Source organism: Parus major, chromosome 1A (genome assembly GCF_001522545.3).
Source record: "Parus major isolate Abel chromosome 1A, Parus_major1.1, whole genome shotgun sequence".
Taxonomy (NCBI): Eukaryota; Metazoa; Chordata; class Aves; order Passeriformes; family Paridae; genus Parus; species Parus major.
In genome coordinates, this window is record NC_031773.1 from 51,775,435 (window position 1) to 51,835,829 (window position 60,395).

General features: G+C 42.1%; 1 protein-coding gene across 1 annotated transcript; it reads left to right on the plus strand.

Moving 5' to 3' along the window:
• The first annotated feature begins 4,213 nt into the window (after positions 1-4,213).
• On the plus strand, positions 4,214-50,486 carry NUAK1 (NUAK family kinase 1). The gene is made up of 7 exons (XM_015628712.2): positions 4,214-4,507; positions 27,360-27,480; positions 37,697-37,848; positions 39,162-39,227; positions 45,037-45,156; positions 45,460-45,592; positions 46,678-50,486. The coding sequence occupies exons 1-7, from the start codon at positions 4,214-4,216 to the stop codon at positions 47,829-47,831; spliced, it is 2,040 nt and encodes a 679-aa protein (XP_015484198.1). The 3' UTR covers positions 47,832-50,486.
• The last annotated feature ends 9,909 nt before the right edge of the window (positions 50,487-60,395 follow it).

Below are 60,395 nucleotides of genomic sequence, written 5' to 3' on the forward strand. Positions count from 1 at the left end.
ATGTTCCACTGATTTCAAAATCATGTTGTCTTTAGATCTGCAGTCTGGACTGTGCTGAACACTAAAGCTTGGTCCAGCAAATGCTAACACCCACACTTAGCTTGATCATCAAGCATGAGCAGTCAAAGCAACTTGACTTAAATATGATTATGTTTTTCTCCATTAACAGATTATACAGCTCAGTAGAGAGGACTGAAACCTAAGGAAGCAGCATATTAGAATCCAAGAACACATGCCTACTGCATCCAGGAATCCCTTTAGTACTCATTTCTCCTCTTTCCTCTATCCTACACTGTAGGGAACAGTCAAGGAACATATTCTAGCTCTTCAATAGCCCCCTGGAGCTGATGTCTGTCAGGGTGGTAACAACGCTGTTAAACAACTCACAAGCATTGGAGAATTCTGAAGAGCAAAAGGTCTGAGTACAGATGATACCATCTCACCAAGTTGCCATATGCATAATCCTTGCACAGAGAGTACCTGGCCTCAGTTGGTAAATTAAATATTTTATCAAGTATCTTTGAAATCATGTTTTGTTTTTATTTAGTTCAATATATGTAATGAATTATCATCAGCTCTATGAAACTCATGTCTCATTGCAGAAGCTATCAATTTCTTGAGGAGCCCTAAATATTTGACTGAGTTCTATTAAGCCAATGGTCTTTTTTATCCTGAGTGTCTCTATGCCAGATAGAAAATAAGTTGTGCTGTTTTGAAAGTTCATAGCAAAATTAATCCTAAAGATGCACTGAAATTTATAATTTTTTACTGCTTGCATGTTGCAATCTTTTAAGATCGTTTTCCAATCCACACTGACTTCACAAAGGTAAGCCTACTGGAATCAATGGCTTTTTGTTATTATTGTGATAATCTGTATAGTTTAGATTTAGCACAACAGATCCTCCAAAACTGTTTTGAAAATTAGAGCCTAATCCTATTTCCTTTGAAGCTGGCTAGCAGAAGACTGATGGTTTCAATGGAAGGATAATTCCTTTTTGTGAATAAGAAAAAAGCAGTTATGTAAAATAATACTGCCAGAAATGAAGAATTCCGTAGTGGTATTTATAAACTCAAAGAACTGAAATACTCAACAAATGCTTATCTCAGAAACAATGAAACACTACATGTTTTGCACAGACTTGCTAAAAATTGAAAGGAAGCATCTCTGTATGCTGGTGATACATTCAAACATATGTATACTTCTGTATTTATCATTATTTTCAATTACCATTGCTATTACAAATGAGCACAGAGAGTTTCTTTTGTCCAGTTTCAATTTATATATCTGATTTGCTCCGTGCTCACTGGCTTCACTTTTAAGGGCATGGAAATTTAAAAGGAAAAGTGGTATTTCTAATGCTACATAGTAGCTGTGCTAATTCCATTACAAAATAAACAGTTTTAATTTTGGAGTTTCTGGTAATTTATTACGCTGTCTATCTCTCTAATCACAATCCAACATATAGCAGTGATTTATGACATATTTCCTTGAAACTGATGATTTCCATGAAAATGATGATGTATGTTTCCAAGCAGCTAGACGGGACCACTCTTGGGGATATTAACAATGCTCATGAGTACAACACAATGAAACCTATTTTCATCATGAGCATTCATGCTTTTCTGCTATTCAAGAGGTATAAAGGACCTGAATGCAGGCTATACTGAGCTTCAGCCTGAAGGGAGCTTCCAGACTGTCTGACAACCATAGCTGGACACTTCCCTGCTGCCTCTGGGGGGCTCCAGTCGGTCCTGAGCTGCTCCTGCAGCACGGTCAGCTGGCACAGGTCAGAGCAGGAGCCGGCTGCTCTTCTCTTTGGTAGGACTAGGGCTTGCACTGGACGTGCAAAACCACCAGGCCCTTGTCACTATTATCTTGACAGACTGCTGCACCCCTGGCACCCAGCAAGACTGGGACTCTGATTTAATCTACTTAAGTGAAGTTGCGCAGAGGTGAGCACATGCCAGGACAATTTTTCACTTCTCTTGGCAGTCCAAGGGCACCCTTCCTGTTCCCTGTGCTGCCAGCCCCTCTCCTAGGTCCCTCCTGAGTTCCCACCCCTGTGCCAGTCCTTGCTTGCAGAAGGTCTGTCCCGCATTTCTACACTCTCACATTTGAGGCACTCCCTCAAATGTGAGAAGAGCTATGTAAGTGGGTTTCAGACTGGGGGCATGGAAGTCAGCCAGGGCAGTAGCAGATGTCCCTCTGTGCCTCCCCTGCATGCTCAGGTAGCCCAGGCATTGCGTTATTCTGTGCCAGCTGTGGGGAATGCAACAGCACTTCAGAACATCAAAATAAAACAGTAACACCCAAGCTACAAATGACATTTTGCCCCTTAGAAAGAGAAGGCCACAGAATTTTTGTGCTTTCCACATTTAAAATAAAGGAAGGGGCAAATGTGGGGGGTTTTTTTTATTTGTTTGTTTGGGGTTTTTTTAATATGAACAGGATAAAGCTTCCCTTACCTTTCCTGCTTTGGAATAGCCACTTTCAGGTGCATTCTGTAAAACAGATATTAAATTTCATGCTCTCAGACACCAATATCAGGCTTCCTAATCTCAAGAAGCCAAACAGGAGATGTTTCTTCTGACTGCTGCAAAATCTTTTCTGTCTTCAACCCTTGTGGCACACTGCTGGCTCCTGCCAGAAACAGAGCACTTGCATTAGGCAGATTTGCCTTGAGCCAGCTGGACACTTTTGCTGGTCCTAAAATGAAGGTGTATTGATGTAATTACAGAGAAATTTCTGTTTTCAAGTTCAAGTCAGAGAAGCTAAGGCTGCAACCTCAGGGCAGACTGTTCACCATCTCAGGAAGAAACCCTGCAGAAGTCCAGCTTTACACACAGGCCTGGTGAGTTAGAGGAACCAAATGAGAATCTTCACCAAAGCTGGTGCCGGGGTATCACCCCATCACCTTGACATTCCAGAGGCAGTTACCTTTGACAAACCTAAGCCTTTGCAGGAGCCAGCCAGTAAAACTGTCTGAGCACAAGAATCAGCTTCTGTGCTAACACTGCCCCAGCAAACCAGAGGGATGGGGCTGTCGGCTCCTGAAGTTCTGTGCCTTGACAGTCCTGTGACCACAAAGTGCAACCCAAGATTTCAAAAGGTCTGTGTGTTATCTTTGCAGAGCAGACAATCCCAGCTGTAATCTGCACTTTAAGAACAGCCAGTGGGGAAGAGACACTGAACCAGGGCTCTCACTTACAAGCTTTTGTGTTGGTCCAGAACAGTGACCATAGTGGAGAACGCCAGAATGATTCCACCCCATGCAAATTTCCCACTTCTGCTACAAGTGACCATCTGCCTTCCCTAGCCATGCACTTAGGGACGGCTTTTTTTCTAAAGGGATCGTGTGATTCGTCTCAACCTTGGCAACAATTGGTATGTCAGTATTTAAGTTTTCAAGCTGTCTTCGTGAAAGAAATAACCCTTACTTTAACATGAAGAAAGCGCAAACCGACGCATTCTTTGTATTTCAAAGATCCCAAAAGCAGAGACGAGGTGTTCCTCAGCTCTTGGCGCAAATTTGCAGTCAACCACTGCAGACTGGGCCCAGGAAGGTTTCTCACCAGCAAAAACCTTGCGGAGCAGACAAATACTGCCTGCCCATGCCAAGGACAGGCGGCACCTGGGTGTGTCTGAGTTTTTCTGCCAGCTCCACCAACATGGAAACCCTACAGGAAGCCCTCGCCCGCTTGGTGAATGGGAAAAATTAGACGTTTTCTGGAAAAACTTTCCACACCTAAATTTGGTGCAGGCTCGGCTCGAGCCCGTGCCCGCCGTCCGTGCAGGTGCACACAACAGTCCCGCGGGGCCGGGGCCGCCGCTCCGCCTCGCCTCAGCCCGGCCCGGCGGGGCCCAGGGGCTCAGCCCGGGCCCGCGGCGGCGCGGGGCACGGCCCCGCTGAGGCGCCTTCCAGAGCCCCCCGTCTCCCCGGCGCACAAAGGAGCGTCCGCAGCACCGATCCCTGCGGCTGCCGCCCCCGCCCGCTCCGCGGCTCTCGGGGCGGGGCGGCCCGGGCGGAGGGGCCGTCCCTCGCCGGTGCCGCCGCCGGGGCGGGCGGCGGGGAAGGGGCGGAGAGCGGGGGCGCCGCCACCGCCCCCCGGCCCGCCCCGCCCGCCGCGCCCCGTGGTGCCGGCGCGGGCGCGGGGCCGAGGCAGAGGCGGCGAGGCCGGCGGGGCGCTCACACCGCGCCCGCCGCCGCCGGGCATGGAGGGTGCCGAGGCGGCCGCCCGCGGCAGCAGCAGCCCCAGCCCCGCGCAGCCCCGCTGCTCCTCCTGCGGGCCCGGCCCGCCCGGCGGCGAGGCGGCAGCGGCGGCGGCCATGGAGGAGCCGGTCGGGGCGGCTCCGTCCCCGGAGGTAACGGCGGCGAGGAAGCAGCAGGGGGTGAAACGGCATCACCACAAGCACAATCTGAAGCATCGCTACGAGCTGCAGGAGACCTTGGGCAAAGGCACCTATGGCAAAGTCAAGCGGGCCATCGAGAGGTTCTCTGGCAGAGTGGTAAGGCAGGCGGAGCAGCTTCTCTCTGCCCCTTTCTCTTATATATACAGGTATATGTAAGATCAGATTCCAGCGCCGGTTTGGGACCGGAGCCGGCTGGGTGCATCCCCTCCGGAGCCCTGTCCTGTGCGGGGCAGGCGGGTTGTGGCGAGGCGGGGACCCGCTCAGCATCCCAGCCGTGCTGGCGGTCCGGGGCTTTGTTCGGAGTGCAGCCCTGCAGAGAGACTTTCGTCTGGGAGGAGTGGTGGAGGTACTGTAGTACCGCATTTTGAAGGGATGTGTTATTATTGGAAAAATAGGGTGGCTTATTGTTTTTCTTCTGTGTTTTTTTACATGCGGGTCCACTGTGAATAGTTTTTTTCCCCCAGTGGAAATTCATGTTTTGGAGAAACCTGTCACATCCCCTGGCTAACCAACACTGCTCACAAAGTACTGTCAGAAGGTTTGCTTCTCTGGTTTAAGATGCCGTGATTCGGTCATACTTTTGTGACCTGAACTTTGCTGACACCTAAAAAAATTGCAGGGACTGCAACCCACCCCATTGGTTTTTACGATGCGTTTCACCGCTCAGCGGTGCCGGCTGGCTGGAGACTTCAAGCAGCCCGGGGGTTGTCCAGCAATAACTCAGCTTCAGCATTTCCTCACTGCTGCAGCGCTCCAGCCGGGCGCAGAAATGCAACTGAAGCAATGTACACATTAGTCAGAATTATTGTCATTTTTCCTTCCCAGAAATACGTAACTATCCACAGAGGGCAGGCGAATGAGAGGCAGGCGTTGTTGTGTTAAAGAAATAGGTGGTTTTCTGCAGAGGTCTTTGTCCTGAAGTACACTAATTGAGTTTTCACTAGATTTCATCTGAAAGCAAGGCATTTCCCTGGTGACGTTACATTTATCTTTCCCTTTCGGTTGCTGGGGAGCTCAACACGCACCCAGAGGCAGAAGGATCTGTAAAACAGAAAATGAAATTTCAGATGCTATGACTTTAATAAGGAACACTTTGCAACTGAATATCTTTGTGTCGACAGTGAAAATGAGAGTTCCAGCCAAGTTGTAGAGTCATATCATATATGCTTTCAGTTTATTAGCTCATTTGGAGGCTGGCTAAAGAGAAACCAGAGATGGACATCTCTGCACATGCTCACTCTAAGTCCATGATTTTTAAAGTTTGCTGTCTTGGCTGTTTTACAACTTCAGTCTAACAAAAGCTTCAGGGCTATATTATATGCTTACTCTTCTCTTAAAAGTAGATTAGTTTTATTAGTTGCATTATAAAATGTAGTGAATGAGCAAGTAAGTTGAAAACATCTATTTTGAAGGAGTTGAGAAATTAACAAAAAAAGGTGACAGTAATGTACCATGAGATTTGGCTTTGGAAAGAGGCCTCACAGAGAAAAGGATGTAGAGTAGATGTGTGTCTCATCTAACTCAACAACACACTAGGTCTTTCCATATTTTGCTAACTGTTAAGCTCTTCAGCTGCATAGCTAAAGGATACTTTGATGTTATAGTCTGAAATGAATTTATGTGGATAATGCCATCTTGAAATGGAGAGTGTGAAAATCAGATTACCTATGCAATCTTAAATGCAACAAAAATGTAACATTCGCTGTATCAGCTGGCATGTAGAAGCTGAACAAGTCCTTACCAGGGTGTGAGTTTTTTACTGGAGTAATGCAAGCCTTGGCGTGTGGCACTTTGTAATTATTAACTAGTCTGCAGGCGAGTTCTGGTGTAACATGTCTATTTGAACTGTAACATCTGTGAGTGTATGTAAAATATCCACACTTTGTCTGCTTGCAGAATAAAAGCTAGTTGTCAGGATTCCAGCCAGATCTCAGTGAATGGAAAACGCTTCTTGTTTTCTCACAGTTCCCTTGTCTGGCTGTTACAGTGAACAGAGATTCCTTTCCATGGGTGAGATAAAAGAACTGACGGGATGACTCATCAGACAGGGGCAGTTTTTCTTTGTTTTTACCACCTCTCTTTCTCTTCTCTTCCCTTTCTCAGCTCTTATTAGTGGCAATATTTGCATCATCCATGAGCAGGTTGGACCAGATGCTGCTGTGTCCAGCAGGGGATGCACAGAGCAGGGGATGTGGCCGGCACTGTCTGTTGTTGCACCACGTCCAATGCCAATCCTATTGCAGCTGGCAGTGAGAGTCCTAAGGGTGCTCTTGTCCAGGCTGTTTTCTTCCAGTTCTGTTATCAGTTTAGCTGATCATCTCTTTCTTTACTCAGTGGTAAGCAGGTATTTGAAGCTGTATGGTAACAGATTGCAAAGCTGGATCTTGTATTCCCATTTATCAGTCTTGTTCAAGCAATTCTCCTGTTTGGCCTTTCCACTTCTCTTGTCTGTCAAGAATTTATTTAGCTGTTTGGCATTTAATAAACAGGTTTGCCTGATTAGCCAGGCTTTTAATGTGAAGCACAAACTTTGGATTTGTCGTCATCTGTATAAACAGAGCTCAGAAATGAAATAAAATGGCAGGTTTTGGTAAATAAAGTAAAACCAAGGTGAGAAGACAGTTCAACGTGAAGTACGGATGTGCTTTAATCCTGTGCCATTGGAAATCAATAGCAGGATTTCTGTTGACTTGAATGAAAGTAGTATTTGGCATGTGTAAGCAGGTTACAGGTTTATTCAAATTGTTATTCCTCTTAACTTTATTGTCTTTCCTTATAACACAGTGGAACGTGATCATAAAGTTTCCTGCCATAAAGCTCCGGGGTAGATTGTATGATACATTTGGTTTGTTATTGGAAACACCTTAGGTGAATTTGTGCGTTAGTTACCACAGTGACTAGAGACAGTATTGCATTCTGCATGGAGCAGTTAAAATATTGCCCAGTATATGATGTATGAGGTGCCTAATTTTGCCAGCAAGGTTTCTTCATTAGTGCTGTCTCAGTATACACAGTTGTAACTTACGACATTTTAAATTAAGGCATCTGTTAGCAAGTGTAAGGATGAAGAGATGATATCTCAAGCCTGTGAAGTAACACTCATGTTGATGTTTCTGTGGGTGTTTTTTCCACTTGTCATCTTGCACATGTTAAACCAGAGAATGGAACTTTTGTTCATGTTATGTATTCAATGTTTGTTAGCCAAGAAATCCACAGTTACACTTATTTCAGCCTTACTTAAGGTGTGTATTGACCACCTCTGGCTGATTCTTTGCGTGGTGCATGAAGATGGCAAATGCTGCTGGAGTCTTTGAGTAAATTATTCCACTGGAGTAAATACTCATTAGAATGCAAATTTGGATTATTGATAGGCGTTTTCTGTTTGCAAAAGCCGGGAAGTTTGTCTCCCTTTTTCTCCCTAGGCTGCACTTGGGAGGCAAAGGGAATAAGCTGCAGGAGCCTGCCTCCCCTCCAACTTCATCTCCCTCTTTCTGCCTGAGCCATGAAGTCTTTTCTTCCTCCTCACCAGCAGGTGGAGGAAGCACTATTCTCCTCCACCCGTTCCTCCAGAAAGTTAATTATTTTGGGAATTGATGACAAGCAGCAGCCCAACATGAAGAACAGGCACGTGATGCATATTTGGACAGGCATGTTATGTGGGGTGGCTGCTGTGTGTTATTTATCTCTTTTGCATAATAAGTGCAGGTAGAAGGATGTTGCCAAATGAAATTGGTTTTTGAATCAAAATCTTGTAAAAAAACCTCAAACTTTAAAGCAACCAATAATTTTATTTCCTACTGCAGTGCAAATCTTTTCTTTGAAACAGGTCTGCTTCTTGATGAGTTTGAAGAGTTGCACAGGGTCTTTGAAACCTGGAACAGCAACGGATTACATGAAAGGAGGACCTTTGCGTTGCTGATTGTATCTCTCCATACCATGACAAAACCAAAACATGAACACCAACAATGACAGCTCTGTCATGTCACTAATTAAGGCCTTGCTGGCCACACAACCAGATGTTTATTGGCAGTGTGGTTTTTAAGGGTTCCTTATAACAGGGTAAAAGTGTGCTCGTGGGTCACTGAGGGCAGTGAAAACCAGGTGGAACATTTGTCCCAGTTCTCTCACCTGTGCTGCTGATATCACAGAAAATGTCAGTATCCCTCTGATGCATGTAAATTATTTTATGTTTAATGATATATTTCCATTTTTTCCCCCCCAGAACTTCTTCAGTTAGCACTTGGGTCACTGCTTCATACTGATTTTTATCTTGATTGCTCGTTGTGCATCTTCTGCAGGACAATGTCCAAATGTAACACAGAACTGTTTATTTCTTTTGACATTCTTTGTTGCTCTTACTAAGATGTCTTCCTTTGTGGCAGACACAGGTATATGTATCTATCTACACAGCACTGCTGTGATGTGAAGTGTCTGTACAGTACTTTGCTCAGCAGGTTCCTGATTTGTGAATGTGGTTTCCACAGCTCTGATAATACACTTCAATTATAGTAACAATACCTTGTATTGCTCCCCCATTTCATACATGAGAAAGGAAAACCTTGCCAGTTAAAGCCAAAATCGGCAGAAGTTTCAGCTAGTTTTGAGTGCTGAACACTTGATTCATCCAGACATACAGAGTATATAACATCAGGGTCCTGTGGATGACACCCGTCCTCCTGCAGAGCTCAGCCTGTTCTGCCTCTCTCTTTACCCAGGGCTTTTGTCCCTGTGTGACATCCAGCTTCGGTCTCCATTCCTGGCCCTTTTGTACTCCTCTGCCTCCCGCTTTGTTGCGCGTGCCAGCGCGGTGACCCGCACGGGCGTGCAGCTTTGCTCCCTGCTTCCAAGCTGGCAGCTGCCAGCAGGATCTGCACAGCCTGTGGTGGCTGCTGCAGCCACCTCTCCTGCCACGCTACACTCACATGGGACCAGAGGCTCCTCAGGGCAAAAGGGATTCTTGCAAAACATCACCTAAATCTTATGCTTGCATGTATGTGTGTATGTATTTATTTATTTATTTTAAATGTTCAAGCCGAGTTCCTTTAGGGACTCGTAATGTGACTAAATCTGGACAGTGTTTTCATGGTGCTGAAGGCATGTTAGTGAAACTCAGGTCATCCTCTGCACGCCTGGAAATTCTAGATCTGGAATGAAGAGAAGTTGGAAAGAGTATATGGGTTTGAAAATAGTTTTGCTGTTAATTTGTTATTCGTTCCACCTTTAACTATTAGATGTGTTCCGAGATTGTGGTTTAAAAATAGAGGAAAGAAAAGCAGCAAATGGGAAAAAAAAACCCCACTGGAATTATTCTAATGTAATTTACAGTGAATGTTGTGGGCTTATTACCATAGGAGTTACTGCCTGGTTGCATCAAATTGCTGCAGTCTTCATACAAACACTTGGATAATTGAAATGCCAAGGAAGACCTTAACATTAAAGGGTGCAGACAGAAATAACCAATTTCAGCATGAGGGTCCTCAGGAGAAAGGCACTAGGACAGAATACCAGTTTTCTGCACTGAGACTTTCTCTTGGAGAAGCAGATTCATTCCATGGAGTATGGGTCAGTGGTAAGGAAATCTGAATTAATGACTAGCCAGTAAGGGGTCATCTGAACATGTTAGTTTGTCTAATCTTTTACCAAATTAAAGAACAGCATGTTCTTTGAACTTTGAGTAAAAATCAAATTATATTCTTTCAATGATGTTGCACTTCCTTACAGCTGAAGAAATTGAAAGTTTCCAAGAGACTGTTGCCTTATTTTTTTTCTCCTGCATTGGATTAAACAATTTTGGGCAGATAATTAACTTCCCTGTGTCTCAGTGTGTTCCCTTCTGGAAAGGTTAATGTGGGAAAGTTAGACTAATGAACAGGACACATTTTGGCTTGATGCATACCTAGTAAGATTCCCTCTACATGTGAAATTTCACAACAGAATTTGAGCCAATGTTTTTAATGCAGCTTTCAGTTAAAAACTCCATAAAATGCCTAAGTGTTTTTACAAATGGTTTCACAGCACCATGTGCTAGAGAACACAAGAGAATGGAAATTGCTTGTACAAAGTCTTTCATTAGATATTGCTAAAATGTACTGCATTTTTTAGTGGCATGTGTTCTAAAAATTATTATTATTTTTTTAGGAACCACAATATGGATTTGCCATGTGGAGACAATTATTGTATATATTGTAGTTCGGGGTCATACATGTTGAATAAAACTGTGTGGAATGTGCAGTTCTTGTGAACAATTGTTTATTCTTTACAGAACTCTAATTGTAGTTAGTCTGTGTTTTGTCTGGTAAATAAGTAACTAGAGAGTCTCTGCTGGAGTGAAGAATTGGGAGGAGGCATGCGGTGGCCACAACAGTGCCAAGGAAGAATGACAAATGTGTGGGTTGAAAACCAGCTCTGGGTATATCAGCCTTGAACACCAGCAGGTGAACATGTGTATAGCCATGGTTATCCAAATGGAGAGCATATGGGACATGTTTCCAAAAGCTGCATACCAGGCATTCAGAAACTGGTTGATGACCTTTGGTTTAACATAGGCATCTGCCTGGTTCTAGTCTCTCTCTCCTGTACCATGCTAATATACTCTCTATCTGCATGAGCTGGGATGCTGATGTCAAAGCACCTCCTCTTGCTGTGCAGCTTTGCTCCTCTCAGCAAGACACTGTTCTCCTTATTGTTGTCTTCGATGTTTTCCTGTAAAAATGTGTGACCAAACAATGTTTTCTGCCAAGAAATCATCCAATGATTCTCTGAAGCCAGAGGTGCAGGTTTGCCTCCAGGCTTGGGGTGGGATGGGAGCTCACAGCTCCTGACCTGGATAAGGCTGGAGACTGCAGCCAGTGCCCAGCTCAGGTGTTCTGTGTTGATGGTTTGCACACCACCAGTGATGGGCTCGTTGGCGTGGGAATCTCTGACCTACAAAAGAATTTCCTTCTTTCCTCCTCCATAAGTCAGGATTTGTCCCTAAATTGCCCAGGTGTGCACCAGACATTTTATAGAAAAAACTCTTGTCATTAGCACTGATGGGTCGATGTACTTAGGATAGTTGATATGTCAGAGGAAATGTCTCAGATGAAAAGGTCTCCAACTAAATATGTAAATGATATTTGTCAGCATTTCCCTCAAATATCTTCCAGCAGATGTGAGTACCATGTGTGTCCATTTAATAAACTAAACTCAAAATAATTTCCACTTTGCTAGATATATGGGGAATAGCTGGGGAGGGCGGGGAGCAAACTACAAAGCAAGGTAAAAACTGCATATGTGTGTTGTTATATTTGATGACCAATTCATTAAAGCCATAAGTGTATCCAGGCTTTCAATAGTGTTCTCCTGCTGTTGCTTCCTGTACTCCCTGGCTACAGAATCAGTCTCTATGGCTCTCATTTGTCTTACCCACATGAAAGACTTTGAGCATCTGCAAGTTATGATTTGAGAAGTATCTGCTTTTGAACAGAATATATTTATCACCGTGTCTTCACAGGCAACATAGTACGTTGTATAAATTAGGGGATCCTAGACCTTTGAACACTCAGAGGCTGGGTGAGGTGCTCTGTGTGTGTACTGTGTCTGGCCATACCCATTAAACATCCTGGACCCACACCAAAAATGCCAGATGTTCAGTAGACGTGGAGGCCCTCCTGTAACCTTTGCTGTGTGCTGCAAAGCGTGGAGGGGGCAAGGTTGTAGATCCGTTGATCTTCCACGGTTCTTGCACTCTTATTTGAGCCCTGTAATTTCTATATTTTGATCTAGAGACCATGGGCCAATCCTCAATTCAGTCTGTTAAACTATTGCATGGTATAAGCTCATTGTGTCCCTCAACTGTCCAAAGATGGATGGGACTTGCTTAGCTCTCATGGTTTATGTGCCGTCAGTCGTTAAAGCTGCCTCTGGTCCATGATGTGATGGAAGTCCTGGGTCTTGCTCAAATATGGACTTTTCCAGGCTCTATCCTTACCATTGTAGGAGATAATAAAATACTTTAATGGGTCGTTCCTTTCACTTGAAAAAAAATCCATTCACAGAGCAGCTGTGGGAAAAGGGGTTGTGTGAAACCATCCCAGCCAGATGTAGGTGAATGTGAAAACCACAAAATAAATGCAGGTCTTGTTTTTTATAAATATTAAGAAGATAGCAGCTGAGATTGCTGAGCTTAACATGCTCCTAACGTAACTGTTAATTTCCAGATTCCTCCTCAGTCTTCCCTTCTCACTGTCAGCATTTCCCACTTCACCTCACCACACCTTCAGCATGGTGCCTGAGCGTCCTTGCTGCTGGGTCCCTGGGATGCCAGCCTGCTGAATGGGAGTGTCTGCTGCACCTTGCGTGGGGCTGGCTGCCTCTGATGAAGCTTTGGTGCTTGGCAGGCTGTGCTTCCCCTGTTGCCTTGCCTTTCAGAGGAACGTTGGCCTATGGTGATCCCAGAGCCCCTCAGCTACTCTGGTGCAGCAGCCACATGTGGGACGACTTAAGGCTGGAGCAGTGTCTTTGTTCAGAGGTCTGGTGGCTTGAGGGACTTGCAATTATCCTAATGTCTGGCTGGGCCGTGGAACTGAGTCAGCGTGCTTGGCCTCGAGCAGCACTGCCTCAGAATAAAGACACTAGTTAAAAGACATTAGGCTTAAAAAAAAATAAATTTATTGTTCCTGTGAAAAGATACTAAGTTCAGGGACTAAATTTAGCTATTCCTCAGTAGATCAGAAAAATTGGGGTCCTGCTGTTGATGGAGATCTGAAAGCCTTCATATCATGTTTCCTGTACACAACAAGGCATTTGATCTCTGCTGAGATTTCTAATCTCTATTAAATGCCTGATTGAGAAAGATACCTCCTTTATTTGAGGTACAAGTGTTATTTTAAATATTAGTGTGAATATTTTTTTTAATCACAAAAGATAGCAATGAGGGTTGGGTAGAAATACCTCTTTGATGCTGTGTGGTAACGAAAATGTTCCTTTTTGTTAAACGGTGCTTTGTTGTTGACACAAAAAGGTTAAGTCCTTTGCATACAAGTCTGACAGGGGAAGACAGCAAAGCATTTGTTGAAGAAACAGCTTCCAAGGCACTTGTTCAGAGCTGTCACTTACTTGCATATTTTTATGACTCTGCACAAGTCAAACATTATGGCTTCCCCAGCAGAGTGCAGCTCGGGAAGGAGGAGCGAAGGCGTCTGGAGATGCCTGGGGACACCTGGTGCAGCAGATTCAGCAAGGCAGAGCTGCAGGCTGTTGTTTTGGTGTAAGGAAATAAAATAGCCTTTGGCAGGAGAAGAGGGGAGAGTGCAACCTTTCCATCTGATCCATGTTCTAATGCCATGTGGCCTAGAACCTGGAAAATTCCAGTAAATACCTGCTGGAAGCAATGCAGGCTTAGCTGACTTGTATAGGGATGTAACTGAGAGACGCCCATTGCCCCCTTGGGAAGATAGCTTTTAAATCAGGACTATACATGAGGAAAGGCATCCTTCATGCTACTTTTTTGGTTTTATTCTCTTCAGGGTACCAAAATGAGCTAAAATAATTAAATGGTGATCTGTGGGTTTAAGCTTCAACTTCTGTAGCATCCAGTTGTTCCAGCCATGCTTTGGGCATCTAGGAGGGGAGTGGTTTCCATGAGGTTCATCTAGAAAGTCTGTGGTGGAGCCACGGGAAGAGCAGAGGTTGACCACAGCTCCAGCACTGTGCTGAGCCATTCTTTGCGTGGGTATAACCATCTCAGGAAAATTTCTCTTAAAATGAATGTCCTCTTCCATGGCTTTAGTCACACTTGGAAGGGATGGTGCCAATTTTTCAAAAGCTCACCATCTCTTGTGCCTCGGAGACAGCTCATCACTGTTGGGCACCACTTGATACAGCTCAGTTGCCGTTGTGTCAGCACAACCTGGCAGGAATGAGGGCCTTTAGCTGGACTGTGCAGTGCGTTTGCAGCCAGGCCAGAGACCAACCATCCTTTTCAACTTTTTTTGTGTGTAGAGATTGAGAGTTTTCTACCAGTGTTTCAGTAAAACTCCCATTCTGTCTGGAATTTTATTGTATAAATGTGGTCTAAGGGAACCTGTGATAGGCCTCGTTGTGGGTTATGTGTTGCTCACAAGGAATTAATCAGGGAGAAGGATTTCATGCTGTACTTCAACCTCCTTCAAGCCTTTCTTGGATGAAAGGAAAACTCTGCAACTGTGAATGTAACTGGTTATGATTATTGGATGTCATTACTCACTCACTCTGAGCATAAAACAACAATCTTGCATCCCCTGTGATATACGTGGGTAAAATGCTGCTCTCAGTTGCGTGAACACTTGTAAGCTGAAGAGTAGAGTTCGGCCCTTTGTTTCATTTGAAATACTTGTTTAACACAGGCAAGGACTAAACAATACACTTGAAAGCGATTTGTGTTATTGTCTGTAGAGCAGAGCTTGTATTTTATGAACTGGCTGATCATAAAGACAGCATAAATCATGTAAAGCATTCTCATTTGCTTTTTCTTTCTTTTTTTCTCTTTTTTTCTTTTTGCGGATGGGGCTTGTAGGGTAGAGTTGCAGTCAAAAGTCTGCTCCAGGATATTTTAGTTGAACTGTGCGAGTCCATTAAACAAATGTAATGGATTTTTGGAAAGAAGCACTGCGTGTTTCAAACCAAATGTTTTACATAGAGAACATCTGGTTAGTTCTGGGTGTTTGTATGTAGAGCACATCAGACAGCAGCCGTAGCGAGTTCAGCTGGGAGGTTGCCTGGGATGTAGTTGTAGGATATGACAGTTTGGTTGTTATGGGGAATAATTCCTATGAAGTATTGCCATAAACTGAATGTTTGGCACAAACAGTTATATCTTTGTTTTACTGCACACCCAAGTTATTTTTCTTATCTGCCCAACAAAACTCAAGAAGCTGTTTAAATAACCCAGTAAAAAGCTGGCACCTCAGATCTGTATTAAAGCATGCCTGAGGAAGGGAAGTGAAGCTTGCTCTGTTTTCAGGGAAGCACTATGGATTCCTGCCATGGGCAGTGCAGTGCAAGTGAGCGATGAATGCAATATGTGCGAATGGTTTTGTGGGGTTGAGTTGGAAACGATCAGTGTTCCACTCGTGTTGTGTGGTGTTGCTTTGAGCTATGTGAATATGCAAAACTGGTGAAATGCATGTAATTAGCCTGACGTTAGAGTTTATTGGGGCTACTGGAAGGACTTTAACCTGGGTAAATTAATAAGTCTGCTTTTACTTCACAGCATCGGAAATAATATATTTCCAGGAAATGTAGGAAATGTAGAAAAATGTCTTATTTGGGAGTTGGTTCTTAAATTATTTCTTCAGTTTAACTGAGGAATGTGTGGTTCAAATGAGATTAAAGCTGTAATTTCCAGAGTAGCAATGCAGCTTCCCCTTTCAGGATTGTTTAACTAAAAAGTTAAACAAAGTGGGTTAGGCAGTCTCTTGGTCTGGTCCCTTGTGGACAGCAATTCACATTATGCAGCACTGCTTTAATAGTCCTGCTTGGTCTGACATGATTTGTGGTACTTGCTGAGATGAGTTTCTGGACCGAGCAGCATGAGAGGGAATTGCTCCTCACTCTGAGGAAGGGGGTATGTCCAAGTCTGTGTGAAGGTCACTGGCAGGGTGAAGTGGGAAGCCTGAGCTGCTGTTGTTACACTACCTAACAGTTTAGCTTCTGGCAAGGGGATCTCAGAAACATGAGTTCTAACTCGTGCTTATTCAATTGACTCCAGCCAAAACACATGCCAAAAAAAGTGTTTGTGCATGTTGAAGAAGGGGGCAACAGTCCTGGAGCTCGCAGGATCTGGGGGAGTTCTTAAGCAAAAGCTTTCCATCCTGAAAAATAATTGCTTTGTGCTTTTTCCCCTCCAAAGTTAAGTCTCCTCATAACTATTTAGAACAACTGCCTGCAGTTGGGAACTCCTCTTCTAGCAGGGAAAGCTGGAATTATGCATTTAAGGCTGCAGAATTGCTGTGTCGCCAGTCATTTAATTGTAGGAAAGTGTAATTCATTCGTCACCCTCTCACATCCATTCCAAGCCTAACTGGCTGCAGGGAACAAGAGTGTTCCTGTTCCTGTGTTACTCTCTCCACTGAGCCATTAGGGTGGCCCTGGTAATTTACTCTCAATAAATAGAAGGGAACAACAGGAGGTTCCTCTACCTTCAAGGGGCATAAATATTTCTCAGAAATCAGAGACGGATGGGGAAGAAATCTTAGCAAACTCTATTTCTCCTGCTGTAGTAATTCCACCACATTCTGTCATAAATTCCAAGATGCTCCCTTCCCAGAAGGGATCATTAAATAGGTAATGTCCAGGCAGAACAATGTAATACTGAAGTAGTGTGTTAATAAAAACAAATTTAATATTGCAAAGCGATCTGTAAGCCCTGGAGCAAAATAATCTGGGTGAGGCTTTGATACACGATTGCCAATCTTTTTGTTTTCCAAGAGTATTTTTCCAGATAGGATGTGGGTTTATGGTTTGCTAGGTTCCCACCAGGAAGTGGTGTTTATATTTTGATCCGCCTTAGATCAGTTTAGGAAAGTATACTAGATACAGGTGCTTCTGATAGTTCTGCATCATTAACCCTTCCAACTGTGCTGTTTAAATACATCTGTCCATCCTCCATCATATGATTTCTGTGGTCCACCATCTTTGCACAATGAATCCTTGCTCATCAATGTTAATCCAAAAGGCTAAAATCTATAAATTCAGCTTTAAAAATCTCTCCACACTTAAAAATTCTGTTCTGTTAATTTGGAATTTGAGGTGGTCGAACAGTATGGTGTTGGATTTTAATGAGTGTTGTGGTGCATGAAAGTACAGACATTTCTTCTTGAAAAAACTCTTCCCAAGTTTTTCCCTTGTACTATAGTAATTCCCATGGTGCAACAGCACTTCCTTTTTTTCTCTGAAGGACTGCAGAACCAGAGAGCAAAATCAAAAGGTCCTCACAATACCAGCTGACTTCACATTTGTCGCGGAAGAGGCATTGTAAAGATGTGCAAAGCTCTCAGTGATTCTGAGGTTTCTCTGAACTCACAGCAGCTTCAGTGAAAAAGAGAGAATAATCCGAGTTACATTTACTTATCCACAGCTTTCTCAAGCAGAACGTACCAATGAACGAAAATGTGCTTTGAGGTGGCTTCTTGGGAAAATGATTCTAAGAGTTCAAACAATGTCTAACCCTCTTCCTTGTTTAATGTGAATTACAGCCTTGCACTGATGTAGTACCTTTTGCCTAAACCTGTAAAATCACTTTAGAGACTCTGGTAACTGCTGAGGTTACCATTATTTAACAGCACATTGTAACAGTTTGCAGCAGTTGCTTAGGGGGTGTGAATAACCCCATTTCCAATTTAAATTATAGGAGGAATTACAGGAGACTGTGTAATTTTCAAACTGGAGCTAGATCCAGGCACCAGGACTTTATACCTGTCTTCTTAAGAAAGTCATAAAGGGCTCTTTATAACGACATAGCCAAGATCTTGGTTTTGTGTTTCATCCCCAAATTGATGCCTTGAACAGTGTGCACTCCTCCTTTGGAGGATTACTTCAGTGTGGTTCACTGCTTATTCACAATGAAAAAACAACATTGAATTAAAGTCCCTCTCTGCTGCCTCAGGTTAGCATTTTGCATTACATCAGCAGCTGTGGTAGCTGTGAGATCAAGCCCCAAAATTACTGTTAAATCTTATCTTCCAGTTTTTGGACAGTGGATCTGTAATACCCGTGTAACATAGAGAACAGTAAACTTGGGGCTTGTGAATTCTTTCACTCCTCTTTATCCTGACTTGCCAGTAATTAAATTAGTGCTAAACAATCTGTGCACAGGCTTGCAGAAGTTAAAAGACTGACTGACACAGGATTCACTTTCAGTGACTTTTCCTCTTTTGCACATGTCCTGGATGGAGCTATGGTGTGTTTGGAATTTGATCAATAATGATTGCACAATTCTAACCTCATTTAAACTATGATATAAACAGACATGATAGAAACGGATGCTACCAGGTTTTTTTCCTGCTTAAAAGTGAAGTCAGATTGGTTTTTTTTCCTGCCCTTTTCCCCCCCCTCCTTTTTTTTCCCCTTTTTTGGTTCCAACAAAATTGTAACCTGGAAGAAAAGCAATTAGACTTTGTGAAATCCCAACTCAGTGTTGCATTTGGCTTTGGTAAATGTGGAAGCCAAAAATAAACATCTGCTTGGCAAGTTCACTAGAAGTTAACTGTAAATGCAGTTTTCATCTTTTGAGTGAATGTGGCATTCAGTGCTGGTTATTATCTATGAAGGAGAATGATCCATAGTTGAGGCTGTAAAGCATTTTTTCTCTTTTTTTAATTATAGTTATGAACATCCACTGCCTTGGGGAAATCCCCTACCCCAGTTTCTTTCCAGATCTAATTTCTTACGTGCCAAAGCACAAATGAACTTTTCTTGAAAGTTTGAAGGTAGTTGGATGGGACATTTGTGAGTTATTAGACTTTGGAAAGGAGATGGTTACATTTAGAAGTGTATTGAAGAAAATGTAATCAGTCCCTCTTTTCTTCAGGAAGGTGAAGTCTGCACATGATAGGGCCTCTCCCAGGATGCCAGACCTGCCTTGGGCTCCAGTCCTGCCAGGACACAGCTGCAGACATCTTTAAAAACCTGGTCCTGTCAGATCTCTGCTTTTCAACAAATCTTCTGCAACCTCTACTCCTACCACAGCAAATTTGTTTTACTGTGGATCAGGGAGGATTGAAGTGGATGCAGATTTGTGGTAGCATGCTATTGGGACAGTGGGGAGGGGTGAAAAGGGGCAACTTGAGGCGTCACTATGGGAAGCACATCATTATTGCTAGGGATGTTGGTTATTTGTAGGATGTTTCTTCTAGAACTGAACAGTGCTATGGCTTAGGACTTCAGTAATGTGGTGTAAAAAACTTTGGGGAAGGGAGAAGTTTTTTAGTATATTTCTGACGTAGGTGACTTGAGGCAAGGATTCTCAGCATTAAATGAAGAAAGGTCTGCCAAGGAAATTTGTCAGAGAATGCATGGTGTAAATATGTCAAGCTTTTTATACATAGCTGAGGGTAGTGGGTACCAGACAATGAAGGGATGCAAATTTCCCAGTAAGGCAGTAGTTACTCAGGAAATGTGCTCACAAATCCTGATAACAAGCACCGTATGCGGGGGTGAGGAAAGAAGTGGAGGGTGTTGTATGTTCCTCCTGGCACCCACTTTATATGTGTACAATTTAAATGTGTTCATCTGGTACCTTCTACTGCTCATAAAAACTTGATTCCATAAACATCTTTCTCTGTGAATAAAGGGGGAACTAGAGAGAATATATAATCCCCTTGTGGAGTGTTCGTGAATAGTTAATTCCTCTTCTCCACTTGGTGAATCGTTATTGATGATATGATAGCAGCAACTATGTCCAGCAGAACCAAAAAAGGAAAATTAAACCTGAGGTAATTATACCTTCATTCTCCCAGAGACAGTGGCACATTGTGCCTCATCTTGTGCAAATAGAATTTTTATTTAACATTTATCACAGTGACTCAGGACTTCTAGTGCCTTGGCACAAGAGTGAGTTTCTCTACAAGTAGTGACATCAGCTTTGGTTTTTAGAAATATAATCTGTCTGGTACATTGTGAAGAGGGGAATGAAACAGGGAAACGCTGATGTTTGCTTTATGCTGTTACCATGCAGAGTGAGGCAGCTGTAAAAAATACCTTTACCTCATACAAGCACATGGACCTGAGAGGTGCATGGAGGCACGTGCCTCCTTGCCCTTTATGTGTGCAGCTGCTGGCTTGCAAGAATAATAACAGTGTTTTGTCCTTGGTAACATCCATGACATGAACAAACATGTGATGGAACAAAGTAGTGAGCAGAAGCTGAGATTTAAATCAGCAAAGGCTCACTTGGGTGCAGATGGCACCGGTTACTGCTTTGAGCAACTCCCCCGATTACTGCATAGTTTGCCAAATATCAAACAATAGAGTTGGGCTGCTGATAAATAATTAATAAGGATTTTGTTGAATGCTTGTCTCCCAGGCAGTATCACCATGGAGATGATCTGGCTTTTAGGATGTGAAAACTAACAATCTCTGAAACAATGGCATTGTGTCAACCTTACTCTTTCTCTGAAAGGGAGAGCTCTCAGAGATGTGTTAGCACATTGCACAACGCCAGGCACTAATTTTGCTTACACTCACAGTGGCCTTTTGTCAATTTTTCAGTGTCTGCATGAAATGTTTCCTATGACCATGCAAAACCTTGTTCTTAGAATTACATGTCCTTGCATGATGCTCTTTAGTACTGCATCTGGCCCAGGGCTAGAATCTCAAGATTACTTTTTTCAGCAAATGGACACAGCAAAGGTATAATCGTGTGCCTTACAAAAAGAAGTCCTCATGAGAATTCCTTTTCAGAACCTTTTGGATGTTTCCTTTTCCTATAGGAATATTTGTCCATGGCTCCTTCTTCCCACCTGGAAGGTCCAGAGGCTAGTTAGACAGTTACTCAGCCCAGCCTTTCCTTTTTCTCCTTTGTGCAACCTCTCGAAGTGCCATTTCAATGTAACTTCATTATCAGCATCCCCCTCCTTATCATTTGATTGCAGCCACCTCAGGGACCACATAATTTTGTAGCTTTGTTTCTTTTACTCTTGGCTTGGTGATGTCTGGGCCAAGAGCCATAGGCAGAGACTCCCCTGGAAAAAAAAACATTACATGGTGCCAGACTTTATTCTTTCTTACTTGGCTCTGTGGAGCTGGAGAAAGAACAATGTACCTTTTCTCTCCCCACCCCCAAACATCCTCTGCTCTCCCTTTCTCTTCCTCCCCTGGTTGGTCAACCTATTCTTTACCTCCACACCCCATTGGCACTTGGCACATTGCACTTCCCACCTTGGAGTCTCAAAGAAAGGAAGCAGAGCTGTGAAGCTGGCTGGGCTCACCCACTTCCCATTGCTGGGTGGGGATGGATTCAGTCCACCACAGCTTTCAGAAAGGAGAGGTTTGTGTGTATTTAACCTTCCCCTCCCTCTTCACCCAAAGAAAAGAATTTTTCATAATTTTCTGTAAGCATCTTTTCTGACATGTCACTCAGTGGCAACAAGCTGGTTTCCCTTTCTCAGGGAACTTCGCTCTCTGTCCTCATGCTGGCTTTTTGACTCTCTGCAATAGTATTGCAAGAGCCCATTGGAATTTGTTCGAGCATGGGTGGTATGTACAAGTGCTGGAACCAGCTTGAAAGTCACAGCCTCCCTCGGTGGAAAAAAGCAGTTCATATCACACTATGGTCCTAAAAATAGCCTTGGTAGATAATAGAGAGTGGAAGACTGTTTTCAATGGATCTGAATGTACTGTATGCAGAAATTGCTGGGGAAGGGTCAGTAGTTTGTGGCATTTAAGTAGTCAGGCTCAGCTACAGCACTCACCGACTTAAAAATCTGTGACTCTGCCCTGTGGCTAGTTTACCTTTATTTATATTCATACAACTCAGCTGGAAATGAGGCAAACTTAGGTTCATTTGACTAAAACAAACACATGAACTGACTTCCTGAAATCAAATGAAACACATTTTCACTTTGATGAAAATACAGCGCTTTTTTGCTTAGCCATAAATGATGATGCCAGCAGTGACTCAGCAGACAGGGAGATTGGATATGGAAATGGGCACCCACTGCCTGCCATGCCCATTGCCAGATGCTTAGACCTGGAGATGCTTTTTGGTACACAGTGGTCTTGATAAGGCTCTGTAAAAATAAATTCTACCTGTTTTGCTCTGCTAAGCAGCCAAGAAGCTTGAAAAGGAAGAAGGACATTTCTCTCACAGACAGGACTGAATGTACAGAAACCTTTGCAACCGTCGTACTTTTGAAGTATTTATAGTTCAAGTCCAGTTATTTGTATGAAACAAAAGCAAAGAAGCATGAAGTGTGTTGGAAAATACTTTATAATCTCTCTACACCAGTTCAGAGAGTGAATATAAATCCTCTTTCCAGCAAATGGAAACCAGTAATTTACTGCAGCCTTGAAGAAAGCAATTTATTTCTCTACACTTCCTGCCCAGCACACTCTGCAAGCTGACTCGCGGAGGGATGGGAAGCCAAAAGCTGTGCTCCCTCTTTCCTATCAGCTTCTGGAAGGCAGAGCAGCAGTGAAGCTGGGGGTGTGTGCTTGTGCAGAGCAGCTTGGAAGTGCCTGGCAATATCAGAAGCTCACAACTACTGCCTGTGCCATAGATTTTGGAGAGGGTATTCTCTTTACCTCTTTCTGAGCAGAGACTGGTACCAGAACTGGCAGTGCAGGTGGAGGCAGTTTCATCCTATCTCCGATGGTCTTCTCTCCCTCTGACCCCATGTGTGGGACCATGCAGCCATCAGAGTTGCAGAAGATAATGGGGATGGTTTTGGTGCACACAGCCAGTAATGATCCCCAGAGGGAAGCATCCCATGGCCTAGTTTTGAGCTGTGACCTTGGTGCTTATGCATGTATTTAACTTCGCATGTGTGAGCTGTCCCACGAAAAGTCAATGGCCTGCTCACATGTGTGAAGTTAGGCATGTGCTAAAGTGTTTTGCCAGATGGGATACTGTGTCTATGGGGGCTTTGGGTGAACTTAAACCTGTTTTGTTGGGGTGAGAGGCTTTAGATTTCATTATTAGGAATCTGATACATTACTCTGAGTGCAAGGTCTTGGAGTTATCTGAAATTCTCATTAAGACAAGAAGCTAGGAAAAATACAAATTCCTCCACTAGTAATGTCACTAAAAATACTGTAATTAAATTATCTAAGTCTTAAACCCAGTAAAATATATTGAGAAAGTGTGGTAGAGGTATAAGTACAGTGTTTTGAGAGTACCGAAGGGACTAACAGCACTCTCTCTGCAGATACTGAACTGGAATATTTGGAGTAGTTAATGTAGCTGATGTAAAAAAGCATGTTGCTTTTTCTGTACTCTTGATTCATAGGCTGTGACCCTTAATAAATTTTGATGTTGCAAACAGTGAAGCTACTGCTTTCAGAGAAAGCAAGAAAGCAGGCAAGAAGGAAAGCAAGCAGGCAAGAAAGCAAGAAAGAAAAGAACCTTAAGAATGAACAAACAAGTTCTTTCATAAGGGATTTCTCAAGTGACATTATTTCCTATTATGCTGAAGTTATTCAGGTTTATCATGCAGCAGTCCTGTAAGTGCGGTGTAGAAAAATTGAGCCAGCTCTGTCTGGTGTTAAAAGCATAAGCACTGTTTGAAAATGTATTTTCTGGAATATATTTCTGAAATAAATAAATTTCATGAAAGAAGTTACATCATTGATATTTTAGAATACCTGGAAGAGAGGCTTGTTTTATGGTCCTATACCATAGCATACAGCTAGGGGTCTTATTTTACTCAGAGATATGAAAACAATGAAACATCTAATAAATACCTAGAATGTGATAATGATTTGTAATGTTTCCATGAAATACTGAATAAAACCCAGCTGGACTGCTTTCTTGTTTGTGTTGGTTTTTTCACATCAGTAGACTTGAGCCCAAGTATTCTTGCTGACCTGGTCCAAGCAAACCGGTGCAGGTGAAAGACTTGACTGGCAGAAATCTGTTTCTTAGAAGGGAAGAGCTGGAATGAGTGCTGTCCTGCTCCACTAATCCTGCTCTGGAATGCCACTGCCAGTGACAGTCTCCTGACACCGATCACTCACTGTTTGGCCTTTCAGACCAGGTCACCAGCAAGGCTGTGCATGGCTGGTAGCCTTTGAAGTGTTGAACTTATCCACTTGGGGATTTTGCAGGCCACCAGGCAGATGGCACGGGGCAAAAAGTATTTGTTGAGATGCCTTTGAACCCTTCACTTTGCTGACACCCTTTTTGAGGAGAAAAATAGCAGTTTGACATGGGAAAAGGTATCAGAAACCATCCTTTTATAACTGGATGGTTTGTTGAATAAGGCACTTCTGAGGTTGCACAGTTAGGGAGGAAAAGGCAGGCAGCAGTTTCTGAGATGCTACTGTCCTTGTTTCCTTTAGGAGTCATGTTGCCTTTCTGTTTCGATTTCCTCATCTCCTGAAAGTGGATAAATTGTGCTGTTTCACCAGTTGCTTATCAAGGTTTAACTAATAAATGGCTTATGTGCTGTGCAAATAGACAGTGATACTATTTTGTTAGTGCATGTGTGTAAATCTCTGTTACGTGTGAGTGCTTGTACTGGTAAGATCCAAGGGCCACTGCCTCCCATGCAGCGTTCTTGCTGTTTGTCAGGATTGCAGGGGGTTGCTGACCATGGTCAGATGGATTCTTAGAGCTGCCCTGGCTCCCTTGATGCCACTGGAGTAAAGATATTTCATACCTGCCAATTCTGCTTCCTTGTTTCCAAATGCTGGTCACTCTGATCTGAAGGAGCTGAGTGAGGGAAGAGAAAGTCTTGAATGTTAAAACCCAAGAGATGTGTTCAGCATGTATTCTTTCCTTATACATGAGGATGAGATGTTGCAGCCTGGATGTCACTGACAAAATCCCAAGTACTTTGTCTGGGCTGTTGAATTCTACCCCTGCAACTGGGAAATGATGCTTTCAGGAGAGCTTAAGTACCATCTTTGAAATTTGGGTAAACTTTTAGGAATAGCCTTTATAAATTAAGGTGCCTTAATTTTCAGCATGACTTGTGAGACTGCAAGCTCTCTGGTCTTGTTAAAAAATATGTTCCCAGGGAACACAGCTGTTTGTGAAGATGTGTAAAATATATTAGAATGTTGATCCAAACATATATTTACAAAGTGCCACCACACTTCTCAATCATGTTTGCATTTTTGTATCTAAAAATATGTTTTCTTATACACAATGATTCCACAGAGGCCAGTTGCAGTAATTATGGGTAAATGTGCAAAAGTCCTCTCTTTGAAGCACACAGTCAAGTTATCAGGAGATTGGCATGTCCTCTGGGCTGCCGTTATTACTTTACCAGTCATGAATGGGGAAGAATTTGCTCCCCGTTGTATATTTTGACAATGAAACCCTTCTTAAATTCTTCCTCAGAGCCAAGTACAAGGCTGTCTTAATAAAAAATATGTTTTTACCCATGTCTATATTTATTTCTTCCAGGAATGCACATACTGCTCCAAGAGCCACCCACATCCTTCTGTATACAGGGTGTATTTGCATTTGCAGTCAGTCCAAGTGCAAACGTGGGAAGGGGAAAAATCCAATGTCATCTTTAGAATTGGTTGCCTTTTCCATCTCTAGAATTACTTGGAGGCTATCTTGGTCACTCATTCAATTAAGATCTGTTGTATTACCTTTTCTAGAAATATGTACCATGTAAATAAGACCTATAGCTATGTTGTTACTTTTAAAATCTCTATTCCAAATGTTTGGGTCAAGAGGAAAAACAATAGTTTTGGTTTTAACATGCAAATCATTTTGTCCCTTGACTTTTTGTTCTGCTGTCCCAAAGTAGGGGAGCACTTGAGCAAGAGCTTAATTTTAAGCATGTGCAGCAATCCTTGGGAATTCAAGGGGATGGGGCATGTGCTTAATGTTTTTTTGAACAATGTTGCTTTTCAGAGTTGAAGGCTTTGTAGGAAACCTGATCCTTTAAACTGACTCCTGTTTATGTACATTTCAATTTTATAATATCGTAAGTTTTTCTCTTCTTTCTTCAATATCCTCAATGCTACATCATATAATGAAAGCAATACTGGTCATGCCACTTACAATTACTGAAGTAGGCAGTGAATTTTTTTTTTAGAGTAACTGGGGAAATAATGTAAATCGTAGACTTATAAATGTTTTCCCAGGAGAAGTCCACAATAGTTGGCTGCAAAGAATGACACAAGTTTGGTTTACCCTTAAAAGGGTGGTCAGCTCAGCAGGTCAGTGATGTTTTTCAAAGATGTATTGCTGATTTTAAGATAGCTGATAATTTATTCCCTGAACCCTAGCTTAAAAAAAACAATGCAGGGTAAATATTGAATATAATAAAGGCCATTCTGCCATTCAGTATGCACAATGCCCTCACCTTCCCTCTCCTACCAGCTTCTCTGCATTGTCTTCTGCATTTCTCACAGGGCATGAGATGACCTCCACGATTATTTATGGGGGTGTTCAGATAAGCCCTTTTTTCACAGGCAACACACATGCACGCTGGACTCACAAGTACTGTTATAATTTGAATTTATATTGCAAGTTCAGCTATCACTTCCTCTGTTCCCACCCTGCCTTTTGGAAAGATATCCAGTCACATGATTTGCTTGTTAAAAAAGCTTGCTGATTGAGGAAGGATGCAGGAAGGATATGTTTTTGCAGTGATTGCATAAGTGTTGTGTAGGACCTGAAGCCTTGAGTTTATATGAGGACGAGTTTAGATGGGAATTTCAAAGATTTATTTCTTCTGATTTTTGAATAAGTTATAACTCTTAGACAGTTTGCCTGCTTTAAAGAACCATGGACTAACCTGTGTTAATGGGATCCTTTATATATTAACATGGATATCAATACATAATCGGCACCCTGGATTCCCTGCCTCTGTTCCATCAGAGATCTCAACGTTTTTTCAGAGAAATTGTCTCATAAGTTTCTTTTTTAAATTGTCAAATGTAATTTTGTCTCAGCAAATGTACTTCCCATCAAAGTCTCTTGCAGAGTTTTGTCATTCACATAAGCACATTTGCATGTACTTAGGCTAGCACAGAGATCTTTCCAAAAGACACTGTTCTCCCCCTCAGTGAAGTCCTAAGACCTGAAGAGCCCAAAACTTCATGTCACCCATTACTGTAATGAGAGTGTATTTATTGCTATACAGTGAGGGAGCTGGAGCATGGAGGTTTGTATTTTAAAGGTTTGTTTTGGTCATTCCATGTTCTGCCAACATCTAACATCTGTATTTATTTTTTGAACTCTTCTTAGTGGATTTGATGCATCTGTTCAGTTCCAAGAATAATGCTTGATTTCCTGAATTTATAGGTTGCAATAAAATCCATTCGTAAGGACAAAATTAAGGATGAACAAGATATGGTTCACATCAGACGGGAGATTGAGATCATGTCATCCCTCAGCCACCCTCATATCATCACCATATATGAAGGTTAGTGAATGTGATTTTCCTCTCTGACTGCTCTGTTACGTTCTTGCAGACCTGATGTTCATGTTCCTTGAGATCGTGCACCAAACCATCCCCTACTCCTTGTGTAACCCATCCCTTACCAAGAGACTGCCTTGAGCACTGCCTTCTCTCTGAGCTAACAGTGTTTCACAGATGCATAAACCTGTGCTTGGAAGAGCTTCTTCTTGTGTGAGTTCACTGTCAATCGCAGGTGGGAGATGGTTGCATGTATCACCTCATGTCCTTGCTCCCACTGCACAGTTCAGTTGCTTTTCATCCTCACTCATGAACCAGCCTGATGTCTGTTTCTTTTCCCAGCCCCTGAACCAGTCCTCGTTTGCTTTATTTTCCCTGGACTGCAAGGACCGCTCTTACCTGTTCTAGGACTTTGGTCCTCCTTTACCTGCCAGTTCAAGTTGCTAGTTCTGTCATTGCAGCTTTTCCCCCTGAATCCCAGCATCTGCTTCCTGTCCACCTCTGCACACTTTTCCTGTCAGTCTGGTGGCTGACTTCCCATTCCTGTTTCCTTATCCTGTCTTCTTCCTCTACCTCCTTTCTTCCTGGGACACAGCTAGGAAGATTTGCCAGTTTGTTTATGTCGCAGCAGTAGCTGGGTGGGTCAGGCGCTGTGCATGGTAAAAGATACCAGCCAAAGGCTCTGTTGCTGCAGGGAGGGAGGCTGCATGTTGGACCTGGGATATAGATTCCAGAGGTTCAGAGGGGCCTGGGTCAGGCAGCCTTGTCCCTGGGGATCACCCCTTTTCCTCTTTGAAGAATAGGAAGCCTGCATGTAGCCCTACACATTTCCATAGCCATGAGGTAAATGCAGAAGGTGATGAGATGTGTATGGCAGCTCTGCTCTGAGAGTTGATACGGCTGATTAAAACAAGGGCTGTCTTGGCGTACTGTTACACTATCGCATATTGAGTTATTCAAAAGCATGTTCTTGTAGTTGAAAAGAGATGAGTATCTGTCTTTTTATTGAATAAACTCATAAAAGGATCTGGGAACAGAAAAGGGGAGGGATACTGCGTCAGCATGTGGGCTGCAAATGGAACAAAAGTTACTTCAAATGTGGATGGGAGCTTAAGAAGAAAAAAAAATATTAAACATGCTGTGGTTCTTTGACCAATTTCCCTTCTCATCCTTAATTTAAATAGTTTTTACTGAATTAAAATATTTGTAAAAGTGAAAAAGATTACAGCATTTTTAGGAAGCAGACACTAAGTCTTGTGGGAGCAAAACTTCCCTGTCTGGCCCTGCAGAGGGAGGAGCAGTGCTTCTGCAGCAGAGCCAGTTGAGCTCCATGATGGAGAATTCATCTTGTCTGAGGAGGATGAGCACGTATATCAGTTCTGGTGTGTTTTCCAAGGGGTCAGAGTCACTATTTGGCCTGTAGCAGCCAATGCTGTAACTTAGATATGGTAGCACTGGGAAGATGTGTGGTTGTGCAGCTAAACACACAGGAGCTGCCCAGAGGTGAGCGTGTGAGATCAGGGGCCCTTGAGTGTGCGCTTCACTTGAAGCTGAAGAGTACTTGTGAAGTTAAGGGACTATGTCAAGGACTGAAGTATTTGTATCCTCTGGAAGTTGGATTTTAGACACATAGCTATTCCTCTTGAGTGATGCATGAAGAGTGATAATATCGCTGTCCCCTGACACAAAATGTTGAAGTCAGTAAATCCTAAGAGATGGGCTTAATCTCACCAAAAGGAAGCAATCCAACATTTCTGCAGTTGGTGCATGCTACAAGTCTAGTGTCCCTCTCTAGTCAGGAGAGTCCAGCATCTTCACAGGGTGGTTTGCTCTGTCCTGGGAGACATTTTTCTCAGATGAGTGGGATAAATGACATATTGGAGGCTCCTGTTGGAGTCTGGCTGACTAACTTAGATCAGATGCTTAACTTTAAAACAGGAGCCACCCTAGAGATATTTTACTCCTATCTCACAAATTTTTACTGTAGGTTTCCAGACTGCCACTGCACATCTGACTGCTCTCTCTGTAGGTGCCAGGTTGCATAGATACACTTAGCATGGACAGTGATGGATGTCCCTGTAATAATCTTTGAAAGCTCTTTGTATTGCATTTACAAACATGTGTTTTCCTTAAGTAGGATTTTGTTTAGGTATCCTTTTGACCTTCCTGCTAATAGCAATTAACCTCTGAATTTGTCTCCTTGATGTAAACACAACCTTATCTTTTTTATTGATACACCAAGGAAATTCAGATGTGTGGAAACCAAGCTTTCCAGTTTAGAGGTACTTCTTTGTAACCTAATCATAAGGCATATACCTTGCCCATTACTGCCAGGGCAGATGCACAGTCGTGACTAAAATTCCATCCTCTCAGCAGGGCTGTAATTGGCAATCTGTTGAGTGGGGTTATGAGGGAAGTGCTCTTTAAGTGACTTTAAACTCCTTGAAAGGGACTGGATAAACGAAGTCGGCTTTGCTGGCAGTGTTCTGATTTCACCACTAAATTTTAGTTTATAGAATAATGCCTCTGTCCATTCATCTGTCTGTCTCTCCCCTACCCCTCGCCCTTCCTTTGCCCTGTTGCTTTTTTGCCTTGAAAACTCCAGGATTTTATAATAAAGCCTTTGACAGCTAACATATTTTTCAAGGGGTAGCTTGAGTGCAAAATCTACCTCATCTGGCAATACTTTATAAAAGTTAAACCAGGGAAGGAACATTCTGCAAACATTTAAACACATGTTGGGCCAATCATGAGCATGAAGTTACACTTGGTACATTTAGGAGTGAGCTCTTGAGTCTTTGTAGTGTGAAATGCAGTTGTCTGTGTGACTGTTTATGTGCTGAAAGAGTTGTCCTTGGTCAGCATAGCCATACAGAAAAGTCTGCCCTTTTGCAAAATGCACTTAGAGGTGAACAGACTGTTAGATAACATGTTTGTAGAAATAGTTTACTGAAGATCTTCTCTGGAGGATGAATAAACATTAGGATCAAAATTGGATACCATTGGAACATGATGGCATTAACCTAAATGAATAACTGAAGGAAAGTGTGTGCTGAAGTGCTCTGCTGAATTGGGGCCAGGATGCTTATTAGGAGTGCTGTACCCTTTGCATTAGCAAGACACAAAATATGGATCTCCCAAGTAAGATGCACTTCTTTTTTTCCTAGGTTGCATTTTTGGTACTCTGCAGAAAAAGCAGAGAAATTCTCCATCATGTGTCTGCAAGTCCACAGTGGCTTGAGCTGGGGTGCATGTTTAATCAGGAGACTGGTTCAACTCTACCTTCAAACCCCAAAGGCAGCAGGAGATAATCTGACAGCCTGTAACAGCAGTGGTGTGGTATTCCAGGGTACTCACTGCACTGGCCAAATACATGTTCAGTCTCACATTTTGGGTCAGTCAAGTCACCAGCCATATCATCAGCAAAGCCAGCTGCATTGTCAGAAATCTGCCTGTGTGGCAGCTGCTAAGGTGTGTGGACATGAGCCATTGCTGAGGAGCTGCATCCCTGCAGCAGCACTGGCTCAGACAAGTGTTTTCCACCATCAGCTGCATGTGGACCTCAGGGTGGGGCAGCAGCCAGGTGCCAGGGTGGCAAAACAGTCACCTATCTCAGGCTGTGACCTGAGTTCAGAGCAATCCCAGCCTGTCTCAGCCTTCACTATCTCCTGATTTTCAGACATAATCAAAACAAACTTTGGTGCCTAATGACCCCACCCCTTCTGTGTGCAAAACACCTGAAAAAACCACAAGTCCCTTCAAACATCACGTGCATGACTGGGCTTTATTCAAGAATGCTGGATGTTGGAAAGCTGAAATGACTCCTTTTTTTTTTGGCCAAGAGACAGTACTTCAGCAGTGATACTGCTTAACCACATTTCTAATTGATTTCCTCTAATTATGTAGACTTTTGACTTTCGAGTGCTTTATTGTCATTGTTTTCAGTTGATAACATCCTAGAACATCAAGTAATATTTCAATTGTCTGGAGATACTAATGAAACAAGAATAAACAAACTTAACTCCTTAGTTACTATACGCCAGCTTTATGAATTTCCTGTCATTCAGGGTGATCACCTAAACAGCTCTTCATCGGACATGACATCAACTCAAATGTGTGAGGTCACGGGCAGGTCCCGTTTAAATGTCAGAGCGATTGCCAGCAGTGATGAAATTTATTTCTATCTTCCCATTTACACAGTTCTACCATGGCAATATAAATATTTGCTTCTCTGAAGTTCCTCGACAGTGTAAATCATAATTTAAATAAAGGGAAGTTAGCTCTTGTATTCTTTGCTGAAACAAAGACAATTAGTGTAACATATTATTGTGGCTAAATTAGCAGCTGTCATTTTTCCTTCCTTTTAAAGAGCAAACCATCATAATCTGCATATCCTCAGTCTTGCTCAATGAGAAACAATCTCACCAAGGATAATAGTTCCCATTCTGATTAATCTCCTCACTGGGGAGTAAATTATAGCATGCCATCTGATTTAAAGAGATTATTGCAGGTTCTTAACTACATTCCTTTAATTTAAAACGAAATGCAACTTGGCTGAATAAGGCCATAATTCAGGAAAACAATTTAACACAAGCTTAGCATTAAAACACATACTTTATATATTGATATCTTCAATTATAATTAAGCAAATGCATAAATTTATGTGCATGCATATAAGTGGTTTTCTCATTGAACCTGGGATATTTTCATGTCTGCTATGTGCCCTGTTAAAAACAGTAACAAAATACTACTACTACTAAAAAACCAACTAAACAAAAATTGTGCCAAGGGGCTGTAAAACAGTCAAAAACACAAAAGCTGAATCAAGCTGAATTTCTAAGGTAAAAGACAGTTTTCAGTACTTGCATGACTTTTTGAAGAATAATTCAAGGTTTATTACACAAGTGAGGTAATTGGGTCATACATGAATTTTCTGAATGAAAAGGTTATTCTAGTCTGCATCTCCAAAATTAAAAACAAACTCGCTTGTTCTTTTGATTTGGCTGACCTTTAATAAAAGAGCATTTTGTAGCAGTGGAAAGGTACTTCTGTCTGCGGCTGTTAGGAGAGTAATAAAAATACCACTGAATGGAAAGACACCAGATGGAAGGAATGTCAACATACTGGAACTAATTTAGGAGATTGCTCTGATAGAGAGCAAAGGCATGAGGAGAATTCAAATGGTTCCAGTGCAAAGAGATTGGCCGCCCCTCTTAAACTAACAAACTAAAATCCTTACCCCAGGGTTACATGTAAACGAAATGGAATCAGCCCACAAGGAGGTAGTCCTTTGAGGTGGGGGAAAAGAATCCACCCCCCTCAGCACTCACTCTGACTTCAGTGTTCTCTGAGCTTGGAGAAAGGGCAAAAGCCTTCTGCTTTTTTTTGATTTTGGTAGTAAGACAGTCCAGTGTGAACTGTCCTAATAGAGAGGTGTACAGTGTACCATCAAATATTTCTGTCTGATGTTTCCAAAACCATGCCCATCTGGGCTTTCAACAATTTTAGGGTGAATCACATCTCAGCAGTGAAGAAATGTAGTGAGTATGTTCATTTGGTGTCAGACTTGAGTTTCAGAAGAGGTGACTTTGGTATAGCTAGATCTAGGGAAGAATTTGGCAGTAGGGTTGAAAAGATGAGTGCTGATGAGCAAGAGGTCAACCAGCGCTATTTGGAAAATAGAAGGCTGTAGATAGAAGCCTCTAAATATAAATAAGTGGAGAGATTATATGCAGGAACTATTACTATAGTAGAACAACCTGCAAAAGAGGGACAGATTGTTCACATTACAAAATGTACTTTGTCTCAGATATGTCTTTGATAGTGAGAAATGAAATTCTTTCCCAATTTCACATTTATGTTCTTCAAGGAACTTTGAAGTCAGCAGATTTGGTTTCAATTACGAGCCTGGAGGTACAGACTTTTTCTCTGTCACTTTTGAAAAAGAAACAAACACATGAGCGTTAAGGGCAGGGTTTAAAGAAAAGTAAGAAATTTTTGACCACTGTATCTTAAGCACCCTTTGCTGCTTGGGTTCCCAAGGCTTTTGGGGTGACCAGAACAAAGCCAAGCAAGCTTGTAGCCCCCTGGGAAATGCTGTTTCTCCACGTTGCTGTGGCTAATGTCCTAGTCCTTTGCTCATCTCCTGGGGATACAATCACGTTGTTCCTCACACCTTGAGGTTCATGCTGTTCCTTCTCCTGATTCCTGATGTGCTCTCACACTGTTATCCCTGTTTCCTCCCCTGTGGCCACTCTAAGTGCAGTCATCTCCACAGTCAGTCCTTCAACTGGCAGGCTCTGTCTGCTAAGGAGTAGTAGTGATCTTCAAGCACTACTTTACAGCAGCCCTAGACCACTATGGCTGGCAGTGCAGCAGCCCTCCCACCACATCAAGGTCTTGCTGCAGCTCTCAGAGTAACTCTGCTTGCAGAGTGGTGAAATAAAACAGTGGCTCAGAAAGGAACGGTGCACAGCCAGTAGCAAGTATTTCTCCTGCTGCTGTCCCCTCTAAGAGGTGAAACTCACGCTTTGTATCTAAGCAATGCCCCTGTCTTGATTCTTAATTGACAGGCCATCTCCCCTGCTATTCCTGTCTGACAGTTTTCCACTTATTTACAGAGTATTGATGGCTTAAAAAAAGCTAAAGCAGCCCCACCTTATTCATACATGGCTTCCTTCCCTTGACCTTGCTCAGGGCTGAGGAGCAGGCTTGTATGACATGGCTGTCCCAAAAGTAGGAAGCTTTGGGAGATTCCTGGGGTTCAGCATCCTGCCACAGCCATGCTTCTCTGCTGGCAGTAGGTGCAGCCAGGGTTCAGGCACGCTTCTAGGTGGGGGTGAGTTTAAGAATGAATATGCAGTAGGATGGCAGGTAATAAATCATCTGCAGTAAAAACAAAGAGTGAACCAAGCAGTCCCAGAAGCTATATGGAGGCAACCCGTCTGTCATCAGCCCACAGGTTACAGCCCAGGTGCTAACAGGGCAGTGTATTTATTACCCCATTATTCTCTGCAGTAAGTCAATCCAGCCTTTAATTAATGCCCTCCTGTCTTTCCCCAGCCATTGGCCACAAGGCTTTCTTGAGCATATGTTTATAAAACTACATGCTGTGCTCAGAAGGGAAATTCAGAAGTGCCTGTGAAAATGTGCTTGAAGTGAAGAAATGAAGAAGTGAAACCTGCCTGACATCCTAAATACTATTGTGAAAATTCATGGTGTCCTTGGCTGATGGTGTGAGACTTGCCAGAATACCACCTTGTCATTTGCCTGATAGCCTTGACCACCAAATTCCTCTTTAAGGCTGTGTGTGTGCATAGACATAAATCCCACTGCCTTTCAGCCTCCTCTTCTTCAGCTGCAGCTCTCATTTTAGACTTCTTTGTCTGTTATTCAGTTCCCTCTCTGCAGGAAGGAGCTGTGTGCCCACTCCTGACGTTCAGCTGATATGGTGGAGGTGCTCTGATGTGAAACGACGTAGTTGTTAAAAAATACCTCCGTATTCACCTCTGCTCCTGGGTGGAGAAACAAATTGCTGTTTGATTCTGTAATTGTTCAGCTGTGGTGATGCTGAGGAGGCCTCTGTAATGTCACCTAAGTTCAAGGATAGCTTCCATCTCAAAATTCTCCCTCATGAAGAAGAATGTGCCAGTAAACTGAAAGCCAAATACGAGTTCCTGGAACAATACTGTTCTCATTGTTTCTAGTGTGGCCTTGTGACAAAAATTTGAAATTTGGAACAGGGGTTTATGCTTTCCTAAATTCAGCTTGATGGTAGCATCCCAGTTTCCTAGAGGGTGTAAGAGAAAATTTGAAATGGAAAATATCTTTGAATGCACATTCCTCCAAATCAAATGCTTTCCACCTCATTTCTGTAGAAATATTAGAAAATACATCTGGATGAGGACTTGAATTAATATGGCAAATTTGAGTCTAAAAAAATTAGATTTTAGAATTTAAAACTTCAGAACATCAAGGATGATTTGAGAAAACTCTTTGGACTGTGTAATGAAGACAAAACTTGAATAAAAACACAGCCTGGAAGAATGCTCTATTGTGGCAGGGCTGCTATTGCTGTTATTGTCATCAGCAGCACCAAACACCTGGTGGGGCATCAGCTTTTGGGGGAGTGGAGCAAGAAGAGCCAAGAACAAATGTGTCTCTGAGCTGAGGGTGGTCCTCAGTTGGAAATGCTTGGGATGTGCATTCCCATGAAAGTGCACTGAGATGGTTTGTGCCATGTGGCAACTTCACCTGTATGTGTGTGGTACAGTAATGCCAAGCTCATGGAATCAGATGGGGTTCTGGGGGAATGTTGTTGTTGTTGTGTGATTTATTGTTTTTAAATCAGATCTCTTATATAAGAGCATTTTCAGTGATTTGTCTCAGCTTACTAAAACTATTTCTTTTTGCCTTTTTGAACAAGCCTGTACCTAACAAGCCTTTCTGAGCTTAGAGAAGCGAATGTGTGCATTACTGTTTTATTGGTAACACATCACAGCACTTCCCTGTGTGACACAGGGCATGTTCAGTTTTTCCCAGACAGTATCAGTCTGTCATTCTTGGAGAGGATACTGTATGTATAATCCATCCAGAGACAGCTTTTCCAGTTTCCGAAGTTTATTGCTAATGAGGATGCACATAGGATGTAATCGCTGGCAGGAGCCTCTGCTTCGGGGTACAGTGAGGCCAGCAGACAAGTAAGCAGCCAATTTTATCTGGCTGTTTGCTCTCCCTTTTATCAGAGCTGTTTGGCTGGGGTTCAGGGGTGTTAGAGGGAACTGCAGAGGCTTTGGCTCATAGATTTGAGTGACAAGGTGTGAGAGGACATGAGACAAAGCCTAAGAGAAGCAAATATCTGTGTGTTAAGAGAGTCAGCTTTGCATTTCACTGCAAAAGCTGAAGCTTAATTCTGGGGATTTTTTTAATCACCGAAGACTACTGGCTGAGCTTTGATAAAGAGATATAGGAAGACATCATTACATTAGGGCTGGTCAAAACTAGCATCTATTTGTAATAAACCCTTTAACCTCATGAATTTGTATATGCCTTGCTGCCTGTATGACCAGTGCTTAAAGAGAGAAAATCGATAAAAATATAAAAAGGATAAAAAGAAAAAAGTTAGAATATCTTCTAGATAAAAAGAAAAGGATAGAAAAAGAAAAATCACCATGTTTTCATATAGCAGTGGTTATTTGTGGCAGGTGCAGGAAGTTTCCAGTGGGTTGCAGTGGATTTTCGCTGACAAAAGAGAAGAACTATTTAGCAGCCAGCAATTCCAGGCTATTAACAGCCTGCTTTACTAGATTGAATATTAGTTATCTGTCACTCACAGTGAAGTCCTTGACAGCATGTGACACAGTGTACTCTCAGCCCCAAAGAAGGGTCGGGCTGTGTCAGATATGAGATGGATTTTCCTTGCTCTGCTTAGGCTGCTGTTGTGCATTGCTGCCGGCTCTGCACAAGCAGCGGAGGATTACAGCATGCAATCTGTGACATGTGGTAGGGACAGGAGATAAGGAAGCTTGAGGAAGAGTTGGTTGCATGAGATGGGGTACAGAGCCATGCTGACAAGAGCTATACAGCTCTGGAGGCACTGCAGCTGCAGCAGTCTCAGGTGTCCCTGCCTACCGTGCTGTCACACAGAGTTGGGATGGAGGAGGACACGTCTATCAGTTCCCTTATTGGATTTTGGCAATAAGCGAAAGCCAACCAACAGTCATTGTAAGCCAAATGGCAGTCCTGTATCAGTCACTGAAGACAAGAATTTATTTTGCCTTCTATGAACCCTTTCCAAATGATATGAGGGCTCCTCTTTGCTTCTGTCCTCTGGCCTCAAGTAGGCTACTTGTACAAGGAATTCCATCCTGGAGCAGGAGCTGGTATTCATGTGTTACTGGCACAAGTGTCCACCTCACTAGGATAAGTTGACTTTGCCACCTTGTGACCCCATATTATTTGAGACAAAGAGGTTCATGTAGCCATATGAAAGAGAGGATAACCTCAGCTTCCTTCTCTTGGTCTGAGATGTTGTAATCTTCCTCTGGTAAAAAATAGCTTTGGAACTTGCTTTTTGCAGTGGGATTGTTTGTTAGTGCATCTTTCCAGCCCACAGTGGTGGTCTAGGATGTGATCAGACATCCATGAGTCTTCTTCACTCTTTAAAGTGTCGCTTTCAGATGTGTGGAATCAACTGTGGTGTTTTTTCTTTTCTTCTGTGCAGTGTTTGAAAATAAAGATAAGATTGTGATCATCATGGAGTATGCAAGTAAAGGAGAGTTGTACGATTACATCAGTGAGAGGCGGCGATTAAGCGAAAGAGAGACAAGACACTTCTTCCGACAAATAGTCTCTGCTGTGCATTACTGCCACAAGGTGAGCAAAGGATTTCATAGTAAAAAATGCTGTTTTAAGACTGATTACTGACATATATTTCAAAACATGTCTGAGGTAACACCATTCATTATTATCAGAGCATATGATTTTATCAGTACAATGGGAGAGCTTCATTAAAAGTGCTACACTGAACTAATGCCTTTTTTTAAAGACTAATGATGCTTTCCTGTGTTATGGCAGATGCCAGACACACCTTTACTTTAAATGTACCTTGCATTTTTGCCTTTAAATAATTCTCCTGACATTAAAAACTCAAAAATTAAAACATCAGCTAAAGAAGGCATCCCATACATGCTATCCTGTACAGTATTAGTATTAATGCATTCAAATAAATGTTAGTTTGCAATTTGAATATGCTAGTAAACAACTTTAGAACAGGAGATATAATACAGGAAAGAAAAAGCCAAGAGATAGCTATGAGGTTAATGTATGAGCTTTAGTACATACCTCATTCTGGATAGGTAAAAGTAACTTTCCCAGATGTAGTGGGAAAGATACCATTTGCTAATGACCTTATCCATCATGGTACCCACTTGGAATGACAAGTCAAGCAATTAAACCTAAGGTAGCTGACTGGCTGTCATCATAGACCTTTATCCCTGTTTATAGAGCATATCCCTGTTTATAGAACCGTATAGAGCCAAAACTTGTATGAAGCTAAAGGCAATGAGCAGCTGAGATAATTTTAATTTGAATTCTTAAAACACTTAAGTCTCTACTTGAATTCTGATAAAAAGGGGGTTTCTCAAAGTCCTCACTGCATAGTGCTGAAAAGCTGCAATGCCATTCCTGTTGCAGTTAATTTTCCTAAGTTTCTGTAAAGAAGGCTCTGACCTGGACCCAGTCTGTTTGCTTCCATCCCTAACATTTACAATCCTTTGGGATTATAACTCCCCCGATCCACGTGGCTGCTCATTGGAGGAATGAGTGCTTTTGTAGGGGCTAACGTCATTGACAAATACTGGTTTCTGGTGCCTGGGAAGAATATCCTGCTTTCCTGCAGTGGGGGTAGGATCTAGGATGAAATTAAGTTCCGAAAAGACACCCCCAGCCCTCTGCCCCCCCACGCCCCTGCTGTTTTAGAGTCTTTGTGGGAGGACAGATTCCAGTCATTCTTCCCTTAACCACACACCAAGTGACTAATACAGTGCCTGCCACTAGTCACTGGGCTATGAGTGTTATGACAGTGACATCAGCCCTGAAATGTAGATGCAAAGACCACCCTGCTAGCTCACCTTTAATTTTCCCAATATTTCTCATGCTCTTCCCTGTTTTTTCCTTCCTTGTTTCAGAATGGTGTTGTCCACAGGGACCTAAAATTGGAAAACATTCTTCTTGATGACAATTTTAATATTAAGGTAGGATTCTTTTTCTCAGCTTCTCAGAATGGATTTGCATGTTTTATAACATTTTTACCCAAGGTATTAGAAGAGCCATTGTTATGGTAACAGCTACTAAGCAACAGCATCTGGCAAGAGGCTCAGAGGTTTGGATGTTGGGGGAAGACACCACTGATTCCCATTTATACACACTAAATGAAGCTTCACATACTTTGGAGGAGAAAGCCCTGTCCTGCCATGCAAAGGTGATGATTCCCAATGCAGTATCTGCCCACTGGTAGAAAAGAGCAGAGCATTTTGTGCAATCAGGCTTATTGTACAAATGATATTATTGCTGGCTGCTTCTGGGGCTAGGAAAAAACTGTTCTGGTCTACAGGGTTCAAGTGCCTCCTACAGAACAGTCTGAATGTTCTTTTGATCATGGCTGGAAAATAAGCAAATAGAGTTTCAAAATAAACCTAGTAAAGCACATGTGCTTCATTAGGAAATGGCCTTGGAACTTCAGACACAAACGTATACTTTGGATAGTGATGTCAGTGATGTCATTTCCATGCCATTTCACTCCAGTGAAAGCATGGGAATGACCTTTTTTCCTGTCTTTTTCTTCTACTGTTTATAGCTATAGCACAAAGTTAATTAATGCAGAGATTTAATTTCCAGAGTAATTTCCTATATACATCCTATCTATATTCCTCTATAAAATAAGTGTAATTTCCAGGTGGCTGAACCTGTTTCACTTTCAACTTTGTTCCTCCTTGGGTAGCTGGCTATAACAGTGACTGGATGTGCTTATCCACAGGCAAACAAGCAGAGGGAGGAACACCAAAGAGTTTCCGCTGACACTTGAGCATCCTTATTTAATTAAAAAAGTAATCAAGGAGCTACTTGCATAGCCCGTTATCTAAATAGCCTGGATCTTCCTTTTGTCTCCCCTGAAAGCCCTGGGGCTGCAGGCACTGCCTTCTGTGCTTCACACTGGAGAGATTGTCTTCATTTCGAGCTGATGCGCAATGGAAATGGAAAGTAACATGTGGTAGCTGCCATCTGTGTAATGCTGATGACAGAACCTAACTTGGATCAACTAGTGGATTAAAGGCACATAAATATGTGGTTTCCAAAAATAGTCTTTTATAGAAGGCCCATCCAATGCAATATTTGGATGTTTTGCTGCTAGCATCCAGCGTTGGAGCAGGCCTCCCCTCTCCTGTTCCTACAGGGACGCTGTCTGCAGCAGCCAGAGCTGTTCTCAGCAGCGCTGAAAACAAAAAGTAGCCTTTCTAGGACATTGTATACAAGTCAGGCTTCCGCAGGCAGGATGACCTTTCTTTCCACATTACACGCCAAACTATCTTCCCAGCTAATCAGAGAATTCTTGAGAGAAAAGAGGAATTTGTGGAATTTGCTAGCTGTGGAGGGCTGGATCTCTGTGCTGTGGTCCTCATCTGCAAAACCAATCAGTTCCTCAAGCCTCTGGGGAGCTGAGCTTTGTCAGACGGCTCCACTCCTGCCTCTCTCTCCTTTATGGGAGTCGTTCTCCTGCAGGTAGAGCGAAAGGATGGGGCAAGGACAGGTAGCTTTGTTTGGTCCACCCTTGGAGCTGAGCCAGGAGCTTCAGAACCACAGATGCATTTCAGTTGCCATTTCAGTTGTGGAAGAAATTCAGGTAGCTCTACCTCCTCACATACCTTCCAGTCATTTGGCCATCTTTTTCTTAAGGGTTTCCCTTTCCTGACTTGTGCTGTGTTTAAGCTGCTGTAGGGTATTTTTCATATTTCCAGGCTTTCCTCAGCTACATCTTTTCAATGTTAAGGCCTCTGAGCAGGCAAGGCTGCCTTGGCATGGGCAAGTGGCTTCTTTGCTGTCCCCTAGGCATTACTTCTGCAAAGGGTCTCATGAAATTGAAAAATAGACTGAACTCAGGAAGGTAGTGATATTTCATACATCTTACAGTCAACAGTGTTTGAATTTGAATTGCTTCAAGAGATGTCTTTTGGTATGGCTTTCTTTTATCTCTGTGCTCTCTGTAACTAAGGTCAGCTTTGAATACTCGATGTTAAGCCTACAGACATTATTTCCCTGATGCTGAAGCTTTGAATATGTTGCTGTGGTTTCTGTGTTACTTGCACAGAATTTTACTTCCCACTTTTTCTTTGTTTCACTAAACAATAACTGTTGGCAAGGAAACACATATGGAACTGTAAATTATTTATTAGGAGTAAATTTATCAGGTCCTCACTCTGAGAGTATTTACATGTGGTTTGTTCAGGCAGAAAAAAATGCGGTTTGGGGTTTGGTATCGACTGAAGGCTTCAAATACTCAGGGGAAGGCATTTTCTAGAAATGGGTTGATAGTCTTATCTGTACTTTCCTAGTATTTACATTTCATTCAGTGGATTGCAAACACAAAATTGGCAGTTTGATTTTAAGAATGAGAAAATTAAAGGAATTTCTTTGTTCTTGGGTGCAATGTGCAATTAAATATGTGTTTCTGATGAAGCCAGCGATCTATGCGTTATGATTTACAACAACATGTCATAATAATGTGAAGAAAAAATAAGATGATGTAAAAATGGATCCCTGTATAGCAGCTTAAACAATACTTTTAAAACAGGAAATAAAGAGGACAAGTAATCCATTAGAAATTATTATTTGACCTAAAAGGGCCCCAGGCCATTTTACTTGTTACTACACTAACTTGGAAACCACTCTTAAGCTTTAGATAATTAAATGAAGGTCATTAAGGAGTGTATGGAGACATAAGAAGGGTGAGTTTTTTCTAAGAGTTGTGATGGTGAGTAAAAATCTCTGGAAGCACAGTCATGTGTTAGAATATAGCAACAAGGAAACAGCAGAGTCTGGAAGCAACAAAAAATTTGCACATTTTGAAGCGTTCTGCCTATCCACAGGCCAGAGGTGGAGTGCAATGAGAGGAAAAAGGTGATCCAATCTGTGGTATATTATTAGGTTTTTCATAGACTTGTTTTATGCAGTACTATTTTCTGTAGACTTTTACTGAAAACCACTAAATGCAGTAGACATAAATGAATCAAATGAGCTTTAAACACTTGTGAGACTGAACATCCTTGTTCACAGTAGGGATGTGAATGGTTCCTGGGCTGGGAATTGTAGCTAAAAGAGATGTCTAGCAGAGGTTGATGTAAATGGTATGATCAACCCCAAAGTGATAGAAGAGTAGAACAATGCAAGTATAACAGTAACATAATCCTGCTAACTGCACATTCTCTCAGGCTGGTAAGGGGACACCAATCAGACTAACCACTAAAAACCCACGAGGGTTTCATATATACAGACTAAGTATATGGAATTGGGATTTACTTTGCTGGAAGGCTCACCAACTGCACGTACTTTTCGTTTGCTTTAAGAGACCTAATTATTTCTCTATCTGCAGTGCAGAGAGACAGATTCTTAAGTGGGATAAAACTGACAATATCCATGAGTGTGAACTCTGTGGAATTTATATTCCACACTTCAACAATAACTTACATCTGGTTTATCATAGCTAACAGTAAATATGGAACATACATTCCTGAAGCAAGGGGAATAAAAGCCCACTTTTCTGCTCCTCCCAATTTAGGAAGTTTTTTTGACTTGATGCCTTAGTTCCATTTAAGTGCCAAGAACATGAAGTAATGTTGGCTTCTATTAAACTTGTTTTGGGGGGCATGACACTTTTAATGGGAAAAGCTGATAAACATCAGTCTGTGAGCATGGGAGTGGACTGTAACATAAATACTCTTTTCCTGAATGGTCAGAATGAAAACATGAATGCCCAAGTCTGAGAGTTTCTTAGAGTGAACAATGGTATGTGTATTCCTATAGATATATATATATTCATGTACATCCACATGCATTTTATACATTCCATGGTGTTAAGGGAATGTATTTTCATAAGGAATCACACTGTGCAGTGTTTGTCCTTGTCTTAGTTGCATCCTGAACTAAAATAAAAATCAATGACTAGCACTGAATTTTTAACACTGAAATGATCCCATTCTTTCCCTGATTGACAGGGCACACTTCATAAGGCTTAAAACCAACTTCCTGCAAGCCAGGCAGAGTGACTTGATAAGAAGGTGGAATTTAAGGCAATTAAGTGCAATCTGAGCCATGAGAATATGTTTGCAGACTGCAATTCTACACCAGCTGTTTTCAATGACATTCCAACCATACAATGAAGGTTTTACAAACCGCATTTATTTAAGGGTTGAATTTTCTGCTGTGGGTTGATAATACACTGTCTGAGGGACTGAGTGAATTCAATCTATGAATGAAGATGGTGAGATGAATTAAAATTAATGAACAGAAATCAGCTGCTCTTTGAACAGAATGAATACAGATTGTCAGTGAAACACCTGCACAAGCAGAACATCAAAATGGGGAAGAGTGAAGCATGGAATCTCATATCTGACTTGTGACTTTAAAAATTGTGTAAAAAGGATATATTAAAAAATTCTGCATTTCTAACATGAAAGTATCTATCAACTATATTTATATCTGTTTAGAAAGCATATACATGTTCCTGTTTTGGTCTCAACTGTGTCATTTTTCACTGTAGCTGTACCGGTTGAGGTAGTAGAGACAAAGACTTTACCTCTTCCAAGAGTTCACTGAACATTGTAATTCAACAGGTATTAGAGGCATTGATGATACACATTTCAGAAAGCCAAGAGTGAATGATGGTGCTGGCAAATCCTTTTCTTTCCCACTCACTTTGTGTTTTCTTGAATTTTCTCTTGTGAAAATTCCTGGGATTTAATTTCTTTCATGTAAAAAAACATGAATAAGGTGAAGAAAACCCAGAGAAAACTCCTGTCTTTTATATCTACAATACCTTTTTTATGCCTGTGCTTTATGTCTTTTATGTAGGTATTATGTTGATTGTAGGCAGTAATACAAGTATCTCTGGGAAGCAGAAACATTTGGGTTTTAAACAAGATGAAAATGAGATATGTTGCCTTGTGCTAGAGAAACAAAGAAAATGCAGAGGTTGTGGGAGTATTTAGTGTTGCTGTCCTCAGCTTTTGTTTTGTAAGAACAAGAACAGAGAATTGAAGTAAACAAAATATTTGGACCTGATCCTGCAATTCCTACATGGGCAAAATTCCCAACAGTCCCAAGGGAAGTTTTGTTTGAGTTGGGAAAGCCGGATTTGGGCCCATTGTTTCTAGTTAGGAACCAGACTTGTGTTTATTATCTCGTGATAGACATCTCATGGGCTTAACAGCTCAGATTCCTCAGCCCGAAGTCCCTGAATCTGGAGGAGTGAGTGACTGCCTCACTTTGCCCCTTGTTCAGGCATAGCTACATTCCAGCTGATTTAAAAAATCACTTTCTTCAGTAATGGTTAGCTTCCTGCAACACTCCTGCCTCCCTCCTCCTGTTGATTTTAAAGGTTATGGCTTTTGGCTTGCATGTATGTGATAAGAAGGGTGGTACTTTCTGCTTGCTTTCCTCTGGTACTAATGACTATACAAGATGAAGAGCTGTCAGTGGACAGCAGGCTTCCCAGTATGAGATTGTCTTTGCAAGCATATGCAATTCATCCAGAATAAAATTACCAGCTCATGGTTGTGCAGTTGGTGGCTTGTCTGTGAATGGACCCAAAGCATCCTTGTTCCTAATCAGAAGGACTTAACCTGGGAACCCTTCTTCTCTGGGGGATCTTTACAGAGAAAAGTAAAATCCACATCGAGTTCCTTGCCCTATGGTAGAGACATATATAGCTGAGTCTTTCCAGATAAAGGATTTTTTGTTACTTTAAGAAATCATTAATATTACAAATGCCTTGTGCAATTCTATTTGCAGATTGCTGATTTTGGACTCTCCAACCTTTATCATAAAGACAAGTTTCTGCAGACCTTTTGTGGAAGCCCACTGTATGCTTCCCCTGAAATAGTTAATGGACGGCCTTACAGAGGCCCAGAGGTAAGAAGGGTCAGTTTTTCTGTGGTGGTATGGGGATGTCTTTGATGATAATGTTCTTGAGGGGTAGTCTTAATGCGAATCTTACTCTACACGTGAGTTCTCTTGGGTTTGTCCTGTATTTGAAATGCTTAAGCTGCTTCACTTGTGTTTACATTGACTGTTGGTAGCTAGTGAGATGTTAGATACCCGTTTGCCCAGCAATAGGTGCAGCTGGACATGATGCTGCTCTTCTGGTGCTAATGGCATGGACAAAGGCAGGGGTCAACTTTCCTGGGCTTCACACACGTTGTGTCTGTATTTCAGGTTGACAGCTGGGCCCTTGGTGTATTGCTTTACACTCTGGTTTATGGAACGATGCCCTTTGATGGCTTTGATCATAAAAATCTCATCAGGCAGATCAGCAGTGGAGAATATCGTGAGCCAACACAGACCTCAGGTATGAAAAAGGAGGGAGAGCCATGTACTGAGCTGACAGCAGTTCAGAATGGAGCCCTTTGTTCAGCCCCTTCCAACATGTTACAGTGTCATATTAGAATGATGCACATCAAAAAAAAATATCTCATTCTCCTACTGAGCTCATCTGCTATAAATTTCCATCTAGGTACAGCACTTTCCAAGAGCCCTTTTGAAATTAAAGTTTTGTAGCAGACAGATTTTGTTGCCTTGGGGAGCTGTAATGAGCTCTTTTAAGCAGATCTGTGGCAGTGGAAGGTCTGTTAGCTATTGCAAGTGGAATTGTTCAGACAGGCTACACAAACCGCTACAACATACTGGTACAGATCTCTACACAGTGGGCTATCACAAGCAGAGAGAAGGTGAATGGTCAGAGCAACACAGTCTCTTATAAAGAAGGCAGGCCAAAATCTGGATTAATGCCACTGTGTTCACATTGGCTTCTAGGATAGCACATTAAGCAGTCACCTGACAGAAAAGTAGCAGCTAAGTCTGACTCATTGATTATAATGACTCCTTCCAGCCTAAAATATCTAGGCAAATACTATATTTAAATGAATATTTATCTTGTGTCAGTTGCTTGCCATTCCATTCAGTTTTCTGTCTTCTCTCTCTTTGTATGAAAATAAACCTTTACCGTGTACAGAAGACTACATTGTTTATGGAAAAAGTAATAAAAAAAGTAAATACAGAAGTGATAATGTGTAGATCATTTAAAATATCCCAATTCTGTTTTATTTTTCTCTAAGTTTTGTCATTAGAGTCAATAGATTGGTGACTTCATTCAGTAATACAGCACTCTTCACTGTCTAATTCCAGTACAAACATGAATTTATTGGATAGCCCAGTGTACACTTCCCAGAGTGACTCATATTCTTCTGATAAAAAGTAGTTCTCAGAGGCATTTTCCATCATTGACTGATGGTCAAAGCCTTGCTCCCTTTCACTTTCTCTGTAGTATGGAGCATTAATTTTGCTCATTTGATTGTCTTTACACTTTCAATTTAAGCTGACAAACCTAAGAATGTCCATGTTCTAAAAATGTTATGTGCCATTCTTCATCCATAGATGCTCGTGGTCTTATCAGGTGGATGCTGATGGTGAACCCTGAACGCCGAGCAACAATTGAAGACATTGCCAACCACTGGTGGGTTAACTGGGGCTACAAGAGCAGTGTCTGTGACTGTGATGCCATGAGGGAATCTGAGTCCCCACTGCTGGCAAGGTTCATTGATTGGCATCACCGTTCTACTGGCCTCCAACCAGAGACTGATACCAAAATCAAGTGCCTTTCTAAGCCCAAAGGTCCTGAAGTCACACTAGAGAGACAAAGGTCTCTGAAAAAATCAAAAAAGGAAAATGACATTTCACAGTCCATCCAGGAAGGAGGAGCTGAAAATGCAACCAGACTGACCTCCAAGAGACCCAAAGGCATCCTGAAGAAAAGGAGCAACAGTGAACATCGCTCTCACAGTGCAGGTTTCATTGAAGGAGTTGTCAGCCCAGTGTTACCCTCTGCTTTTAAGCTGGAGCAGGAGTTGTGCAGGACTGGTGTGGCCATTAAAAGTGTTGTGGAGGGAGAGGTAGCTGGTAAATACGGCACTAAGCAGTCTTCACTAATGCCAAAAAAAGGAATCTTAAAGAAGACTCAGCAGAGGGAGTCTGGCTATTACTCCTCTCCAGAAAGAAGCGAATCTTCTGAACTCTTGGACAATAATGATGAGACAGTAAACAGTGACACTTCTCCAGGGGTCGCAGAGCCATCCAGAAATGGGTCTTACAGCCATTCCTGCAGGCGTAAGGGCATCTTGAAACATAACAGCAAGTATTCTAGCAACAGCACTGAACCTGCTTTGATTAGCCCTGACACACCAACGCTGGAGGCCATGGAAGAAATGGTCTTGCCTGGGGACGCATTACCTCGAAGTTACAGTCGCCCTTCCAGCGTAATTAGTGATGATAGTATTTTGTCCAGTGACTCATTTGATTTGCTGGATTTGCAAGAGAACAGGCCAAACAGGCAGAGAATACGGAGCTGTGTCTCTGCTGAAAATTTCCTCCAGATCCAAGACTTTGAAGGACTTCAGAACCGCCCACGGCCACAGTATCTAAAGCGATACCGCAACCGTCTGGGGGACAGCAGTTTTTCTCTTCTCACAGACATGGATGATGTGACTCAGGTCTACAAGAAAGCCCTAGAGATCTGCAACAAGCTCAACTAGCAGAGGGAAGATGGAAAAGGGAGGGAAGGGAGTTATTCTGTGTACCTTTATGATGGAGTAAGCCAGGTCACTGATTTGCTGACAGTGGTAGTTTTTGATTCAGAGGAGCTGACTGTACCTACTTAGCTGAACTCCGAGTAAAGTTGCCCCAAAGCCATCTCACACTTCTCTAATTTTGTGTCCTCAAAATATTACCTACCTGACCAGAGAAAAACCTTTGGTCTTTGTATCTGTGATGAAAGCACATCAGGAGCTAGCAGACAAGCATCAAGATTTGATGGCTCAAAGTCAAAGCTAGTCAGAATTAAAACTGGAAGTGAGGGACACATGATTTGAGAAGTTTGTAATTAATATTAGGTAATCTTTATTAAGAGATTAAATGAATTCTTCAAGTCAGATTTGGATGCCTTTTAGAACAAGAGGCTTTATTTCCCTCTGAAGTTATTTGTCTGGGTACAGTGATTGCACAGTGGGAATCTTTGGCTTGCATTATGCATGACACCTGGCTAGGTGGTCACCATGGTCCCTTCCACTAGAGTGACCTGAGAGGTTCTGAACATCTTCTAAAATAATCTGAGAGACTTGCCCCAGAAAAACTTCATGAGGTGTTTGTGGACAAGCAATGGAACAGGCATTCATATCTGAACCTCCCATAGTGTCCATAGCCATTGCTCTTCAGTGAGTAGAAAGTTCTAAAGTTGTTTCCAACTACCAGCAAAAACAGAACCACAGAAATGATAATGGCAACTGGAAGGAATGAGTGTTACCAGCAGCTAAGTGAATTTCTAAGGCATTTCAACCCATATGTTCAATCTGTGACTCTTTCAAGATGGCCAGCCAAATGAGTGCCCAGACAAAGATGGATCTGACAAAGATTCTCAAGGGTTAACTGACCCTGCAGTCTAGAGTTCAGTCACTGTCAGCAAATGGTGCCACCTTGCTGCTAGCTTGTAGTATTAGGGGGTGACAGTAGTTTGCAATCAGAATGTTAGGTAAGGAAAAGGTTGTGGAATGTAGGAAATGGATAGAGGTCAGAAAGTTAGTGGGAAGATGCCTTTCTGCAAATGAAAATGTTTCTAGGTTGGTGGTAATGGAGCAGAAAGAATTGAGTGATGAAATGATAACGGTAGATTTAATAACAGAGTTAGTTAGCATAAAGTTGTGGGACTGCCTCTATTTAGTGTAGCTGGTACTGAGTGTGCAATGATACCAGTTTGAAAAAAAAAAGGATATGTTGTTTGTGTTCACAGACATATCCCAGCTATCCAGACTGAAGGCTTCAACTCCCATAAAGGTACCCCATGGGTCTACTGGATTACCTGAATGTAAGCCTATGCCAGAAAGGCACTGTGTGTTTGACAGGCCTGGGCAAACTGGAATCTTCAGGCCCATTTCAGTCTCATTTCCATGAGCACATAGCCCCTGGCTTTCTTGGAGGTGCACTGGTGTGATTCGATCACACATTTCAGCTGATGATGTCAAAATGATCCACAGCTGCAGAACTTGTATTCACACTCATACCCAGAGCAGAGGGGCATGGGGAAAGGTCTGGTCTCATTCCTGACCTGTAACTGGAACTGAAAGCAGAGTTTGACCCACTGTGTCCCAAATCCTAGAGATGGTGCAGAAACCGAATGGATTTCCCCTGGGGATTCCTTGGGAATCGGGGATAAGTCCATATATCATTGGCGTCTGGGACAGGGAGCTATTTCACTTGCATATTCCTCTTACTCAGTGTGTCATGGTACTTAAGTCTGCTGGTTCCTCCTAAAAATCAAGTGGGCTACCTAGCACAGCAATGAACCAGCCCGAGTTTCCTAAATCAGTTAATCTGCCTCTGTGGAGAACCTTTACTCTTTACTTACTCACTTACACTGGACCAAATTTGACTCTGAAATAAACAGCGTCAATACCATGAAATCTCTGAGAGACGTACTCTCAGGTGGTCAAGTGAAATCTGGCTCACTGTTGTTTGCTCAGGAAGAGCAACTGCAGGTCACTTCTCTACAGATGTGTACCTCTCTGTATGATATTCAGACATCTCATCTTGTCTCACAAGCCCTGCATGTGCTCTGTTACCCCATCCCAGACCAGCACCCCCTTTTGCAGTGTGTTGAATTAACAGGTTTGCTGTGGAGCATTTTAAAACAGCTCAACAGCAGTCTCCATTGCCTTTCTGAAACAAGGGTGGATGTGCCTTGCAGCCATGGCTTTCAGCTCCTGCCCTGGGGTGTAAGAGCTGCATCCTCAGCTGGTGTGAGTCAGTGCTGTCCTGTTGAGGCTGGAGCATCACACCTTCCCTGCACATCTGGCACTAAACCTTGAGTGGATTGATAGAGGTTTCAGGACGAAGGGAAGGGAGCTCAGCCGGCCGTGGCAGGGAAGTGAGGAGCACTCTGAAGGCTCCTATTCCGAGGCTTTTGCCCAGGCCTGCTTCCTTGTGTACAAATGTGAATGAGTGAGTGACTGCTTGCTGCCAAACTGGAAATGTTATGTAGGGATTTACTGGCATGTTACTGGCATGTTACATGTTTACTGGCATGTTATCATTCCTAGAAGAGAAGAAAAAAAAAACTTGACTGCACATTGTTACTATTAGTGTTGTGATTCTTATTTAATTTTTTTTGTAATACAAAGTCAACTTTTTTATTTGAATTTGTCTTTTTTTTTATTTATTGGTCTGAAAGCCATTTCAAAGTTATAATAATATATTTGGTGTAATTTAATTGGTGCAACATTATTTTACAGCTCCGGCCAAAATTGTTTGGTGTAATTTTTTGGGTTTTTTTGGTTTTTTCTCCCAATCCTTGGTTGGTTTGAGCTCTACAAGGCACACAGGGAAAAACGCTGGATAATCACCCGAAGTGTTTGTATTTTTAATCTGATACTGTTTTTTATTAAATAAAATGAAATTAATGTAACTGTGAAGAGTCCTCTCCCCCTTTTCTTTTTCACTGTACATCAACATGAGCCAATGCCAAATGGTAATGAACTTGTCATGCAGAAATACAGCAGCATCTCAGCACTTTCTACCAAGTTGTTTATGCAAACCTCCTTGGCTCATCTGTGCATTTGAATATAACGTGGGTGTCCACAGAGATTCCCTTGCTGTGAAACATTTGACACTGCAAAGCACACAGAGTCTTCAGCTCTAGAAAAGTTTGGTGGAGAACAGCTAGCTGGGGGTTTTCTGTTGAAGATAAATGAGGTTTGTGGGCCAGGTGTGCTGTAGGTGAGACAGAGCTGGCTGAGCAGACACAGCACAACTCATTTGTAGCTCAGAGACAGATGGTCATGGTCCATTCTCCTCCACATCTGGGAAAGGGATAGTTTATTGACATTTTTGTTGGTAAAATTTAGAGGGTTTGAGCAGTAATTTGATCAAAAAAATTGATGACCATGCACTGCTGTCAAGTTTGTGTTGATTTTGGTCAGATGGCTTTGAACAGACAGAGAAATCGGTCAGAGGGGAAAAAGGGGAGTCAGTTTTCATTTTTTTTGGAATCCCCATGATCACCAGAAGGCTTTAGATTGCTTTTCTTGGAAAACAGGTGGGCATCATAAGAGAAGCTTGGTGTTAGGTATGCTGTGTGTGCTGGGGACTTGTTAAAATAAAGAAAATGGTTGGCAATGTCTTCATATTGGCTCTGAGCAAGACACAATTAAGCTTCACCCTCGATGCAGCCAGCCAAGATACCTGTGGCGTATATTCTGCTTTTTTAAATTACAGGCAGTTTGTATTGGGATCCGAGGTTTGGATATTATGGAAAAAAAAAAAAAGGCTGTAATTGTTCTAATTCATTTTCTCTCTCTTGAGCTTTTCTAAAACAAGAAGCCAGGGCTGTAGCTGCTAAGATTATGACCACTTGAAACCCAGTGGAAATAAGGGGAAGAAACCAATAATGCAGACGGGTAAGCAGGCATTAATACATTACAAAAGGAATGATTATCTGCTGTGTGCTAATTGAGTCAGGAATTATGAGGTGTATAGTCAAAGTCAGCAGGCCCATTCTTGCACCTGAGGTGAATAAGGTCTAATTGTGCTGCTGGTGGAAAATATACTGCAAGTCTCTTCTGTAATAGCAATTATGAAACAACTTTTTTTTTTTTTTTTTTTTTTTTTTAAACACACTAGTTAGAAAGTGAAGCTGAGGGAAAACTATTTGTTTTATTTTCAAAATAATGACTTTTAGAAAGTTATGGATGGCTGGGCATGCTGCACATTTGTGGCAAGCTCTGAGGAGTAATTATGTACATATTTGTACAGCTCGGATAGTGCACAGCTCTGGGGTGGGAGCTCATAGTCTTAATTTTCCTATTTATTACAGGAGATAAGTGCAGAGCAATATGCCTTAGCTGAAGCCACATAGTATATCTGTTGACAGACCTGGTCTTCTTTTATGTTTACTGCATAGGCATTCTAGTGGTTCTCAGAAATAGTTAAGTTTTTATGGTTTGGGCAAGACAGGAGCACAGAAGCAAGAGGACAGCATTTTTAGTTACTGCAGACAAATGAATTTGCAGATAAATTTGTTATTGACTGCAAAGTGTGTGCAGTAAAACTTTGCAACAGCAGAACCTCAGTTACAGCTACAAGGTAAGTAGTAACTAGCCTAATGAAGGGAGATGTCTGATACTCATGCAAATTTGGTATATATAAGAGGCTTATCAGTTTGATTCAACATTTATCTCAGTGATTCACGGCTCATTTTAATGAGCTGCTTCTGGAGACAAATCTGCAGGAATGCTTTTGTTGAGCCAATAGAAACTCTGATCCTTGCTAGCTTCAGCCCAAGGTCTCTGGTACCTGTTTTGAGGGTTAGTAATTTCAGGGTTTCAACTGAAAATTTTGCCACAGGACAGAACAAGCTGGGTTTCCACTGTGTTACTGGTATTTAGAATTCAACTGGAGCCTTTTTTTTTGTTTGGTGGAGCTGTTTTTTCCTCCTTGCCAAACCAAGACATCTTTCTCATAAAAGACTGAGTAATTTGGCTGGAGAAGCAACTTTTTTGGACAGATGATCTGAGCATTTCTTTTCTGGCTATTTCTTTCTATTCCTTGCTCCCCGCCCCATATTTCCTGGAATTTTATCAGTGCAGAAAACCCTTTGATTTGTGTGTCATCTGGCCATCCAGAGCCCTGAACTTTTAAGGAAATTATATTTATTTGCATTGATGCTTAATTGTTCCTTGGAAAAGCATTTTAAAAGACAATTTTAAATTTTACAAATCTCCAGAAGACTCTTCATCCCAACTAAACTTCACGCTGAGTATTGCACAAGGCCCAGGGCCACAAAGGAGTTAGGTAGATGGCTGCTATCGAAATAAGGAAATCTGCTGTTGGTGCTGGCTATAGGTACACTTCTGGGTCAGGACATCACCCAACTTCTTCATTCAGCAAAGCATCTTGACTGCCAGTGTGAACTCAGTTTTTTTGACACTGAGCACCTCTGAAAATCCATGCCCAATTTGTCTCACAATGAGCACCCTGCACTGAAGCCTTTGCTGTCAGAGACCACGTGGGAATGTTGGCATCAACCCCCCTTGACATTTTCCTTTTTGCCCTTTCCCCTTTAACTTTCTCCTATTTACTTAACACGAAGCGTGTCTCTCCCTCGTGTAGTCCAAATCCTGCATGCTGTCCTGTTTAGCTTTGTTCCATAGACTTCATCAATCTCCTGTCAGGATGGTGGGTTGTACTTTGCTCTTAAGTTCCTTTTGCAGCTCCAACCCTGGCTGTGGCATCGCTCGGCCTTGGAGGCCGTTGGGATCCATTGCTGAAGTGGTGGCTCCATCACTGGTCCTTTGCAGCAGGCAGCTTTTCTTTCAGGATGCAGAAACCATGGATGGGACCCTAAGTTAACAGCAGGGAGCTCTCTGAAAGAGGCACCAAGCTGTGGGACAATTACAAAGCTGGGCTGCCAGGACAAATGGGTTAGACTGACCCAATATAAATCCCTGGAAGTTGGTGGTGAGATTATACCCTTCCCAGCAGGAATCCACTGGGAAAACTGTGCTCCTTTCATAGGCTGGGGAGATGCTAATGCATTCAGAAATATGAGGAAAGAATAACTGTAGAAGGACTGTCTGAAAAGCTGTGGAGGAGGGAAAATTTTTCTTGTGGCTCTACAGTACACAGAGTTTATTAAGAAACCCTTCCAAATTTAAGCCTCAGAGATAATATGACAAGACATACTTTAAATAGAACTGAAGGGAAAACAAATTCATAACAGATGTTAGAAAATATGTAAATATATATTTGTATTTACATATAAAGCCCTAGCCCTTGCCTGCCAGGCAAGATTGCTAGAACCAGAGCATGTGTCATCATCCCAGCTGCATTGGGAATTGTGAAAAATATTTCTTTAAATGGTCCTTCAAACTCTGTTGTTCTCTTTAGCTGCACGTCCACAGCTTGACAATTTTATCAGAAGATTTCTTGAGACAAGGGATCTGCTGCCTGAGAAGAGATCTTTGCTAAATTCCCATACAACTCAGTGCCACAAAGAATGTGCAGTTAGCTCCAGCCCTTAGAAACCCCAAGGTAGTTAAGCCCCTTGCATTCCCAGGACAAAACTGTGTCAGAGTGGAAAGAGGCAATGGGTAACATTGTCAAGTATTACATCCCCAGATGGTGCAAACTGATGGTGACCCAACCTTGACAAACATCCAGCCTTAAAAACCAAATTCCTATCATTGTGAAACTGTGACTGGATTGAGTGGGAATGGCTTCCCGCCTCACATGCTCACCATTTGATCTCTCCATATGAGGAATTCTGTATTTTCAAAAGTAGTGTTAGAAATACCTGTTTCTGAGAAGCCAATTTCAGCTGCCTGAAATTTTTGACTTTTTTTTTACCTGAATTTTTGAAACTGATGGCCACCATCTGCTCCCTGTGACGTTAGTCTGAGCTCAGACTTAGGTCTAAGTTAGACTTAGACTTAGTCTGGTCCTGTGTGCTTACAAGGATAAGGTTTACTGGACCTCAGGCTGGACATTTCAAAATAGAGATACTCTGAAATCTTGAGCCTTTCCTTAGCTGTCTGGGGTCTTTCAAAACATGGACACACCAGGGCATTGTAAAATTTTGGGGAAGTTGAACAATTCTTCAGCTGAATAGGAATTTTATCATTAGTGGTGATGTTTCAGGGAATCAAAATGCTTTTAATTTCTCAGGAGTGCATGACTGTGAGTACTGCATAGAAGACAGGAAGCTTCAGCCCCTTAGAAAAACAAGACACTTGCAAAACTTTCAACAGCCAAGAACTTGAGTGTTACAGTTCACTATATCTGTCCTTTCCTAAGGGGAAAATGATGCTTTGGTTAAGTTTCTAATGTGATCTTATCCCAGGGTATCCCACCAGACTAGTCTGGGTGGGCATGGAAATTTTCCTCTTGTGACATTAATAGAGAAGACAAAAAAACCCAGACAAGTAGCACATGAACAGCATCACCTGGCCCATGAAGAAATAACTGCAGTTGCTTTTTACTAGAGCCAGAATGTTGTTTTCTGAAAAGTTCCAAATTATTGATCTAGCAATGACTTGGGTAGGTAACTCTGGAACAAGCAAAACTATTGATTACAGAAAATGTGGCAGAGTAGGGGCAACATTTCATCTTGTTGAGAGAAGAGAGGGACAATCTTCTCTTGCACTGGATATAAGTGAATAAATTAATTTCCTCCTACTGTTCCATGCTGAAATTGGAGCAGATTTACTAGAGCCTCCTTTTCCCAGGGCAAGTACCAGTAGTTAGGTTTTCTCACAAGAGATGCAGATTTGTCCCATGTCACCATTTGCAGCAGGACCGAAGTTGCACAGAGAATGGGACTCTGCTGGCTGACATGCTGAGGGAGAGCCCTTAGAGCCCAGCCCAGAGCCCTGGGACAATGACAACTTAAGTGTGAGAGAGGGATCAGAGCCCTTAATGCACTTTAATGGGGCTGCCAAGGATAGCTTTTGTTCAAGTTCTGCCATGCAAACAAAGGAAGATTTGCATATTTTCCCCTCTGACATCAGCATGCTCCCCTACACCTGCAAAAGCGCCCTTGCCACAGAGGGCATCTCTAAAAATACTTCTAAAAATTGTTGTGAGCAGACCTGATTGCTACAAACAGCAGAAAAACCTTGTTTGTCAACACACTCGCTAAACATTAATTAAAACTGTACTGTTCCACCACAGAGTTATCTGGCTTTTCTTCTGGCAAAGCTGTTACTACTGAGAAAGGAATTCCTGCATTAGTTTATCTGCCTTCACCCTTTAAACCTTTTCTTCTGAAGAAGCCTGGGTCAAAAGCTGAAGCAAGGTCCTCCAGCTATAGAAACTAAGCTCAAGTCAGTTTGAGGAATGGAACAGAAATGACATCAGTTTTGACCAGCCAAACCTTGTTCACGTTGCCTGCATGAACATTCCATGTCTAGTGCCAATTTCCCAGAAATACTGGGAGGCCGTACAGACTAACTGCCCACTAAATTGAAGTGTGTTGGATGCATCAGATGGCTCTAAATTATTTTAGTCCCTTGCCCTGGTGTATGCACTCCTCACCACACACAAACGGTTGAATGGTGTTTGAGAGAGCAGTAGAAACCCTGCAAAGCTCAAAGGAGAGATTTAGGTTTTTACCACTAAAGCATCCATACTCTCCTTCACATGCATGTGAATAGAAAGCCTTTGTTCAGATCTAGCCAAGGAGAAATAAACTGTTGTTGGAAGGTCATTTCAGCTTGCTTCAAGGGGTGAGGAAGAACTAGAAAAAAATAACCAAATGTGGTCTTCTTACCAGTGATTACAAATATTGTCTTTCATCAGAACAAGCAAGGTTTTGTTAGAAATATCTATTTTTGTGTTTGATTAATTCATTGTAGGTTCAGGCTAGAGGTTTTATAAAAGCTTTAGCTATCACAGTTCCTGAGTGTCCCACTTGAGGCACCCTGGGGAGGTTTGATTTTTAGAGAATGAGTGTCTTATGAGGACACAGCAAATGTGCAAACTCAATCTGCCTTGCAGGTCTTGGTGGTTGCTTCTCTGAGTGGTGCCTGTCAGCATTCAGGAAATTCTGAGTTCAGCTAGCTGTTAGCAGAGGAAAGATCTCCATTAATCTGTTCTCTATTGATATCTGGAGGCTTTGCTTGGATTTCAGACTCCACCAAAATGTAAATCTACCACCAGGTTGGTAAGCAACCATGCTAAGTCCGTCTTCCAGCAAAGCACCACTTTTATTAAGAAGAGTTGCTACAACTATTGAATTCATTTTAAAGGGAGGGTAGGGAGAGGGCCCATGTGACATTTCAGATGTAACTCTGCCAGGATTTCCTGTAGTTTAGTCTCTTTTATGAAATATTTTCCCTTATCTCTTATAAGAACCCTGATTCACTAAATTACTCCTATAACTAACTTTCACATGTTTAAAGGTAGGCCTGCATGTTCCTTGCTGACTCAGGGCCATGGCTGACAGTGAAATGCTACCCAGGAAAATCCCCAAAGGTCAGTTTTCAGTATTATTTTTTGACATGAACTCAAAGAGGTTGGCAAAAATGCTTCAGTAGTGTTTTTCCTGAAAAAACTGAGCAATATTATATATCTGTCTTTCTGCAAATATGAAGATCTGGTACAAACCACAGTTTGCCTGGCTATGTCCTGTTTTCTTCTTCTATTTTGAGTATTCATTTCTGCAGATAAATGGCTTGCAGTAGTCTGTCATATAAATGGTCATTAACAAATCAAAGCTGGAATTTTCAAAAACAGTCAGCATAAGCCTAGCTCTACTCTTGTTCAAGTTACTGGCAAAACCCCTAGAGATGTTATTTTTCTTTTTCTACAGATAGCCTCTCATAAACCTAGAATATTTCCCCATTTCTGGTAGAATCATTATAGGAGTTATTGCATAAGGAAAGAACATTCTGGCAAGATAATAATGATAACCTGGATCTTCTTTTATATAGTTATGGATTCAGAAGGAATTAAATCAGCAAGCTTAGTGATGGAGAGAAAAACTGAACAGGTTGTTCCAGTACATCCAGGGTCACTGTCATATTTGATTTTGTAGCCCATAAAATCTTCCCTGCTGTAGTGGACATCTAAAATGACTGACTTTACGTGCTGATTTTTCTTTCCCAAATGGCATAGGTAGGCTCCTTAGGCTATGGTTTAAACTTCCTTAAAAACCCAACAAAAATAATAAAGCTGACCTTTAATCTGCTTGATTTCTTCTTAACTGCCTGAATAAAGTGAACAGTCTTTGAAGGAAAGAAGATACAAAATCAGAGCTCAAAACAAATGGATATTGTAAGGAGTCTTTCCTCACCTCTTACTGTTCTGGGTTTCCCTGACAGCCCATGGGCCATGTAGCACTTCCTAACACAGGCACATCAGCAGCAACCTCCACTGCAAGCCCACACCTTGCTCCAAAAGTGCCATCACACCCAGGAAACCTCCAGGATCCCAGCTGTGCTGTCCCTTGTAAATATCATCTGCACTACCCACACCTTGAGCTGAATGACTTCAGGGATCCCCTGACGGGTGTTTTCGTACTCCACTTCCACCAATGTTTTTGTTTTTCTCCCCTTGGAGCATGGCCTGATGCTGCTCATTGCTATTCCAGGTCCAGGGTGCCTGGACCATGTGTTTCCCGCCAGTTTGTTGAAGATAATTTGATTTGTGGATTTGCAGAGACAACATCAGAGACTGATTCTTAACTGGACATCTCACCCTATAGCTCCTTCTCACTGGGTCCCATTAGACAAGGCTAATTTACACCTTCTGCTGGCATAGGCAATTTGCTTTAAAAGTAGATAACCAAGCTCAGGAAGGAAGGAGTGGCTGGGGGGATTGGAGCAGTTGGTTTCCGTGCTGGGAATCCCCATTAGGCTGAACAAAATCCCTCTTGTTTGTTGAGCAATAAAGAAGAGTCACTTCAGGCGCCTCAGACCTGCACTAACCTGCGGAGTTCGCAGGCTCTGCCCCACCTGCTGCTTCCAGGACTTTGCTCGGTCGAGTGTCTGCTCCTGGCTGCTCATCTGGCATTTTTCTTATATGTAAAAACCAGTAATGTTACTTTTATTTTAAAAATATGAACTAAAAAAAACCCCAAACGGCAGGCTGCATCTCCTATGTTGTTTGATTGCTGCTGTCTGTGTGGGGCACACTGCAGGTTGCGAACTCCTTGTGGGAGCACAACACATACACAGCTATGCAATTTTTATGTGCATTTATCCCACAGTCCTTCACTGAGCACAACTCTGATCACTGATGTCATGATTACTCATGTCACATGTCTCATGCTGGCTTTCAGGCCTTTTGTTCCACTTTCATGATGACTATGGGGAGATCTTGCGAAAGTACCATCATCAGCAAAAGAAATTAAAATCAGCAAGGATTTTGGTTTCTGTCACTGTGAAAAATCTGCAGTTCAGGAAATTTTGAGCTATTGTTATAACAAAAGCAGCTTCCTCTCTTTTCATTTTCATTTGCTTGGATCTTTCTCTCAGCTTTTCCACACTTGAATTCTTTATGAGCTAAACCAGAGAAACTGGAGACCTACATAACTCAATCACTGTATGGATGCATTTTCATAGGAAAAGTTGTGAAAACACTATAAGACACCAAACAAAAGAAATTTTTTTTTCCCAGCTTCCCTTCAGTTCATAATTAGAGCACTTAATATAAGTTCCAAAATATCAAAAACTTCAAGCAGCCACACGGATCAGTCATTCTGCAACTGTATTTAGAGGAGACTTGAGAATTTGTACATAAGTGGCCCGAAGAACAAAGACGTCTGCCCTCGGGAAGGATATTAATATTGAAGGAGGCCTACATTTGAGCATGCTTCTAATCCTGCTTCAGGGGATTTTCTTCCAGCAGGGATTTTCCTGCTTCAGTTGCTAATTTCCCTGAAGGCATTTTGACAAGTAGTATGCCTCTTTACACTTTTTGTCATAGGTATGGTATTTGAGGGAGCAAAGTGAGAATCTACAAATCTGCATGTGTACAATGAAGGAAGGAGTTGTTAGTATATGCTTAAGGGCAGACAAAGGATTATCCTCTAATCTGCTCATTTTGCTAAACAGAAGTTGTACAGATTTACCAGATATTACTTGTGTCTGTTTAAATTACAGCTTATCTTTCAAAAAATAACCAGCCTTGGTACAAGCATTCCAGTGGATGAAGAAACAATCGCATTCCTTGGGAAATCGTTTCAGTCATTTATTACTAATACATGAAGCTGAGATTTTCAGAGTCACCTTGAGAAGTGAGCAAACCAAGACCTGGAGGCAGTTAATCTTTAAAATCTCCACATGGAGGAATTTCTTCAGCATTTTGATAGTGTACCTCTGAAGCCTAGCTGAAATTAAAGTGCTATTAAGTCCCCGAAGTCTTTTGATCTCAAGGAGAAACTTAAAAATGGTTGGAAAATATGAACACTCAATTCATGTCTACTGCGTGCATTTAATCTCCTGTCTCTTTCTTCCCAAAGGTTACATCTATTTCTATTTCTATTTCTATTTCTATTTCTATTTCTATTTCTATTTCTATTTCTATTTCTATTTCTATTTCTATTTCTATTT

What these genes read in the sequence shown, in the direction of transcription:
- NUAK1 (XM_015628712.2), top strand. Translation starts at nt 4,214, where the DNA reads ATGGAGGGTGCCGAGGCGGCCGCCCGCGGCAGCAGCAGCCCCAGCCCC. An exon ending in AGAGGTTCTCTGGCAGAGTG is followed by an intron (nt 4,508 to 27,359) that starts GTAAGGCAGGCG and finishes CTGAATTTATAG; the next exon opens with GTTGCAATAAAATCCATTCG. An exon ending in TGAGCCAACACAGACCTCAG is followed by an intron (nt 45,593 to 46,677) that starts GTATGAAAAAGG and finishes CTTCATCCATAG; the next exon opens with ATGCTCGTGGTCTTATCAGG.